General features: G+C 41.5%; 1 protein-coding gene across 1 annotated transcript; it reads left to right on the forward strand.

The window, feature by feature from the left end:
- The first annotated feature begins 13,496 nt into the window (after positions 1 to 13,496).
- Set (NAP domain-containing protein SET) lies at positions 13,497 to 32,553 on the forward strand. The gene is made up of 6 exons (XM_080273089.1): positions 13,497 to 13,836; positions 19,485 to 19,597; positions 21,680 to 21,756; positions 23,188 to 23,372; positions 24,952 to 25,162; positions 32,209 to 32,553. Exons 1-6 carry the CDS (start codon positions 13,576 to 13,578, stop codon positions 32,229 to 32,231), a joined length of 870 nt encoding a protein of 289 aa, XP_080129215.1. The 5' UTR covers positions 13,497 to 13,575; the 3' UTR covers positions 32,232 to 32,553.
- Positions 32,554 to 72,089: the final 39,536 nt, after the last annotated feature.

Consider the following 72,089-nt stretch of genomic DNA (forward strand, 5'->3'; position numbering starts at 1 on the left):
AGACATATTACCTAAGATAAAGTAAACCAACAAGATTATGGCTTTACTAGGTAAATCTACAAGGATATGGCTTAACTAAACCAACAAGAATATGGCTGCTCACTTTTACCCGACATCGCTTCTTGTGGGGGCAATGTTGCGTACTTGGGGTAATCCCCGGATTTGGGCCACTCTTCGCTGCCCGTCTCGCTTACAAGGGACTCAATTCACGTACTAATTTAAAAAAAAAAAAGGTCCGCGTACAAGGGGGATCACGTACTCGGAACTCGCGTACTGTGGGGATGTACTGTATATATATATATTGGGGGGGTTCAGTAAAAATATGTACAGAATATATAGCGAGGCTGTCTATCATCTTTTCTTCAGCAGTTTATTTTACAGAGAGGAGGTTGGTACTAGCTTCTATGTTGTTGTTGTTATTATTTATTTATTTTATTTTTTTTTTATACAGGGGTTTATTGAAAATACTGTATATATTTAGCAAGACTGTGTAGCACCTTTTCGGCAGTTTATTTTGCCGAGTGGAGGTTGGCCATGGCTTCCATGTTACATTTTCTTTTCTTTTTCTATTTACTTGGCTTCAGTAATAATGTTTGTATATATATATATATATATATGAATGGAAGAGGAGCTTGGTACTTGTGTGTGTGTATGTTTTTTTTTTTTTCTGATAACCCATTTTGTGTGGTCCTCACTCACATACACTCTCCTCATTAGTCTCACTCTCTGTCCTCTCTACTCCATCCCTCTATCTCCCCCTTCCACCTCACTCATGTACACTCTCCACGTTAGTCTCTCACTATTATCCATCACTCCTTATATAATAATGGTAGTTTGGTATTCGTAATGGGTCTTTAGGTGACGGTTGCAGTACAGAGTCAAAAGTTGTCCCTTTTCTGTTTACTATGGGGTGGCCTCGTCCCATCCCATCCCACACTGTATGGTCGTTCAGCGTGTAGTCGTAGGGTTGTCACGTGTGTGTTTACAAACATAGTTGGGTGTGGTGGATCTCCGGTAGTTTGTAAGGTCAAGGGGACACTTTTGTGAACATTACGGCAGCCCACACCAACCCAAAAGTCAGTCTGTAAATCCTGTATGTGTCTGTACAGCGGACATAATATTAGGAACGCGCACGTAAACATTAGGACACCCCAGATCATCCCCAAAGCCAGTCTGTAAATCATGTATTGTAAACATTAGGACAGCCCTCGCCACGCCAACTCAAAAGCCAGCCTGTAAATCCTGTAAATATCTGGACAGTGCACGTAAACAATATTATGACAGGGCACGTAAACTTTAGGACACACCAGATCACCCCCCAAAGCCAGCCTATAAATCCTGTATATATTAGGACTCTGGACATAAATTTAGGACACCCCACATACCCCCAAAGCCAGTCTGGTGGTTAACCCCCAAAGCCAGTCTGGTGGTTAACCCCCAAAGCCAGTCTGGTGGTTAATTTGTAAACATTAGGACAGCTGAGATCAACCGAAAACCATTCGCTCACTTTCCCCTCCCAATTTCTCCCCTCCTTTGGTTTTGCTCTTCTCGCCGAGGCTTTAAAATGGCTCAAGTAGAGGACAGACTCTCAAATCCAGGATGCCTGGGTCCAAAGGCTCTGTGGAAAGTTGGAATATTTTGAAAAGTAAGATAATAACGAAAGAAAATCATGTTTTACGAAATAGCCTACAGTGCCATGAACAGTAAATGCAGTGAGGTACCTTGTAGCAGTATCATCTGTTGTTGTACTTGTCCAGAAATAAACTCTTATCTGTCTATCTATCTATCTATCTATCTACAGCCAGATGCCATAATCCTGTAAGGAGTGGCTGTTTGAATTCGTTGTTTTACGGGGAGGGGCACTAACCCTCCACCAACCCACTTGACACATAGGGAACACATATGGGTTGATTATACGGTTACCACCCAGCGTTGTAAGTGGTTTCCTGGCTTACAGGAAACCATTAGACTTTTCACTCAGTGTAAAGCCACCTGAAAAGGAAAGAAGAGTAATAAAAAGTGACAGGAAAGATGAGAGAAACAGGATGAGAGGAGGGCAGACATGCAAAAAGAATGATAAAAGTGAAAGAAGTAGGCAGCACAACTTCAAGTGAAGTGGATGATGGTGAGAAATGGGAAGAGAGGAGGGCAGGTACAGGAAAAGAATAATAAGGATGAAGGAAGTAGGCAGCACTACGCCAAATGAGTGGATGGTGGTCACCACCCCGTACCAATTAAAAATAACCTCAAATATGTGTTGTGTAAGGCTGAGATATGAACACCCCTCTGAGCAAAGAAATATTTGGAAATCACATGTTTGGATTTGGGAGAGTGTAGTGTATGGTGTTTTACTGTGTTTTAAAAGAGAATGAGAGACTGACTAGAAGAGGAGAAGGGGAAGACCAAGGATGAGATGGAGGGATGGAGAGAGAGAGATGATAAGGGATGTGAGTTGGAGAATGGGCAGCCAAATAAGTACCGAGCAGTGTGGAGATTATTTGTTTGTGGCCACCCCTTATAGGATTCAAGCATCAGGCAATAGGTAGATAATGAGGAGTATGGTGGAGACTCCCCCCCACCCCTTTATTTTAATGGGGCTGTGGCTGTCTGGTGTTTTTCCAAAATTGTCCCCCCCCCCAAATAATAATAATAATGATAATAATAAATGAATAATAATAATAATAATTGTTCCCCTGAGAGTACAAATATGATGATGTTATTCCATCCGGGCCACTGGTTTGTTGACGAGGTTCGGATGTTGTGGTCCTTCATCGTGGATTAGATTAGGCTCGGCTTTTCATGACTGCGGTGTTTTTGTAATGATTATTGTGTACATAGGTAATACTTGAGGCTTTGTAGTATGTATATTTCTCTCTCTCTCTCTCAGGCTCGGCTTTTTCACGATTGCGGTATTTTTGTAATGATTGTTGTGTACATAGGTAATACTTGAGGCTTTGTTTCTCTCTCTCTCTCTCTCTCTCTCTCTCTCTCTCTTTTGCCAGACACTTTAATCCTGTAAGGGGTGGTCACAAACAGATCACCTCCACGTCACCCTGTCTTCTACCATTTGGCTGCCCTCCCTCCAGCACACACCCTCCTCTTTCATCTCTCCACTCCATCCTTCCATCTTATCCTTGGCCTCTCTCCTCTCCCCCTCCATCTCACCCACACACACTCTTCTAGTCAGTCTCTCATTCTCCATCCTCCCCACATAGCATTTTAAAATCAGAAAAACTCCCTTCAGTTTCTCAAAATTCTCGTTCGACATCCAGGATAAGTTGCCTACAAGAGGGCGTTAAGGTGCAGTGTTGAAAATAATTTAGGAAAGGGTGCTCCTGGCCTTTGGTTCCTTCTTTCTTTCATTAAAAAAATGGGGGGGGGCTTCAATTTTACATATGGTTCTCTTGATCTCACCTCATCCTTTTTTTTTTTTTATTATTATTATTATCTTTTATTTAGGTTGTGTAGGGTGTAGCTATGTGTAGGGTGCTAGTGTTTTTTTTTTTTTTCTTTTTTCAATAATAATAATTTGTATATATATTGACTATCAAAGTTCAAGAAAGATTGTATATATATTTAGCAAAATGTTATTCAGATGTTGTGCCGAGAATTACTTTGATTTCTTTGATGTGTTTTGTGGGATAGAGAGGGTTCCCGCACCTCCTCCTGGCCAGTTAGAAAGAGAGAGAGAGAGGGAGGGAGGGAGACAGACAGACAAATAAACAGACAGATTGATGGACAGAGAGAGAGAGAGAGAGAGAAAGAGAGTTGAAATTAGTCAGGAGTTATCAGAAAAAAAAAGAAAAGAAAAAGAAAACAAGGCTGAATACAAGGAAATATTTAGGTGTGATATCCAGAATAAATCAGTGAGGCAGAGATGCTAAGGAGAGCGAGAGGGAGAGAGAGAGTTGAAGAAATTAGGAGTTATCAGAAAAAAAAAAAAAAGAAAACAAGGCTGAATACAAGGAAATATAGAGGTGTGATATCCAGAATAAATCAGTGAGGCAGAGGTGCTAAGGTGAGAGAGAGAGATAGAGAGTTGAAGAAATTAGTCGAGTTATCAGAGAAAAAAAAAAAAAAAAGGCTGAATACAAGGAAATATTAAGGTGTGATATACAGAATAAATCAATGAGGCAGAGATGCTAAGGAGAGGGAGAGGGAGAGTTGAAGAAATTAGTCAGGAGTTATCAGAAAAAAAGAAAGAAAGAAAACTAGGCTGATTACAAGAATGGGTTAAGGTGTGATGTACAGAATAAATCAGTGAGGCAGGGGTGCTAGGGAACCCTCGTATCCCAAGAGACAGCGATCTGTTTTTCTTCGCAGTCTGTCGTTTCTCTTTCTCCGAGGGGCGGTTGTTGGTGGAATTATTGTTGCTTGTTAAGTACTGTGAAATTGGACCTGTGTTATGTGTTGTTAAATATTGTCCACTTATTTGGGTAGTTAGTTAGTAGTAGTAGTAATGGTAGGACTGTAGTAGTAATAGTAATAGTAGCAGTAGTAGTAGTAGTAGTAGTGGTGGTAGTAAATTTGGAGGATTCGTGTAGCGTAGAAGGGAAAATATATTCTGCTTTGGGTTCGTGAGGGCTTGGAGTGTGTGTACGTGGGCTGGAGTGTGCAGAACTAGGCAGGAATATGCATACATGGGCCAGAGTATGTGTGTGTGTGTGCTTATGTAGACCAGTGTGTGTATAAGTGGGGTGGCATGTGTGTAAGTGGACTGGAGTATGCATAAGTGGGCTGGAGTGTGCATAATTAGAGTGTAGTGTGCGTAAGTAGAGTGAAGTTTGGGAATATGGGCTGGATTATCTATGAAATGGGTAGAGTTGGTATAAAGGGCCCTGAGTGTGTATAAACTGAGTGGAGTTGGTATAAAGGGTCCTGAGTGTGTATAAACTGAGTGGAGTTGGTATAAAGGGGCCTGAGTGTATATGAACTGAATGGAGTTGGTATAAAGGGGCCTGAGTGTGTATAAACTGAGTAGTGTTGGTATAAAGGGTCTTGAGTGTGTATAAAATGAGTAGTGTTGGTATAAACGGTCCTGAGTGTCTATAAACTGAGTGGAGTTGGTACAAAGGGTCCTGAGTGTGTATAAACTGACGATGCTGTAGATATTTTAACCACTTCACGATTGGATGCAAGTGTACGGCTGTCTGCAAGTAGGGAAAGATGTACAGCAAACTCTCAATTATTCGTTGTGATTCAGCCACGCCCTACGCTGAATAATGTGAAATGTCGGATGTTGCATATCTGGTGCAACGTTTGGCTTTTGATATTGTGATTCTGTCCATCTCGACTCTCTATCCTAATTACTCTACCATGGGTAAAAAATGAAAACTAACCATATAAAAACAATACAGTAATGATGCAGTACAATAATACAGTAATGAACATAGTGCAAAGTAGGAGAAATAGCACTGAGTGTTAGCGCTCACACTCATAATACGGTACACAGAATAATTTTATAATAACAGTAGAGCACTAGGATATATCATTGACAGGCCATTAGCATTGCAATACAATACAGTACATTACATAGTAGCCACAGACTGCATGGTTGGAAGAGCAGAGCGCACAGGTACGTCTTCGCTGGACGACATCTATGGGTGAGAATGAGAGTGCAGAGGTATTTAGTGTGCTGAGTGAGGCCTGTGGTGGATTTTGGTTGGCTGGTGCGTTGCGGGTGTTTTCATTGGCTCCGGAGTTTCAGGATTTCCCCTGGCGCTGGTTGGCTGCTACTTACAAGCCAGTTGGGGTGCGTTAACACCAGATATTGCATTGGACCGCCAGTTATGTCCTGTTTCAGTGTTGGATGTTGCATAATTTAGCTGGATATTGATTTAATAGAGCCAAGACAGCTGCGCCGAATAATGGATTGAGCCGGATATTGTGACAACGAATAATTGAGAGTTTACTATAAAGAGACAAAACTGCTCTATGCCCTGACAAATTGGTTATTCAGATTTTGACATTATAGGTGTTGAGTTTATTTTTCTGACCACACCCAGTTTAATAGGGTCTGGAAGATTCAAGACTGTACCTGTATTTGTATGGTAGGCTCTTGTTGTCTTTCTTCAGCATTATTATTATTATTATTATTATTATTATTTGGTATTGCATTATTTAAAATCTTTATATATGTAGATCCTGACATTGCAGTGATAGAACACCATTATTTTGATTTCGTGTATGTATATAAAAGAAAGACATTCATAGTTGATATAATATGGCTTTGTGTGTGTGTAAGTCCTCAGTAAATTACACAAAAATTGCAACGTGTAAAACTAATATGCCAAAGTTCAGTGTATCAGTCCTGTGGGGAAGAATAATACTGCATTTTTAGGACACAGCCATGACTTACTAGGACTGCATGGTATTTTGATGTATTCTCAGATTATTGGACTCTCCTTACTGTATTTGTCAGAGTAATGATGATGTAGATGATTATAAGAATATGAGGGAGGGGGGAGTGAGTTGGGTGACAGAGCGACTTGGAGGCGTTTTGCGGCCACCCTTTGTGGGATTAGGGCGTCAGGCTATAGATAGATAGCTAGATGATTATGATTATTGGAATGTGCAGAAGTGAGGATCTGTCCCTTCTCCCTTTGGGGCTAAGATACGAATATATGTGTGTGTTTGGGTGAGTAAATTGGGAGTGTGTCGTCCTGTCTTGGCTGCCTCCTTTTCTCTGGGGGAGGCAGCCTGGGTATATACTGTAGTTAGCAAAAGTTCATTGATATTTGAGACTTGAATTCAGAATAGAAGGTTGATTAATATGTTGTGTTTCTTTCAGTTTTCAGAAGTTCATTGATATATTGGTATTTTCATTCTTGTTTTTGTTTTATATCAAGAAAATAGAAAGCCAATTTAAGCCATAGCATAAGTTAAACCAGCATTGTTATGAAGATTGGCCTGTATGTCATTATTATTTATTTATTTATTTATTTATTTTTTTAATATGTGTGAAATGACAGACTGTGAAACTTTACTGTGTGTGTGTGTTCAGATGCTGACGAGGAGCCTTCATGTGGTGGCACTGTCTGGGTGGAGTGAAGCATCTGCAGCATCCACCCAGGAGTCAAATTGCCACATATTTCCCTCTACCTAGCCATGGGGAAGGACCCAGGTTCAATCCTGATGAGGCACTGTCAACTACAACGGGGTGCCGAGGGTGCCAGATCCCTAAACAGTGTGTAGACTATACCATGCCTGTTAGATGGAGGCACCAGAGCAGTTTCTTGCCTGTGGTTGATGGGTCTTATCAGCCACACAGTCTAGGGCCAAGCAACAATAACAACAACCATGTGTGTTCTGAATTCAAAGCACAGATTAATGGTGTACCTGTATTTATGTTTGTATTTTGTTGATTATTTTGTATTCTGTAACTTTTCTTAGCTGTTGGGTTTGTCTCGGTCGAACAGAGTTGCCTGGTGTAGGTGTAGTGACGTATCAAGTGTATCACCATAGCTACAGGAGTGTGTGTTTGGAGAAGCAGGTTAGTGTTATTCAGAGTATGTTAGAGTTCATTTTTTTTAGTATTCAGATGTGTTATTATTAATATTATTATTATTATTATTATTATTATTGTCATTATTATTGTTATTATTGTCATTATTATTATTATTATTATTATTGTCATTATTATTGTTATTATTGTTATTATTGTCATTATTATTATTATTATTATTATTATTATTATTATTATGGCAGTAGTAGTAACCCAGACACAGCCAGTTTTATAATTTTTCATATTTATTTTTATCATTATCATTATTATTATTATTTCTATTATTATTATTCAATTTTATCATTATTCAGATGTATATGAGTATGACATGAGTATGAGAGTGTGTATTATAGTATGAGAGTGTGTATTTGAGTATGAGTGTGTGTATTGTAGTATGAGAGTGTGTATTTGAGTCCGATAGTGTGTATTTGAGTGTGAGAGAGTGTGTATTTGAGTACGAGAGTGTGTATTTGAGTATGAGAGTGTGTATTTGAGTGTGAGAGTGTATTTGAGTGCAAGAGTGTGTATTTGAGTATGAAAGTGGCCAGCTAATCTTCAATACAGTCTACAGGTCCTGAATGGGTGTTGGTGTATTGTGTATTCAAGTATGAGACACGTATGAGACTGGTCCGCTGCTCTGCATGGACCTTTAATGGACCTAGGTATTCAAACACTCTCCGTTAGACCACATTTACGTTTATTTTCTCTGCCCCACGCACTGATTTTTAGACGAACGTGTTGGTTGGTGTCGTGCATGGTTTAGACGATGAAAGAGTGAATTTATTTTGAAGGAGTGAAGCGTGGGTGAATTTTGGATGCATGGAAAGGAAAAAAAATACATGTTGGTAGTGTATGAGTCACACGAGAGAGTTAAAAGTTAATTTCTTATGAAGGAAGGAAGTGTAGGTGAATTTTGGATGCATGCAAGGGGAAAAAAATAATGTTTGTGGTATATGAGTCACACTAGAGAGTTAAAAGTGAATTTCTTGTGAAGGAAGGAAGCATAGTTGAATTTTGGATGCATGGAAAGGCAAAAAAAAATAAATGTGATATTTGATTCGCACCAGAGAGTTAAAAGTGAATTTCTTGTGAAGGAAGGAAGCGTAGGTGAATTTCGGATGCATGGAAAGGAAAAAAAAAAAAAAAAACGTGTTGGTGAAGGAAAGAAGCATAGGTGAATCTTGGACACTGCAAGGGAAAATAAATGTTAGTAGTACAGTATATGTGTCGCACTAGAGAGTTAAAAGTGAATTTATTGTGAAGGAAGGAAGTTTAGGTGAATTTTGGACCGATAGAAAGGAAATGATACATGTTAATAGCATATGGGTTGCACCAGACAACTAAAGAAGTGAATTACGTGTGAAGGAAGGAAGTGTAGGTGAATTTTGGATGCATGCAAGGGGGAAGAAAATACTGTACATGGTGGTAGTATATCATGTCAGGACCAACTTGCCTCGCCCCGGCCTCCTACGGTCCTCATGGGGCAACACAGGATTGGATGATGGATGGATGGTAGCACTGGGATGCCTGGATGGACGGATGGTTGTATATGAGTCGCACCAGACAGTCAAGATGGAGTTGCCGTCGTGTTGTTTATAATTAATGTGAGCGAAGGTGGAGATCTCGGAGGATATTTAGCCAGAAGCCACAACTGCTGTTCGGGTCGTTTTAAAGCGTTTTTCTGTTCGTTTCTCCTCCTAAAAACACCTTGATGATAATGGTGATGGAGAGAGAGACTTTTTGGATTATTTCTCTCTATTTTAATAACTTCTGTGACATGCTGTAGAGAGAGAGAGAGAACTTCAATAATCTTCTCACCATTTCATAACACTTTTTTAACTGATGCTGGAGAGAGAGAGAGACATTTTCTATTTCAATCTCACCACTTAATAACACTTTAATGATGGTGGTGATGGAGAGAGAGACGTTTTGATTTATTTCTCACCATTTTCATAACTTTCTGACCTGCTGGAGAGAGAGATTTTCTACTTCTCTCTCTCCACTTAATAACACTTCCTTGACACTGATGCTAGAGAGAGAGAGAGAGACTTTTCTGTTTACTTCTCCTTTCAATAACACTCTTTGATGCTAGAGAGAGAGACATTCTTCTGTTATTCCTCACCACTTCTTTGACACTGATGCTAGAGAGAGAGAGAGAGAGACTTTCTGTTCATCTTTCACTATTTAATAAAACTGACTGATGCTGGAGAGAGAGAGACAGTCAGACAGAAAGACAGACACACATTTTCTATTTCTCTCAGTACTTAACACTTTTCTTACACTGATAATGGAGAGAGAGACTTTATGTATTTCTCACTCCCTACAGCGTCTCAAGTCCCTGTTACAGATTTTAAATGAATGGCGGACACTTGTAATCTGCTGTATGGATTATTGTTATTATTATTATTTTTTATGTGCTGTAATTTGTGTTTTCATTCTCTGTTCATCAATATAAAAAAAAAATAATGACACTTCTTTGACACTGGCCCCAGAGAGAGAGATTTTTTCAGGTCATTTTGAAGTGTTTTCTGTTTCTAGAGTGTTGGTAAATTTTGAGATGTAGAGTCATATTGTAAGTGGCCTTCAGGATTTCCTAACACGGTCTTCCATAGTGATTTATTTTGCACTTTACGATTCTATGGCAACCGTGTCACTATCTGAATAAATAACAAACAGAAAAATGCTTAGGTGTCTGTCTGTGTATTGCCAGACACCTTAATCCTGTAAGGGGTGACCACAAACAAATAACCTCCATGTCACCCTGTCCCTCACCATTTCACTGCCCTCCCCCCAGCTCACACCTGCCACTTAGGTGTAATATGCAAAATAAATCACTGTGGAAGAAGTGCTTAGAAGCCTCCTGTTTTGCCTAGAATATGGCTCTTAACTCCATCAATTCAGCTACTGTATTTATTTTTTTCATTTTCATCATGCTGCCACATGTGGAATTTATTCAGTTTTGAAGGGGTTAATGGAGAGGTTAAATTGAGGTTGTATCAGACCCCTCCAATTCAAAATCCTCCTCCCATGCTGAGTAAAATTGCATGTTCAAAGCAAGCATAGAGTGGAAAAAGAAAAAGTTGGACTGAAGGGGTTAAATAGTACACACACACACTAAAGGAATTAAATAGAAAACACTTTTAAAAAAACACACTCAGACTGAAGAGATTAAACAGTAACGGCTTCAAAATAATCCAGTTGAACAGAGACACAAATATCTTTCCCAAGTTTGATGAATGAAGAGAAAAAGGAAGAAATTAAGCCATCTGAAACACGCAGTGGAAAAGATATGGGGTTTTTCACTGTATTTAGTCTGTTTTAAATTTCTTCAGCTGGAAATGGGAAGGTAGTTGTATGTCTGACTGTACTTGTGGCTTCTGCTAACTCCATTCCACCCGTTTGTCGCGTTTCTGTCCGCAAGAGCCCAACTTCGGTCTTTCTTTCCACTTTTACACATCTCGGCGCAGGTTTTGTGGCGGTTGTTAAGTTTTAAGATGTTTGAATTCTGTGTCAATCACCAAATGTACATACAAAAATAAAATATTAGTATGACTCAAATGATTTTTTGTACATGCAATATTAAGAGTTCTGGAGTTGCATGGGAGAATGGCTAGGATGAGGCCATAGTGTTACCTCAAGGATAAAGGACTGAATAGGGAAGCTGCTAGAGATTGAGCAGCTTGGAGACTAATATAAATTGTGGTGATGATGGAGAATGACTAGGATGAGGCCATAGATTGTAACCTCAGGGATAAAATACTGGACAGGGAAGCTGCTAGAGATTGAGCAGCTTGAAGACTAATATGAATTGTGGGGATGATGGATAATAAGAGAATGGCTAGTATGAGTCCGTAGAATGTTACCTCAAGGATAAAGGGCTGATTAGAGGCTGCTAGAGATTGAGCAGGTCAGAGAACCACCATTAGTTGACCAAGGCTGATGTATGCAAGTATGTTGGAGCATTTACAAAGCATAAATGAAGAATGATGAGAAAGAAAGGGAGTGTAGAGAATGAAATGCAAGAAAAAGTACAACAGAGAAGGAAAGTTACTGGCACTGTGAAGGCAATGATAAGAAATGGGGAAATGAGTATGGAAGGGGCATTATTTAACAGTACTTGTATTTTGATCCCATCTGTAATGTAATTGATGCTTGGATGCGCTGAAAGGACACAAGTCAGTAATGAAAGATGTGGAAGTGCATTACAATATTTGGGAGAAACATAGAGGATGGCAACTGGGTGTGGAGGGTGAGAGGTGTAAACGTTGACGGCAGAGTTGTGAGTGGCAGATTGAAAATTACCTTGGATGAGGTTATTGTGTGAGTTCGGGGATAAAAAGCTGAGCAAAGAGGCTGCCAGAAATTTAATATTGTGGGGTGCTGCCATTAGGTGACCAAGGCCATTGCATGAAAGCAAATTGGAGCCTTTATAAATTAACAAAGTATATGAAGGATAAAATAATAACTGCTAAGCTCATTTTGTCTCTCTTGAAGTATATGGACCTGAAACCAGAGCATTTATGGTAAGGGCAGGGGACCAATCTGTGCCCAAGCAGCTTTTAACATGTAAGTAAATCAGTCAACTCCAGGACTCTCAACCAAACACCACAGCCTTGTCCAGCCTGAGAACTTTACTAAACCACCAGGCATGGAGAGACAAGCAGCTAAATGAGGAAGTAAAGGAGTGTAATGGTGCCAGTTGGATGTCCTGCAAAGTGTTTGGAGTACCCTGAAATGGCTTGCCCATGTGGAGAGAATGAAGATTGAGAGAGAGACTAGGACAGCGTGAATGATGAGGGATGGATTGAAGATGTATATGAATGAGCGATGTGAGTTGGAGAAAAGGCAGCCTGATTGCAGAGGACAAGGTGGCATGAAGGAAATTTATGGCCACCCTTTCTAGGATTGAGGCTATAGACATATATAACTGTTTCATTTATATGAGTTCCCACCCTGGAAAAGTAATGACTTGGTTCTGATTGCCTGACTGGCTTTATTTCGTCAGCTGAGTTATATGAGCAAGGACTGCCGTTATATAAGCTATGACTTAACAGCAATCTTCCCGCCCGCAAAAGTAACAGTTTGAATGATGCGATTAGTTGAAGGAAACTCCGTTATGACTGGCTGACTGTCTTAAACTAAATACGTGAGTAAAGAATTGGCATTGTACTGTATTTTAAGAATTTCAAACTGCTTCATAGGTCAGCATTTATTCAAGTAATACTTTTCCCGCCCTGGAAAAGTAGAATGAAGCGCTTAGTCGAGAAAACCTGGATTCAGATCGTCTGTTAGTACGAATGTCTCGATTGGTCTTTGTCCCCACTGATTTTTTTTTTTTTTTCCCGAAATTTGGATACAATTGTTCCATTTAAATATGCTCTTCTCACCGTGGAAATGATGAAAGGACTAGTCCGGAAGAAACTGATTGTGATTGGTTGTTTTGCGGGTAGGAATATATCAACGGTTTTATCCTCAATCACTTTTTCCAATATGTTGAGTGCTTTTCGAAGTGTGGGTTTAATTCTGCCAATTAGACAATACCTCCCACCCTGGAAAAGTATAATGAAGCGGTTAGTAGAAAGCTAACTTGGTTCAGACTGGATGACTGTCATTGTGCAGTTACATAATACGTGAGTAGAGAATTGGCAGTGTAATAAGCTTTTTATTTTTTGTTAATAATTGCTCCATTTAAATGCTCTTCCCGCTCTGGAAAAGTAGAATGAAACGATCAGTAGAAGGTAAGCTTGATTCAGATTGGATAACTGGCTTTGTTCAATTAGATAATATATGAGTTGAGAATTGGCAGAGTGTAATGAGAATGGATTTTAAATAATTGCTGCATTTAAATAATACTCTTCCCGCCCTGGAAAAGTAGAATGAAACGGTTAGTAGAGGACAAGCGTGGTTCTGATTGGCCCAAATGCTTGTCCAGGTACGTGATTGGCTTGGGAGTGAACCAATCCGAGTGCAGGCGTCCATTTTGGCCCGGTGTTGTGTTTACATTGGGTCCTCCTCGTGTTCTCGTGCTCCCATCCTATTACTCAAGCCTATCTGGTGATAATTAGGCTAAAATGTCAGAAACTGGGGCCTCGCCGGCTAAGATAAAGAAGCTGGAGCCGTCTGAGGGGGTGCACGAAGCCAGAGAGTATGACCCCGAGACCCAGAAGGCACTGGAAGAGATAGACTCCTGCCAGAACGAAATAGACCAGCTCAACGAAAAGGCCAGCGAGGAGATTCTCAAGGTGGAACAAAAGTACAACAAGCTCAGGAAACCCAACTTCGAGAACCGCAGCAAAATTATACAGAGGATTCCAAACTTCTGGGTCACGGCCGTATCCTTTTACAATGCAAGAGTTCATGGGATTTGTTGATTTCGTTGGTATTGGTTTGTTAGTGTGGCTAATTCTACAAAAATGTGGGTAAATTAAGTGAAAGATAATCCGTCAGTAAAGAATTGACACTGTTTATTATTTTGAACACAATGAATTAGTGAAAAAGTACCCTAGTGATTGACATAGTTGTTCGGATTAAACTGGGGTAGATTGTAAGAGGGTGGTTATTTCACTGAAAGTCTAGGTAAATTAATGGATAAATAAAATGTCAGCGAAGAATTAACATCACATATAACTTTGAACGTAATGAATTAATGAAAAAGTAGTGATTTATGTAGTTGTTTGGATTAATTTGGGTTAGGTTGTTGTAGTCAATTTCTTTTCCACTGATGGAGATCCATAGCTTCTTTTTTAGCTCAATTAATGGCCAGATTTAGTCAGACTGGAGGGTGAATTTGGCTAGTAACCAAGGAGATGCCTGCCTCAACAGACTCGTTAAATTTCAACCACCAGCCACAGTACGGTTGTTATGCAGTTTTATTCATGTTTGCATATTAGTTTTGGAATGAAGTGGGCAGGTTGGATAGAATAGAGATTAAATTGAGTAAAATGTAAACTGTTGGTGAAAAAACTGGTAGTTGGGGGTAGAAAAAGTAAGGAGGGAAGAAAGTCAAATGGAGTTGCCTGTTGGTGGGTGCGACGAAATACCAAATCAGTGTTCATTTACCAAATCGTCATTTTTAACTGGGAAATATCATTTATATCATCGTTTAGGTTCATATGCACCTGATTATCTGAAATTCGGTGAAAAATTTGTGTTTAATTTAACAATTAATTTTAAAAATCAGGATATAGAGCAAAAAGTTGTTAAGTTGGCGAAAGTGTTTCGCCTGTAGCTCGACAACTCACCTTGACTGACTTTTATTTTCAATAAATATTGATTTACTCTTGAGGTACATTTTTATTTATTTTTTGATAACAACAGGAAGGAAAAAAAAAAAATAATAATTTGTGCTGTATATTAATATTTATGCAAAACAAAAGTCTGTCAAAAGTGTGTTGACAAGCTGAAGGGAAAATCCCAGCTAACTTTAACACATTTTAACTCTGAAACCTGATTTTTTTGTTAATAATTATTATAAACACAGTTTTTTGGCCGGATTTCAAATAATTAGGTGTGTATGAACCTGTATGGTGATAAGGTTTATAATATTTTCAAATTAAAAGTGCGAATTCAGTAAATGGCCACCGATTCAGTAATTCGTTGCTCTGCTCATTATGTTGGCATCGTATTAAGGTAAGGTACTGTAATAAAGTAAATAATTGCAATAGCTGGATGAATAATAATGTAAATTGTGGAAAAGTAAACTATTTATCTGTCTCTAGCCAGGAGGCGATGGCTCAATCGTTAGAGAGGTGGTGTGCGGTCCTAACGGACCCAGGTTCAAATCCCAGCTGGGACAGGGAACAGTTTAAGGATTTGAATTTCATTAAATCAGGCTTTACTGATCTACCGGAAGACCCGCCGACATGTCGTAAAAATACCCCCGCTAATACCAATACACCAGTCCTGTATGAGACAGCCCTAGCATGTATTCAATATGGACGGTGGGTGTTAGCGCCGAAGTGGTGACATGTAGAGGTGTATGGTATGTAGGAGGACTGCTGGGCCTTGATAGCAGGCTGTGAAGCCTATGCCCAGAGTCGGACACACACACACACACACACACACACACACACACACAAAGATGCCAATATCCAGCAAGGAGTGGGGGTTTGTCTGTGAGTTATATACTGTAGTTGTTTTATGGGGAGGGGCACTAACCATCCACCAACCCACTTGTTGACACGTAGGGAACACGTATGGGTTGGTTATATGGTTACCACCCAGCGTTGTAAATGGTTTTCTGGCTTACAGGAAACCATTAGGCTTGTCACTCAATGTAAAACCACCTGAAAAGGAAAGAAAAGAATTAAAAAGTGACAGGAAAGATGGGAGAAATAGGAAGAGAGGAGGACAGACACAGAAAAAGAATGGTACAGGTGAAGGAAGAAGTAGGCAGCACTACATCAAGTGAATGGATGATGGTAACCATCACCTACCCACCAAATTATATCTGATTTTTTAGTTGTCCCAGAATGTTAGGATGTTTCTTGAAGGACTTGACAATTTTAGTATTAGTATTAGATGGAGGGATGGAGTGGAGAGGTATAAGAGAAAGGGTGTGTGTGAGCTGGGAGCAGGGCAGTGAAGTGGCGGGGGACTGTGCAACATGGAGGCGATTTGTTTGTGGCCACCCCTTACAGGATTGAGGCATCTGGCTGTAGAGAGAGTATTTACCACCCTGTCTGGTAAACAAATTCTGACATTGATTGATCTTGAATTGAATTTGCCGCAGCTTGGTTATATACGGTATCTTAAACAACTTCTTACCATTACCTCGAGTTGGTCCTTCTCTTGCTGTCAGGTCCATGTTGATGTCTGGTTGTAGTATCCAGTCATGGGATGGTATTGATGTGTGGGCAGGAAGCTTACTAACACTTCTTCATCATCGGTGTATTTCTGATTCAGCTCTGCTACTGTTCTGTGTTCTTGTTCATGCAGTCTGTGTCAACATTACAAAGCAGTCAGAAGCAAAATAAAGGTGTCAATAGATAGTTTGGAAAATAAATCTGTAAGGAAGAGGTGTTAGGGAACCTCCTTACGTGACATGAGTACGGGCCATGATCTGAAATACTGTACAGTACAGTACTTTGATCATGTCTCTTCTCACTTTTCTGTACCCCCAGGGGAAGGGGAGACAGAATACCAGTACTTCCCCAGTGTCCCTGCTTGTCGTAAGGGCCGACTGAAAGAGGCCTTTTTGTCTGCCATCTTTCTATCCATACTTCCCTCTTGTGTGCATCTGCCCTACCTCTCTTCTTGATATTTCTGTGTTTCTTCCAGTCTTTATTTTCCCTCTGGTCTTTCTCACTGTTCTATATGCCATGGTTGAGAGGTGTTGGTGATGCTTGGAGGTATTTTGCACAAAGTTTAGGGGACATTATTTTACAGAAGGTGAAATGTATTGATGGGAAGTTGTTTTGTCATAGTACATTGTATTGTTGAGATTTTAAGTCTGTATATGTCAGGCTACAGAACGTGGTGAAAGTTTTGTTGCCTATCTGATGGAGCCAGGATTCTGTGGGCACTTCTGACTCCCCTCCTGAACCCTACTCATGCATTTAACTGATGGCAGTCTTGGTTAACCCCTTTAGTGTCTTGGCGTATGTTACGGTACTGTTTTATTTTTCTGTCTGTCTCTGTGTAGCCAGATCCCATAATCTGATAAGGGGTGGCTGTTTGTCTTTGAGTTAGTTATTTTACAGGGAGGGGCACTAACCTTCTGCCAACCTACATGTTAACACATAGGGAACACATATGGGTTGGTGATATGGTTACAACCCAGCATATAAATGGTTTCCTGGCATGTTGCTGCTGTCAGATTATTTTACTGAGCTATGGAGACACTTTTCAGACTGAGGGAATTGGATATACCGTAGTTTTCATTAACCCTCTCATTTCTCAGGGCCTATCCCAACCTGAATAAAATGTGGTTAGATAAATATACCATTGGTACGGTACCTTCGTTAGGTGGTAGGTGGTGGTGACCATCATCCACTCACAAGATGTAGTACTGCCTACTTCTTCCTTCACCTTTATTATTCTTTTTCTGTGTCTCTCCTCCTCTCTTCCTATTTCTCACCATCATCCACTCACTTGATGTAGTGCTGCCTACTTCTTCCTTCACCTGTACCATTCTTTTTCTGTGTGTCCTCCTCTCTTCCTATTTCTCCCATCTTTTCTGTCACTTTTTATTACTCTTCTTTCCTTTTCAGGTGGCTTTACATTGAGTGACAAGCCTAATGGTTTCCTGTAAGCCAGGAAACCATTTACAGTGCTGGATGGTAACCATATAACCAACCCATACGTGTTCCTTACATGTCAACAAGTGGGTTGGCAGAGGGTTAGTGCCCCTCCCCGTAAAAGAGCTAACTCAAAGACAAACCCCCACCCCTTACTGGATTATGGCATCTGGCTAGAGATAGGTAGATAGATAAATAGAAATTCGTTTACGGTAAATTCTTAGTTATCTGTCGTCACATTATCCGATGCTGCTGGCTCGGCTCTATTTAAGCAATATCCAGCACTGAAACGGGATGTAACCAGTGGCTGTATGCAATAGCTGGTGTTGAGGTGTATCATCCGGCTCATAAATGGTAGCCAACTGGTGCTGTATTGTATCATCAGTGTACTTTATTGTATTTTATGCCTAATTTTCACCTTTAACTCATGGGAAAGTTTTCAGGATGGAGGGTCAAGCAGCCAGTACCACAATTTTCGGCTCGACACCAAATATTAAGTTCATGGGGGGTACTATGCAGTGTCTGGCATTTCACGTTATTCGGCATAGGGCTTGGCAGAATTATGTCGGATGTTTGAGAGTTTACTGTATGTCCATGTCCATTTTTCCTGTTCATTCTTGCTGTGTCCAATTTTAAGATTTGGAAGGACTTGGGGGTTAGTGATAGCATTGTTTTGTGGTTATTGTTATTGCTGTTGTTTTTGGTGTTATTCTCTTGCTATTGTTGATGTTGTTGTTCTTGCTATTGTTGATGTTGTTGTTCTTGCTGTTGTTGATGTTGTCGTTCTTGCTATTGTTGATGTTATTGTTCTTGCTGTTGTTGTTGTTACACCAGGCTCATCTATATATAAACTCTGTGGACCTTGATCTGAAGTTGCTTATCTTTTGCAGTCCATCCTCTTCCTTTTGGGGGATAGGGAGGGAGTTGGGGGATGTTTATATGGTGATGGGGCAAATAACTGGGTAGATAGTGCCATATATAAAAAATTTCTCCCATATATATACTTACAATCAGATACCTTAATTCTGGCAGGAGGAGCCACACACAAATTGCCTCCATGTCACCCTGTCCTCTCCCTCCATCTCATCCTTGGTCACCCTCTCCACCTTACATACTCTCTTCTAGTCAGTCTCTCATTCTCCATCCAACTGATATACCTCTCATTCCATCCCTCACTCTATCCATCCCCCTCAGTCACATACACTCTTCTAGTCAGTCTCTCATTCCTTATCCTCTCCACATGGCCAAACCAGCTCAGGGTATTTCTCGGTGCTTTCAGTCACATCCACATCAGCACCACAGCACTCCTCCTCTTCCTCATTTGTCTGTCTGTCTCTGTTCTCCATACAGCTTTACCTAGCACCACCACAATGCACCTTCATGTCCTTGTTTGTGTGTCTGTCTGTCTTTCACTCCCTCATTTGTCTGTCTGGGTCTCCATACAACTCCACACAGCACCACAACACTCTTTCACTTCCTCATTTGTCTGTCTGTCTCTCCATACAACTCTACTTCAACACCACAACACTCCATCACATCTTCATTTATCTGTCTGTCTCCATACAATTACACAACACTCCATCTCTTCCTCATTTGTCTCTGTCTCTCCATACAACTCCACATCAACTCCACAACACTCCATCACTTCCTCATTAGTCTGTCAGTCTCTCCATGGAACTCCACCCACCAGCCCAAACACACAAATTTTTCCTGTTGATTCGTCCTTAACTTTATCGCATCAGTTTGTCAACCACCCTCAGATCTCCGCCATTTTGGAGGAGGAGGAGGAGGAATGTCTACACTACCTTACCAAACTGGACGTGGAGGAGTTCGATGATATCAAGTCTGGCTACAGGTGCGTTTTGTCAGTTTGAATTACCCTACCGTATCTATCCATCTATCTATCTATCTGTTTGTATCTATTTGTCTATCTACACTACCTTACCAAACTGGACGTGGAGGAGTTGGACGATATCAAGTCTGGCTACAGGTGTGTTGTGTGTCTTTCTTGTTCCGTACCCTACCTAACATTGCTGTACTTATACCTTTCCTGTCCTTTCCTATCCTGCCCTGTCCTGTCCTATCCTATCCTTCCTTTCCTTTCCTTTCCTTTCCTTCCTTCCTTCCTTCCTTCTTTCCTTTCCTTTCCTTTCCTTTCCTATCCTGTCCTGTCCAATCCTATCCTATCTTATCCTATCCTGTTCTGTGCTGTCCTATCCTATCTTATCCTATCCTTCCTTCCTTTCTTCTTTCTGTCCTTTCTTCCTTTCCTTTCCTTTCTTTCCTATCCTTCCTACCTTCCTTTCTTCATTCTTTCCTTTCTTCCCTCCCCTCCCCTCCCCTCCCCTTCCCTTCCCTTCCCTTCCCTTCCCTTCCCTTCCCTTCCCTTCCCTTCCCTTCCCTTCCCTTCCCTTCCCTTCCCTTCCCTTCCGTAACTGGATGTGGAGGATGATGGTAATATCAAGTTAACCAACAGGTTCTTTGATGTCACCTAAGATTATTTTCCTGTACCCCACTTTATTTATGTATTTATTATTATTATTATTATTGTTATTTTTTTATTAGTTATTATTATTATTGTTATTTTTTTTTTAATTATTACTGTTATTATTATTATTGTTATTGTTGTTGTTGTTGTATTTTTCTGTGTATGTTGTATTAATGTTCCCTGATTCACCATTTTTGCAGTGTCCCTCAAGTACCCCACACTGTTTATGTATTTATTATTATTATTGTTATTATTATTGCAGTATTGTTGTTGTTGTATTTTTCTCTGTATGTTGTATTGGTGTTCCCTGATTCAGCTTTTGCAGGGTTCCCCAAATACCCCACTTTATTTATGTGGGGTGGAGGGGGAAGAGGGAGGGGGAGGCCGAGGATTAGATGGAGGGATGGGGTGGAGAGGTATATGAGAGAGGGGGATGTGAGTTGGGAGCAGGTTAGTGAAATGGTGGGAGACAGGGCGACATGGAGGCATTTTGTTTGTGGCCACCCCGAAAGGGATTGAGGCTTCTGGCAATAGATAGATAGATGTTTTTTTATTAAGAACTCATCATTCTGTGGAGTTCTTATTGATATTGTGGATATTATTTCTTCCTTTTGGGGGGTGGGGGGCAGAAAGATCTAGAAGCCTAGCATTCCAAGGCTGTTCGAGATAGAGACTTATCTTGGTTGCCGGCTTATTTTGACACATAATTTTTGTCGTAGCACTAGCGCCACATTAGCGTCCTCTGTTATTTTTTTTAAATATTTACTCTCCTGCACAGCCAAAACTGCTGAATGGATTGCTTTGCCAGTGTTGCAGTGTAGTGGTCAACATATACTTGTGCACCTGGGTGTTGATATTAAGATCAAACAAATGCCTTTTGAGATATTGAGGAAAATCAGAATGGCCATGTCATGCCTGAAACTACTAAATTGGAAATTATTTGACTGATTTTGACCAAACCCAGTGGAAATATAGTGAGTCATGAATGAACGTGATCTGCATAGTATGAATGACCTTGACCTTTATCTCAAGGTCACAGGTCAAAATCCTTAAAAAATTTTAAGTCATACCAAAGGTCCATTAATACAGTATTAGGTCTACAGTGATAACAAAAAAAGGTTTTCATTTGCAATGTGGCTTCAGAAATGTCAGAATTCTGGTTGTCATTACTATTATTATTATTATTTTTTATTATTATTATTTTTATTATTTATTATTATTATTATTATTACTGTGTTATTATTATTACCATCATCATCATAAATGTCAAGACCAGCTTGCCTAGCCCTGGACTCATACGCCACTCAAGGAGCAACATAGGATGGATGATGGATGGATGTGGTAATTATTATTATTATTATTATTATTTTATTATTATTATTAACATTATTATCATCATCATAATTCTAGTTATTTCACTAATTTTTCTCTTTTTTTTTTCCTTTTCAGAATCAAATTCTTTTTTGATGAAAATCCATACTTCGAAAATGACGTCCTCACAAAAGAGTTTCACCTGGGATCCACGGGTGAGTGGCGGGGGGGGGAGAGAGGGAGGGAGGGAGGGGGAGAGAGAGAGAGGGGGAGACTGGGTATGGGTGTGGGTGAGAGATGGGGGGAGGACTGTGTGTGTGTGTGTGTGTGTGTGTGTGTGTGTGTGAGAGAGAGAGAGAGAGAGAGAGAGGGAGACTGTGTGTGTGTGTGTGGGTGGGTGGGTTGGTGGGTAGGTGGGTGATTGGGTGAGAGGGATGAGAAAGAGAAGGGGGGAGGGGGACTGTGTGTGTGTGTGTGTGTGTGTGGGTGGGTGTGAGAGAGAGAGAGAGAAGGAGGGGAGACCGTCTGTGTACAGTAAGTGGTATGGGGGATGTTGAGATTGTAGTTTTGGGAGGGGACATAAATGGTCATGTAGGTGAAGCAGCTCAGGGATGTGAAGGAGTACATGGCGGATGTGCGTATGGTTTAAGAAATGAGGAAGGGGAAAGGATACTCGAGTCTGGGGAGGCAATGAACATAAGAGAGAGGTTGATAATGTATGTGTCAGGGGGAGTTAGCAGCCAGATAGACTATTTCCTGGTCAAGAGGGCTGATTGGAGGTTAGTGAGGGATGTTAAAGTTATAGGAAGTGAGGAGTGTGTGCAGCAACACAGGTTATTGATATGTGACTTGGTACTTAAGGAGCAGGTGATGAAAAAGTGGACCTGTGCACCTGGGAGGAAAATGTGGAAGTTGAAAAACCAAAGAGTAAGGGATGCCTTCTATAGCGAGATGAAGAGAGTGGTGGCGGAACTGGGAGACATGTTGTGTGCTGGAGGTGGGGCTGGAGCAGCTCTGTGGCTAGAGTGAGGAGTGGTTGGAAGAAGTTCAGGGAGCTCTTGCCTCTCCTGACATTGAGAGGGCTCTCCCTATGTGCTAAGCAATCTTTGCATGCAGGATGTGTCAGGAGTGTAATGCTGTATGGTAGTGAGACCTGGGCAGTAAAGGAGGAGGATATTCACAGGCTCAAACATACAGAAATGAAATGATTAGGTGAATGTGCTGTGCGTCCCTGAGTGCAAATTGTGGGGATTAGGTTAACGATGGAAGAGTTGAGAGGAAGGATGGGACTGGAGTGTATTGGTGTTGTGATGAGGAGAGGTAGATTGAGATGGTTTGGGCATGTAGGGAGGATGGGGGAGTATAATTGGGTGCAGAAAGTTAGAAGTGTTAACATTAGGAGTAGGGTTGCAAGAGATAGACTGCAAAAGATCTGGGATGAGGTCATTGAATGTGACCTCAGGGATAAGGGACTGAATAGGGAGGCTGCTAGAAATCGAGCAGCTTGGAGAGCCACCATTAGGTAACCAAGGCTGACACATGCAAGGATGTTGGAGCCTTTAAAATGAAAACGAAATCATCTTATCAGAATCTTTTACTATTTCCCAGGTACATTGGTTTCTTTACTGATAATTTAGTGCCCTCAGGTGACCCAGCCTCGCACTCGACGGAAATCAAGTGGAAGAGCGGACACAACCTGCTGGAGAGGTTCCGTCAGCGCACCCAGCAGGGGGAGAAGAGCGGCACCGGGCGGAAGAGGCCCCTCGACCTGCGTTCATTTTTCTCATGGTTCTGTGACCACGGCGACCCTTCAGCGGATGAGATAGCTGAGGTGAGAGACGGAGAGAGAGAGGGAGGGAGAGAGACAGACAGAGAGAATGTAGGAGGGGAGTATAGAGGGCTGTGCTGTGTTATATATCTAGACACTTAATGGGGTGTGGAAGTTACAGTTTTATAGAATTCAGCGTTACAAAAACTCCTATCAGTGTCCTCAATACACTGTCTGTCATTGTTGTTATTACTGTTTGTATTGTTTATCAAGGCTCAGTACTGCTTGATCTCTGGCAGCCTTCCTGTTCAGTCCTTTATCACTGTGGTCACGCACTATGACCTCGTCCCAGATTTTTTTTTTTTTTTTTTTTTTACTACTGGCATTGACACTTCTCACTTTCCACACCCAATTGTCATCCTTCATCCTCTCCACATGCCCAAATCATCTCAGTCTACCCCTCCATATCATATCACCAATACATTCCAGTCCCATCCTTCCTCTCTGCTCTTCTATCTCAATGATATTCCCCTCATCACCTTATTGTTGGTATCATCATCATCATCCGGACCTCCTTTCCCACCCTAGGGCAGGGTGAGGAGAAGCAATATCCAGACAGTCCAAATTTGTCTAATCCAATGGGCCACGCATCCATTCACTCATCATTGAAGCCCCTGGAATCCTGGCTCTGTCGGATATGCCAAAAACATTCACCGCGTTCTGTAGCTTCAGATAAACGTATCCAGTTGAGTCAATCCGGATGCCGCCACATTAAAAAGGGATGCCAAATCCCTGATCATGCACATCTCCTCACAACATTCATCTAGCCAGCTTGATCTCTTGTCAGTTCCCAAGCCTCAGCAACTTCCAAACCTCTTTTCTTCACACACTCATCCACCATATCTCCACCTTCTCCTTGGCCTACCTCGCCTTCTCCCTTCTTCAAATTTGCTCGGATATACCTTTTTCACCACTCTGTTGTCATCCATTCTCTCCACATGACCATACCACCTCAGTACACTCTCTTCAGTTCTGGTGTCCACCAACTTCCTCACTCCACACCTTTCACAAGCCACATTATTTCATATCCTGTCCACTCTCTGTACTCCACATACATTCCTCAGCAGTCCCATCTCCACTGCTCTTACTCTTGCCTTTCATTTTCGTGCCACACCATAGTCTCACATCCATATGTTAAAGTTGACACTGACACTCCTTCATGTAAGCCTTGTGCAGCTACAACACTGAAGCCTCTGTTTCTTATCAAGGCCTTCATCGTACCGGCTACTTTTCTTCCTTGTGTCACTCTACTTTCAATTTCTATTGCACATTTTCCTCTCTTTTCTGTCACTGTACCCAGGTATTTGAACTCTCACTAATTCCAGTCTCTCTCCATTCACTGTAACATTGTCACCTTCTCTCTCAGTAACCGTCACTTTACTCTTTTCTACATTTACCCTCAAGGCATGACGCTTACAGACATCAGCAAAACTCTGCACTAGCCTACCAAGTTCTTGTCCGGTACTTTCAGGCAGCACTGCATCATCAGCATACAACAAATTTGAGATATTCCATCCATCACCATTCATAACCAACACCACTGTTATTATTATTATTATTATTATTATTATTCCCTTTGCAGGTGATAAAGGACGACATGTGGCCAAACCCCCTTCAGTATTTCTTGGTTCCGGACATCGAGGTGGAGAATGGGGAGGGTGAGGAGGAGGAGGAGGAGGACCTGGAGGACGAGGAGGTGGACGACAATGTGGTGGTGGTGGAGGAGGAGATAGAGGAGGTGGATGAGGAAGAGGAGGAGGAGGAGGAGGAAGAGGCATATGCACATCCAAAAGGTAAGTGAAACAGAGAGGGGGGGGGGAATGTGAAGGTGGATGACAATGTGGTGGTGGTGGAGGAGGAGATAGAGGGGATGGATGAGGAGGAAGAGGCATATGCGCATCCAAAAGGTAAATGAGAGAGAGAGTGAGAGTACAATCCCAGTTGACCAGTAGGCTTCAAGAATTAACCCTCTCAGTTACCAATTTTTCCCAGACATCTGAAATATAATATACTCATATACGTGGGCAGCATCATTGTGGTATATACAGCACCACTCGTTTATACAGTACCACTCATATTCACAGTACCACTCATATACAGCACCACTCGTTTATACAGTACCACTCGTTTATACAGTACCACTCATATTTACAGTACCACTCATATATACAGTACCACTCATATATACATCATTGCATTATATACATCAATGCTATATATACAGCACCACTCGTATATACAGTACCACTCGTATACATAGTACCACTCGTATATACAGCACCACTCGTTTATACAGCACCACTCGTTTATACAGTACCACTCATTCATACAGTACCACTCATTTATACAGTACCACTCGTTTATACAGTACCACTCGTATACACAGTACCACTCGTATATACAGTACCACTTGTATATACAGCACCACTCATTTATACAGTACCACTCGTATATACAGTACCACTCGTATATACAGTACCACTTGTATATACAGCACCACTCATTTATACAGTACCACTCGTATATACAGTACCACTCGTATATACAGTACCACTCGTTTATACAGTACCACTCGTATATACAGTACCACTCATTTATACAGTACCACTCGTATATACAGTACCACTCGTTTATACAGTACCACTCGTATATACAGTACCACTCGTTTATACAGCACCACTCGTATATACAGTACCACTCATTTATTCAGTACCACTCGTATCCTGGGCCACACTAACAGAGTCCTCTTGAATCTTAAACCCTAAAGACTGCAGTTCTCCCACCCTGACCATCTCCCCAGCCACATTTCAGGTCCGATTTTTCAGTTTTCACCAAGGTAAATATTGGTTTTACAGTTTTCAAGAGCAAGAATGTTTTTGATGTATCCAATAGAGCCAGGATTCCGGGGGCTTGAATGATGAGTGAATGGAAGCGTGGCCGTTTGGACTGGGCAAATTTGGGCTGTCTGGACATTGCTACTCCTCACCCTGCTCTAGGATGGGAAAGGAGGTCCGGATGATGGTGATGATGATGAATTTACTATCTATTCTATCTATCTATAGCCCGACGCCCTAATCCCGCAAAGGGTGGCCGCGGACAAAACGCCTCCAAGTTGCTCTGTCACCCACCATTTGACTACCCTTCCCCCAACTCACCCCTCCCCCTCCCTCATATACCTCTCAACTCCATCCCTCCACCTCATCCTCGGTCTACCTCTCCCTCTCCCTCCCTCCACCTCACCTACATACACCCTCTTAGTCAATCTTTCATTCTCCATTCTCTTCACATGTCCAAACCACCTCAGTGTATTTCTCCTAATCTTCTCAACCACATCCACATCCACCCCACAGCATTCCTTCACTTCTTCATTCGTCAACCTGTCCCTCCACGTCACTCCACATGCTCCTCTCAAGTAACTCATTTCCACTGCTCTCACTCTTGACTTGTTCCCCTCTTGCAAGGTTCATGCCTCGCTTCCATATGTCATGGTAGGGATCACAATACTATCATGCAGTGACTTCTTAACTTCCATACTCACCTCCCTATTTCTCATCACTGCTTTCAGTGTACCAACAACCTTCCTTCCCTGCTGTACCCTTTCACGCACTTCATCCCCCAAAGTTCCATCCTTACTCATCACACTACCCAAGTACTTGAATGCACTCACATTCTCCATATCCTCACCATCCAACCTCACTGCACACTCTGTGACTTCATTCCTCTCAAACACCATAACTTTACTTTTGTTTACATTAACTTTCAGATTCCTCCTCCTACACACTGTCCCAAATTCATTCACCAAACCTTGCAACTCCCATTCATCTTCACTCAACAATACTGTATCATCAGGAAACAGCAACACCGGAAGCTTCCAAATCTCACCCTCATTCATTAGAGCCACCCCCACATCCACTGCCCTACCCTGCACCTCCTTTACAACCCCATCCATGTATATATTAAACAGCCATGGAGACATCACACAACCCTGTTTCAGTCCCACATTGAGATCAAAGAACTCACTCAGCTCACCATCCACTCGCACCGTAACCCTAGCTCCCTCATACATACTCTTCACAGCACGCAACAATTTTCCCTTCACTCCATATATTCTTAATACCTTCCACATACCTTGCCTATCTATTCTGTCATAAGCTTTCTCCAAGTCCATGAAGGCAGCATACACTTTCCTTCCCTTCTCTAGATACTTCTCCACTAAACATCTTAGAACAAATATCTGATCTACACACCCTTTTCCCTTCCTAAATCCCCCTTGTTCTTCTCCAACTAGCTCCTCTGTCATATGCCTAACCTGCAATAGGCAGGATGAGGGTGGGGAAGGCAGCAGGTGTGTCTGGGTTGACTGCCGAAATGTTGAAGGCCTCAGGCGATATAGGGGTGAGTTTAGTCACTGACCTGATAAATAAGATTATTTATGAGTGTGTTGTCCCAGATGATTGGCTGAAGAGTGTAATTGTAAATGTGTATAAAGGGAAGGGTGATGCCCTGGAAAGAGGAAATTATAGGGGTATAAAGCTTTTAGATCAGATAATGAAGGTAATGGAGAGAGTTTTAGAAGGTATGATTAGAGAAAGGGTGAATATTGATGAGATGCAGTTTGGGTTCATGCCAGGTAGGGGGACCACTGATGCCATATTCATTGTTCGACAGCTTCAGGAAAAATATATTGGTAGAAGAAGGGATCTTTATTTTGTTTTTGTTGATTTGGAAAAGGCCTTTAACAGAGTCCCTAGAGAGGTGGTGAAGTGGGCAATGAGAAAGCTTGGCTTGGAGGAGTGGCTGGTTAGGGTGGTTATGGCCATGTATGTGGGTGCTCACACCCAGGTGAGAGTGAATGGAGATTTGAGTAATGAGTTTTCCGTGAATGTTGGTGTGCATCAGGGGTCAGTCTTGAGTCCCATGTTGTTTATCATGGTACTTGAAGCCCTTTCACGTGACTTTAGAAACGGACTTCCGTGGGAGTTGTTGTATGCTGATGATTTGGTGTTGATTGCAGAGAATGAAAGGGAGGCAGAGGAAAGGTTTAGGAAGTGGAGAGATGGTATGGGGCAAAAGGGTTTAAGGGTAAATGCAGAAAAAACAAAAGTGATGATATCTAGGGTTGGTGGCGGTACTGTCAAAGACGAGGGAGAGTGGCCATGTGCAGTTTGCCACAAGGGCGTGGGAAGTAATTCCATCTTGTGCGGTGTGTGTGATAAATGGGTGCATAAGAGATGTAGTGGTATCAGAGGTAGACTGCGAGATAATGCTGATTTTATGTGTACGGCGTGCCGGGGTGAGCAGGTGGAGATTGTCAGGTGTGAAAGGATTGAACTTGCTGGTGAATCTCTTGAGTGTGTGAAAGAGTTTTGTTATTTGGGAGACATGTTGTGTGCTGGAGGTGGGGCTGGAGCTAGCTCTGTGGCTAGGGTGAGAAGTGGTTGGAAGAAGTTCAGGGAGCTCTTTCCTCTCCTGACATTGAGAGGGCTCTCCCTACATGCTAAGGGGTCTTTGTATGCAGCATGTGTTAGGAGTGTAATGCTGTATGGCAGTGAGACCTGGGCAGTGAAGGAGGAAGATATTCGCCAGCTCAGACGTACAGAAATGACAATGATTAGGTGGATGTGCAGTGCGTCCCTGCGTCCAAGGCCTGGAGGGGCTGGGTTTACAATGGAAGAGTTGAGAGGTAGGATGGGACTGGAGTGTATTGGTGTTTTGATGAGGAGAGGTAGATTGAGGTGGTTTGGACATGTGGAGAGGATGGGGGATGATAATTGGGTGAGGAAGGTGAGAAGTGTTAATATTGGGGGTGGGGTTATGAGGGGTAGACCGAGAAAGACATGGGACGAGGTCATTAAGTGTGACCTTAGGGTTAAGGGACTGAACAGGGAGGCTGCAATGGATCGTGCAGTGTGGAGAGCCGCCATTAGGTGACCAAGGCCGACGCATGCAAGCATGTTGGAGCCTTTAAAAATGAAAACGAAGTCACACTAAGTAGGTAGATACCCTCATGGTTACCACATACTTCTCTCTCCCCTTTTCCTTTGTATAAAGGAACAATTATACCTGACTTCCAGTCCTCTGGAACCCTTCCCTCTTCCCAAGCCAATCTACACAACTTCCATATCCACTCCACAACAATCTCACCCCCATACCTAAGCATTTCACCACACACTCCATCAATTCCTGGGGCCTTTCCCAACTTAATCTTCTTCATCGCATCCACTACTTCCACCCTACTGATCTCTTCCTCCCTCCTCTCATCTCTTCTTCTCCCAGCCATTCCCCAACCACTTATACTCGCACTGCTCTCACTCTCTACGTTCAACAAATCCTCAAAGTGCTCCTTCCATCTCCTCAGTTTCTCTCTCTTCTCCACCAACAATCTATTATTCCTATCTTTCACTCCCCTACTATTTCCCCTTTCACACTGCCTTACTTTCTTTACCTCCTTCCAAAACAATTTCTTACTCTCCCTCCATTTCACACACAGATTCCTCCCAAACTCCTCATCCACTTTCTTTTTACTCTCCATCACCAGTCTCTTAACCTCCCTTCTCCTGCTCACATATACCTCTCTCTTCTCTCTATCATCTTCTCCCCTACCTCTACTCGCCAACCATTCACTATATGCCTTCTTCTTTTGTTCCACAGCTCGTTTCACCTCATCATTCCACCATGCTGTCCCTTGCACACCCTTGCATCTCCTGATAATGTATATTTCACTCTCACATGTCTAATGGTTCCTGCGCTATCGACCGTCAAAGATAAAAAGTCACCCCTCTTAGTAAGAACAAAAATACAGTAGGGCACCAGGTTTCATGCACGATAGGGACCATGAAAAGTGCTGCCAGAGTTAATTTCACCAGAGTTGGAAAATATGCTAATAGGGACTGGGCCTGTTGGGAAACTCACCCCCTAGTGTATTTCCTACTTTAAATATATCCTACAGTTACCTGAAATGTTGCTATTAACACATTAAATCATAAAGTAACTAACAGTAAAACATAAAAACATCATAAAATGCTACAGTAATCTTAAATACAGTATGTGTTGGCATTATTACTTAAACATGTAGCACACACACTCCTTGCGTTCAAAAGTAACATTCACTAGAAAGACCAGGGTAAAGGGCTTAATGGACTCAATGCTAGGAGGGTATCCAAGGCTTTGGGTTGGGATAGTGGGCCCCACCACTGCCTCCAACACCATCTCCATCACCACCACACCTTGCTTGTTGCGCCCTTTGATGCAGCACATTTACTCAGTTATGCCTCTTCCTTGAAGCTTGCCTCTCCCACTCCTCCACAAAGTCCAACAATTCCTCTATTTCCGACACAGTTTTTTTAACCTGTCATCATAATTGCATTTTTTCACCCCTTTGCAGTAGTCACTCTTGACCTTTCCATTACCGCCTGCAGGTCCAGGTTCATGCCTTCTTACATCATTGCCACAATCACCCAATCCACCTGCATCTCCACTTGAAGCACAGCATGACATATTTCCATCAATTACAGTACAGTACTTATCAAGCACATGAGAATGTAACACAAAACTTGTGGACACACACACTGAACACGTGTGGGAAGTAGGCCTAAACTGAGTGTTGATGCTGGCGTTGCTGTGGCAATAATCCAAAACTTTTGGTGCCAAAGGGTGCGAAAGTGCATTTTTTTTGTTGCAAATATTCAGTCACAGAAACTTTTTAGTGCTGTTAAAATGCGTTTCACCAATCTGGATGTTGAAAACCTGGTGCCCTACTGTTGGAAAGTTTTGGAAAACACATTATTTTCGCCTAATAACCTTACAGAAATCACTAAAATCAATATGAAATATGCCTAGGCATAAAACAGGTTGAAGGAATGAGCATAAAAAAAAAATCCATGGAAGATAATATATATATATATATACAGTATATTCAGCCTGTCAACAATCGTCAGTATTAGAACTTTACACAGCAGGATCCGAAACTGACGAGGGGGGTCTAAGCTGGGAGCAGGGCAGTGAAATGGTGGGGGACATGACGACATGGAGGCGATTTGTTTGTGGCCACCCCATATGGGATTTAGGTGTCTGCCAATAGATAGATAAATAGATACTATTGTTATTATTATTATTGTGGTAGGTGGGGGAGCTCACCATCCACTCACTCAATGTAGTGCTGCTTTCGGGTGTCTGCCCTTTTCTCTCCATCCTTCTTTCCTTCCATTCTCCTCTGTCTTTCTTTCCTTCATTCTTTCCTTGTCCTTCTGCCTGTGGGTGACTTTACACTCCCTCTTCTGTCTATCTTTCCTTCATTCTTTCCTCTTCCTTCTGCCTGTGGGTGACTTTACACTGAGTGACAAGCCAAATGGTTTCCTGTACACCAGGAAACCATTTACTATGCTGGGTGGTAACCATGTAACCAAATTTTGGCGCCTGGTGGTTTAGTGGGTAATTATTGCACTCCACTCGGATTGAGCCGGTGAAGGTTTATATCCAAGGGATGGTTGAGGTTTATTGCTCATGTAATGCCACTCAGGGATGAGTGAGGCTGGTCACTCTGATCTTAAATGTCGGGACCAACTGCCTAGCCCCGGGCTCTTACGCTCCTTATGGGGCAATGTAGGATTGGATGATGATAATTATTATTATTGTTATTATCATCATTGATGTAGGATTATTTTTATTATTGTCATCATCATCGATTTAGGATTATTATTATTATTGTTATTATCATCATCATTGATTTAGGATTATTATTATTATTAGTAGTAGTAGTAGGAGTAGTAATTTTTTTAGTAGCTATTATTATTATTACACCACACAGGTCACAGGATTAATCAGTGCCTTCCCTTTGCAGAGGATGGTGAGGCTGATGAATAAGGGCGAGTGTGAGTGAGTGAGAGAGCGGTGCAGCGTTTCCATGCGTTCTTCATTGCCAGGAGCATCAATTTGGACGAGTTAGGAATGGTCCCTCTACCCCTACCACACCACCACAACTACCACCACAACCTCCCCCTCACACCCCCTCACATCACCACACCACACCTTCCCTCCTGTGGTTTTTACATACGGTTAGCCTGCATCCCATCCTACACAGTGCCGTCAGCAGCCACATAGGAAGCCCAAGGACGTTCCATCATCATCGTAAACTTTGAAAAATCGTAAAAAATTTGGGGTCCTACTTTCCGATTGTAGATGTAAACACACACACACACACACACACACACACACAACCATTCACCCATCCCACTCAACATCCCTCCACCCCCCAACACACACACACACACACCACTGAACATCCCCCCACCCCCCCAACACACACACACACACACACACACACACACACACACACACACACACCTCCCTCCCTCCCTCCCCTTATAATATGTAACTGTATATTGAAAAGTTTGGATAATTTTGACACGTTGCTCTAATATATAAGTTATGTAGGTATATTCTTCCTATCAGCCATCACCACCATCACACTCTGGCCGGCATCCTCCCCTAACACCTCTTCCTTAGTGATTTATTTTGGCACGTGGCTGGGTAATGTCCTTTTGTACATTGTCTGTGCAGAGTGTGGTGATGTTGGAAGGATTTGTGTAAGCTGTAAGTAAAATAAATAGCTTAGGGAAATGTATTAAGGTGTGATAAGCAAAATAAGTGGCCAAGGGAAAGGTATTAAGGTGTAATAAGCAAAATAAGTGGCCAAGGGAAAGGTACTAAGGTGTAATAAGCAAAATAAGTGGGCTAGGGAAAGGTACTAAGGTGTAATAAGCAAAATAAGTGGGCTAGGGAAAGGTACTAAGGTGTAATAAGCAAAATAAGTAGCTGAGGGAAAGGTACTAAGGTGTAATAAGCAAAATAAGTAGCTAAAGGAAGGGTAGTAAGGAATAATAAGCAAAATAAGTGGCTGAAGAAGGGTAGTAAGGAATAATAAGCAAAATAAGTGGCTGAAGGAAAGGTAGTAAGGTGTAATAAGCAAAATAAGTGGCCGATGGTAAGGTACTAAGGTGTAATAAGCAAAATAAATAGCCTAGGGAAATGTGTTAGGGAGAGATGAAGATGCCAGCCCAGCACACTGCACTGGGGAGGTTTCGATGTGATTGGGCGTGTATCGCGTCTATCCGTTTGTCACAGTAGATGCCCAGCAGATGTTTCTCTCTCTCTCTCTTTCTCTCTCTCAGTACTTCTGCATTCAGTGACGAATGTTTATGATGGAAAAAGAGAGGCTTCAGTTCAGTTTATTATTATTATTATTATTATTATCATTATTACTATCATTATTATTATTATTATTATTATTATTATCATCAGTGGGAAATATGAATGTTGTTACCCTAATTTCTATATATATTTTTCTCCAATTTAAATATATATATATAATTAATGGTAGATATTAATGATGCTGAATTATTTAAAAATTTAACTGTCATTCCAAACTTTTGAATTTTTGAACCGGCTAATTGCATCTGTTGGGTATTGCTTCTCGTTAACTGTTCTCATTTGATTTAGTGTCTGAGCCTGCTTGTGTGTGTGTGTTTGTGTGTGTGTGTGTGTCATGAGTCTGACTTGTAGCTTGTGTATGTGTCTGTGCAGTTGTGAGTTCAGTGTGTGTGTGTGTGTGTGTGTGTGCATGTGTGTGTATTGAAATCAAGTCGGGAATAGGCATAAAAAAAAAACGATGAGATCAGTTCGCAAGCGGTTATTATTTGTAAACACAGATCACACAGTCTATGGGATTTACACACCATGTTTGGAGTCGCGTGTGAAGCCAGTTAGGATTTTTATTGTAATGCTAGACTGCGGCTTTGACACGTGCGCTGAGTGGCCTGGGGGACTTCCTAGCACCTTTTCCTAAGTGATTTATTCTGCACATGACACCTAAGTAGCCTGTTGTGTGTTCTTGAGGCAGAGTGTTGGTATTAGGATATGTTGGAAGCTGTCAAGATGCAAGAGAATGCCAACAGACTTCACCTGACAGATCGCCAGTTGCCATAGTTATCGTAGTTGTCATATTTGGTGGTGAGTGCTTTGGGTGGGGTTGGTAAAAGCGGGGTTGGCACGGTATTACACACACTTAACGACTTTAGTTAGGTGGATGGATCTTGAATTAAGCTCTCGTTTCTCGTTTCTTCTTGGCCTTTGTTTCCTTCTTTCATTCGTTCGTTTCTGAAGGCTCCAACCTGCTTGCATCCTTTGGCCTTGGTCACCTAATGGCGGCTTTCCATGCTGCTCGATCTCTGGCAGCTTCCCTGTTTAGCCCCTTATCCCTGAGGTCACACTCAATGACCTCATCCCAGGTTTTTCTCTGCTTGCATGCATTGACCTTGGTTACCTAATGGCGGCTTTCCATGCTGCTCGATCTCTGGCAGCTTCCCTGTTTAGTCCCTTATCCCTGAGGTCACAGTAACTTCATCCCAGGTCTTTCTCGGTCTGCGTCTAGCAACCCTACCTCTAATGTTAACACCTTTCACTTTCTGCACCCAGTTATCATCCCCCATCCTCTCCACATGCCCATACCACCTCAGTCTACCTTCTGTCTATCTATCTATTGCCAGACGCCTTAATCCCATACGGGGTGGCCACAGACAAATTGCCTCCATGTCACCCTGTCCCCCTTCTCTCTTGCATGAACATAATAATAATAATAATAATAATAAAATGGATCCAGCAGTGTAAAAATTCAGACAGCCTTTGTTTACATGAACATCGAGATTTCTCTACTTTTCACAAACGTACATGTGCATTTTTGTCTCCCAAAGTGTTAGCGTGTAGTATACTAGATAAATTGCTAAGGAAGCGGTGTTAAGGTGTAATATACTGAATGAATTGCTAAGGAAGAGGCGTTAAGGTGTAGTTTACAGAGTGAATTGCTAAGGAAGAGGTGTTAAGGTGTAATATACTGAGTGAATTGCTAAGGAAGAGGCATTAAGGTGTAGTATACTGAGAGAATTGCTAAGGAAAAGGTGTTGAGTTGTAGTATACTGAATGAATTACAAAGGAAGAGGTGTTAAGGTGAAGTATGCTGAATAAATTGCTAAGGAAGAGGTGTTAAGGTGTAGCATACTGAATGAATTGCTAAGGAAGAGAGGCAAAGGTGTAGTATGCTAAAAAAAAAATCACTAAGGAAGTGATGTTAAGGTGTAATAAGGTGTAGTAAACAAAATAAGTTGCAAAGGAAGAGGTGTTGAGGTGTAATAAGGTGTAGTAAACAAGATAAGTTGCTAAGGAAGAGTTGTAAGGTGTAATATACTGAATGAATTGCCAAGAAAGAGGTGTTAAGGTGTAGTAAACAAAATAAGTTGCAAAGGAAGAGGTGTTGAGGTGTAATAAGATGTAGTAAACAAAATAAGTTGCTAAGGAAGAGGTGGTAAGGTGTAATAAGGTGTAGTAAACAAAATGAATTGCCACGGAAGAGGTGTAGAGCGTAATATACTGAATGAATTGCCAAGAAAGAGGTGTTAAGGTGTAGTAAACAAAATAAGTTGCTGAGGAAGAGGTGTTGAGGTGTAATAAGGTGTAGTAAACAATATAAGTTGCTAAGGAAGAGTTATAAGGTGTAACATACTGAATGAATTGCCAAGAAAGAGGTGTTAAGGTGTAGTAAACAAAATAAGTTGCTAAGGAAGAGGTGTTGAGGTGTAATAAGGTGTAGTAAACAATATAAGTTGCTAAGGAAGAGTTATAAGGTGTAATATACTGAATGAATTGCCAAGAAAGAGGTGTTAAGGTGTAGTAAACAAAATAAGTCGCTAAGGAAGAGGTGTAAGGTGTAATAAACTAAATGAATTGCCAAGAAAGAGGTGTTAAGGTGTAGTAAACAAAATAAGTTGCTAAGGAAGAGGTGTTGAGATGCTTCCCATGCCAGGCAGACTGCGGCTCTCAGTTGGCCCTCCATCCCAACCACTGCGCAGCGTCCGTTTGTTTGTGGTAGTCAGTGCTGCTTCTCAATGCCGGGGACCGCGTTTGTTTTGTTTGTGCCACCTCAAGGGAATTTGGTTCAGCTGCGGAAAGTGTGGAATGAAGAGGAGAGTATGGAATGAAGAGGAGAGTGGGTATGGAATGAAGAGGAGAGTGGGTATGGAAGGAGAGTAGGTGTGGAATGAAGAGGAGAGTGGGTATGGAAGGAGAGTAGGTGTGGAATGAAGAGGAGAGTGGGTATGGAAGGAGAGTAGGTGTGGAATGAAGAGGAGAGTGGGTATGGAAGGAGAGTAGGTGTGGAATGAAGAGGAGAGTGGATATGGAAGGAGAGTAGGTGTGGAATGAAGAGGAGAGTGGGTATGGAAGGAGAGTAGGTGTGGAATGAAGAGGAGAGTGGGTATGGAAGGAGAGTAGGTGTGGAATGAAGAGGAGAGTGGGTATGGAAGGAGAGTAGGTGTGGAATGAAGAGGAGAGTGGGTATGGAAGGAGAGTGGATGTGGAATGAAGAGGAGAGTAGGTGTGGAATGAAGAGGAGAGTAGGTGTGGAATGAACAGGAGGGTAGGTGTGGAATGAACAGGAGAGTAGGTGTGGAATGAACAGGAGGGTAGGTGTGGAATGAACAGGAGAATGGATGTGGAATGAAGAGGAGAGTAGGTGTGGAATGAACAGGAGAGTAGGTGTAGAATGAAAAGGAGAATAGGCATGGAATGAAAAGGAAAGTAGGCATGGCATGAAAAGGTTTGATTATATGTATGTATTTAAGTCTACACTGCAGGAGGCCTATTGAAATTTGAAGATGATTTTGGAAACTGTATTTGCTATTGAAAACTGTTTGTAATTCCTTATATGTGAAGGAGAGAGGGATGCCTTCATGTGGTGGCACTGATATAGCTGGGTGACTGCCAGGTTGTACAAATGTCCCTCAACTCCTTCCCTATCCCCTAAAAGGACAGGGGAGGATTGAGCCAGTCTGCAGTCCACTGGGTTCCCGTTCAGATGAGGCTGTCCGGAGCTGAATGAAGTAGTGTATAGTGGTTGCAGGAGTGAATTAATGATGGTGTTTTGGTACTGAGGGAGGTCAGAGTGAAGAAGCAGTGTTTTTCTACAGCCAGGCCGAGTTATCCTGTCACCATGTACGATCATTCCGAGCATTAAAGTGGAAAAGTCAGGTTTTGTACACGTTTGGTTTTATTGAATCCAAAATAATCATAGCTCCCTTTGCCTTCCAGAAAATTTTTTTATTGCAACATAATTATGTGTACAGATTATTATTATTATTATTACTACTATTATTATTATTACTCCTCATTACTCCTATGCTCCTCATGGGGCAACACAGGATTAGATGATGTATGTATTATTATTATTATTATTATTATTATTATTATTATTTTATTATTATTTGGTGGTAGGTGGTGGCGACCATCATCCACTCACTTGATGTAGTGCTGCGTACTTCTTCCTTCACTTTTTTCATCTTTTTTTGTGTCTGTCCTCCTCTCATCCTATTTCTTACCATCATCCACTCACTTGATGTTGTACTGCTTACGTCTTCCTTCACCTTTATCATTCTTTTTCTGTGTCTGTCCTCCTCTCTTCCTGTTTCTCACCATCATCCTCTCACTTGATGTGGTGCTGCCTACTTCTTCCTTCACCTTTATCATTCTTTTTCTGTGTCTGCCCTCCTCTCTTCCTGTTTCTCACCATCATCCTCTCACATGATGTGGTGCTGCCTACTTCTTCCTTCACCTTTATCATTCTTTTTCTGTGTCTGTCCTCCTCTCTTCCTATTTCTCACCATCATCCACTCACTTGATGTAGTGCTGCCTACTTCTTCCTTCACCTTTATCATTCTTTTTCTGTGTCTGTCCTCCTCTCTTCCTATTTCTCCCATCTTTCCTGTCACTTTTTATTACTCTTCTTTCCTTTTCAGGTGGCTTTACATTGAGTGACAAGCCTAATGGTTTCCTGTAAGCCAGGAAACCATTTACAATGCTGGGTGGTAACCATATAATGAACCCATTCGTGTGCCTTACGTGTCAACAAGTGGGTTGGTGGAGGGTTAGTGCCCCTCCCTGTAAAACAACTAACTCAAAGACGAACAGCCACCACTTACTGGAATGTGGCATCTGGCTGTAGATAGATTGATAGATAGTACTGTACCATGTGTTACTGTGGTAATCTGTCATAGAAAAAAACATTGTCAGATATGTATTGATTGTGTAAGGACAGATGATAGCAACACCCCCACCAGCATTTAAAAAAAAAAAAAAAAAAAAAAAAAAAAAGGAAAGTGGAAGTTTTTGGAAATATGATCTTTAAATTTTGATAGTGCTGTACTGTGAAGCCATCCCAGGTAATATTATAAGGTCTGACTGACTTTCTGCAATCTTTAAATGGTTTCGTTTACCTGTATGGGAAGATTTTTTTTTTCTCCATTTCTATTATTTTTACTTCTCTTTATACTATTAAGATTTTTTTTTTTTAAGTAACTGTTTTCTCCTTTATTTATATTCTTAGGAATTCCATTTTTGTGACAATCCATTATTTTCATCTTTATTTCTCTGCTTATATTATTACAGTTGAGTGATGCAACATTGCAGTAAAGCATGATTGTGTTGAACTGAAATACATTTAATTCTGCTTTAAAAGAGGAACTGGTCAGTAGTTTGGCCATGTGAAGAAAGGTGGAGAATTAGAGACTGACAAGGAAAGTGAGAGTTAGGTGGAGGGGGAGATTGAGGATGAAATGGAGGGCTGGTGTGGAGAGGTACATGTAAGAAGGGAGGTGTCAGTTGAGAGAGGGCAACCAGATGGCAGGGAACAGGGTGACAAGGAGTGCAATTTAGAGTATTGAAGCACTGGCAGTAGATAGATAGGTAGATATATTGTACAGGGTTAATGAAAGCATAGTTTGACAGCACATCTGGCCCCATCAAAGTTCCAGTATAAAGAAAAATGATAATACTGTCTTAATCTATTTCCTACTGCTTAAGACCTCTAGTCTTTGAAAACGCAGTGTGTCCAGGCATCTCGAAATGGATGGATCGAATTTGGCTCCCTATTATCTTGTTTTTATTTTTTCTTGGAACAATTTGTGTGCCTCTAGCCTTTTGTTCCTCATTTGCATTAAACAATTTGTACTGTACATATGGTCCAGTGGGGAGAGGGGGGCGAAAAATTAATCATAAGTTCTTTGAGATTAGGGTGGATAAGCAAAGATCAAACATAATTGGTCTGTGAATGGCTAGACTGGGACACAGCTAAGGTTAGGGATAGGAAACTGGGAGAGAGAGGTCTGAATACCACTGGATGGCTTAGTAGTTCAGTGGCCATCTACAGCAACCATATATTAACCTGAAGGAAAATATGAGATGGAGACAACAAGACAAACACTTGATGGCGTATTTTTTTCCAGGTGAAGAGACGACATGTAGCCTACTATACAGTTTGTACTTTAACTTGGCCTGAAATTGCCATCTCTCCATCATCATAATCCTCCATGGTGAAGTATGTGCAATGATTTAATCGTTAATAGGTGGTCTGCTTTCATCTGACGGAACAGGGCCACTCCTATACGACTCAGATACTGTCACGGTTGCATGTAACTTAATGGGTGTCATAGTTATGAGGTACGAATGAGTCTCCTTCGTTATTAGTCAGATTAACTTTCCAGTCTGCCTACACAGCCATTAACTGAGGTGAAAGAGCTTACATGATGATATCTCCCTGGGGAGGGGGGATAGAATACTTCCCTAGTATTCCTGCTTATAAGAGGCGACTAGAAGGGGCCTAAAATCTCTCATTTCATTGTTTACTGTACTCATCTGCTTATTTGTCCTACCTCGATATTTCCATGTTTATTCCTGTCTTTATTTTCCCTCTACCCCTATAGTGCCACATAACCATATACTGGTTTGGTGTCAATTCATCATAATTAGCTTACGTGCAATGACGATTGTGTTCAATCTTCATTTTAGGCTTCATTGTGTTCTATAAAAAATGCTCGTTTTTTGAAAAAAAAAATTATGAATTTTCGTAAAGCTTAATTTTTTTGTTAGTTTTTTAATATCGAATTTCCGTATTTAATGTGGAATAAGCGTTTTTAATATCCTAAAATCAAGATTTTAGCCTCGACGGTGTGTAGGCCCCGTAGATGTTGAGGATGGAAGCCATCTTGGAAAAAGGAAGAGGTGAGTCATCGTATTATTTTGCCTTTTTAACACTACCTCTTGCTGTTAAATCCTTAGTAAGTTATTGAACAATTGCCTTGTAATGTTCTGTTACAGCCTGTGAAGCCGAAATGCCATTTTTCCCCAGAAGCCACAGTGCTGAAGGGATGTAGTAAGTTGTGTTATTTTGGAAATGTGTCCATGTTTAGACGCGACTCAATTTTTGGCAGTAATATAGAAACTGATGCCTTCAGACCCAACCCGGAGATGACAAAGATACCGGGGAGTATTAGAGATATAGCAGGGGAGGTGAAGGGTGCGGAAATAATATTATATGGTGTAATAAATGTACGCCAGCTATATGGGTAGATTGTTTATGCTCCAAGGCAAGGCACCCCATTCCTTTCGCCAGAGATCCCGTGGCTGCGTGATGCCTTTTTATATATTTATTTTTTAGCGGTCTCCAGGCGATTTTATTCAGCTTAGGAGATTGCTGTAGTAGGGAAGGGGTTATTGAATGCTGTTAATTGAATTAGGAGATTGCCATTTTTTTTTTTTTTTTTTTTTTTTTTTTTTAAGGAAGCAGGAACTTACCTAGAGATATGGTAAAAGCCTACAAGATTGCCTCCTCCAGCAAAAAATAAGGAAATGTCAAATTCAAAATCCGTTCCTTTTGATATACGTCAACACCGTGCATTTTGAAGGCAGTCTCTGTAAAGAGCCAATATTATTTACTGTTGTCTTATTTGTGAATGGGTTAATGAAAATATGTTGCCATTTTAGGTAAGTTTCCCTGGCTGACTACTATACTGCGGGCAAAGTATGTTTTAGGTTTATTATTTTTATTATTACTTCCAGATTAATTCCCTAACTGCAGATGAAGTACTTTTTAGGGAAATTATTATTACAATAATCCCTCGATTATCTGGATGTCCATTATCCGAACAATCCATTATCCAGACAGTGATCTGGCTGTTCAAAACAATTGTTCATACACCTTTCCATTTTATTCAGACAAAATGATTGCATTCAGGTGGAAATTGTGACTGAGTGAACATTTTTGCCTGGCAAGGCCTTTTTTTTTTTTTTTTTTTTTTTTTTTTTTTTTTTCCACTGCAGGGTATAGCCCTGCAGTGGTGACTGCTTGTCTATGGTTGATGCATCTGCTTGACCATGGTATTGCTTGGCTGTGGTTTATAGGTCTGCTAGACCAGATAGAGCAGTGTTAAACAACAGGAACAAGTGTTGTACAAAGCACAGTAGTGGTCTTTTACACTGGTTTTCAAAGTTAGGGTATGTACAAAGAGGGGCCGGGGGAGGAGTCCATTATCCAGACGGGTTCACTATCCAGACACTCCTTTGGCACTGTTACATCGGATAATCGAGGGATTGCTGTATTATTACTTTATTATCTTACTTCCAGAAAATGTTCTGGAAAGGTAAAGAGAATTAGACAGGGTGTCAGAGAAGTGAGTGTGGAAGATAAAAATGTTAGATTATCAGTGAAGGGAGAAAAAGTGAGCAGATGGAGAGAACACTTAAGGAATTGTTGAACGTAGAGGACGGAAGTAATGCGAGTATAAGTGGCTGGGGAATGGCTGGGAGAAGGAGGGAGGTGAGAAGACAGGAAGAAATCAGTAGGATGGAAGTTGTAGAAGCAATGAAGAAAGTTAAATCGGGGAAAGCCCCAGGAATTGATGGAGTGTGTGGTGAAATGCTGAAGTATGGGGGAGAGATAGTAGTAGAATGGATGTGGAAGATGTGCAGATTGGCCTGGGAGGAAGGTAAAGTCCGGATAATTGGAATTCAGGTATATAGTACAGGCAAATTAGACGAAAAAAGGCCGAATAGGGGCAATTTTGTTTGACGCAGCTTGCGTCATCCAGTAACGAGTGGGTGAGATTAGATTTGACGCAACCATCATCATCCAGTAACGAGCAGGTGACTTTTACACCGCTACCCTAAGTATCGAAAGGGTTAAGGCGCTCCAATCGGATTGAGCCGGTCCAGATTTATATCCAAGGGGTGGTTGGGGTTTATTGCTCGTGTAATGCCACTCAGGGATGAGTGAGGCTGGTCACTCTCATCTTGAATGTCAGGACGAACTTGGTGAGCCCCAGGCAGCTACGCTCATGGGGCAATATAAGATTGGATGATGGATGGATGGGTTATGTAGTAGATGACTATTATTAATCATTATCAGTTATTATTATTATTATTTTTATTGCAGAGAGGAGTGTGAGGTAGAGCGAGGCCACCTGGTCAGCAGTGGACAAGATGTTTGAAGCTCATCTGGGTGTGGGGGTTGGAGGGAGGACAGCCTGTTGGAATGGGACAAGGTGACTGACATGACCACCTCTTCAAGAACTAATGCGTCTACTTATAGCCATATAGAGTGCCAGGTAGATATTTTTATTATTACAGTATTATTATTGTTCATTCATTCATTCATTGTCTAATCCTGTGTTGCCCCATGAGGAGTGTAGGAGCCCGGGGCTAGGCAAGTTGGTCCTGACATTTAAGATGAGAGTGACCAGCCTCACTCATCCCTGAGTGGCATTATGTGAGCAATAAACCCCAACCACCCCTTGGATATAAACCTTCACCGGCTCAATCCGATTGGAGCGCCTTAATTACCCACTAAACCACCATGTGATTGCTTGTTTGAATTCATAGTTTGCATTATGCTTTATTAATTAATCAACTATCCCTCTTTCATTTGCTTCCAGTAATAGCATAAAGTTCACACATTTTAAGTAAGTAGAGATTTTTGTCCTTGTCTTTTTATCTGTCTATCTATCTATCTATTGCCAGACACCTCAGTCCCATAAGGAAAAGCATAGGCACAAACAGATTAACTCCACGTCATTCTGTCTTCTGCCATTTGACTGCCCTTCTCTCCAACTCACACCCCCCTCCCTCATATATCTCCCCACTCCATTCTTCCATCTCAGCCTTAGTCTCTCCCGCCTCTCCCTTGCCACTTCACTCACATACACTCTTCTAGTCAGTCTCTCATTCTGCATTCTTTCTACATGGCCAAACCATCTCAAAGTATTTCTTCTAACAGTGCCACAATGCTTCCTTACTTCTTCATTTGTCTTTCTGTCTGTTCATATAATTCAGCACACTCCTCACTTCATTTCTACTGCTCTCACTCTTGACTTGTATCCTTCCAACAGAATCCAAACTTCACTTCCAAGCTCACTTCCCTATTCCTTATCACAGCTTTCAATGATCCAGCAACCTTTCTACCTTGCTGTACTCTTTCAAGCACTTTCATCCATCCATACTCATCACACAAATACTTGGATACACTCTCAATCTCTGGCTTCACTTCCATGCTCACTTCCCTATTCCTTATCACAGCGTTCAAAGATCCAGCAACCTTTCTACCTTGCTGTACCCTTTCAGTCACTTCCTCCCATCCTTACTCATTACACAAATATTTGGATACACTCTCAATCTCTGGCTTCACTTCCATGCCCACTTCTCTGTTCCTTATCACAGCTTTCAAAGATCCAGCAAGCTTTCTACCTTTCTGCACTCTTTCAAGCATTGCCTTCCATCCTTACACATCACACAAGTACTTGGATACACTCTCATTCACTGTCTTCACTTCCATGCTCACTTCCCTATTCCTTATCACAGCTTTCAATGATCCAGCAGCCTTTCTACCTTGCTGTACACTTTCAAGCACTTCCATCCTAACTCATCACTTTACTTAAGCACTTGGATGCACTTTCATTCTCCATTTCCTCACCATCCAATCTCACTGTGTATATTGTGATTTCATTTCCCTCAAAGACCGTAACTTTACTCCTGTCTACACACACTTTTATATTGCCTTTCCTACACACACACACACACCCAAACTCCATCAAGCCTTGCAGTTCACATTCATCCTCACTCAGCACCATAGCTATACACTTCTCTCCACACACACTAATAGATTCCCTTTCCTACACACACCACCACTCTTTCATCAGGGCATACCATAGTTTTCTCTACACACACTTTCAAATTCCCTTTCCTACACAACACACCCCCCCAAACTCCTTCACCAAGCCTTGCAGTTCACATTCATCCTCACTTAACAGTACAGTATCATCAGCAAGGAACAGTTCAGGGGGTTTCCACACCTTACCCTCTCTCATTAGACACTCCAATATATTCACCTCCCTGCCCATTCTCTCCCTTATAGCCCCATCTATATACAAGTTGAACAGCCACAGAGAAATGACACAAGGAGACATGACACACACACACACACACACGCACGACACACACATACATGACACACACACACACAGACTTAATATTTCTGTCCTTATGCAGGTTCATTTCCCATATCTCACTGACAGAATAGATAGCACTGTGGCCAAACATCCTTTCCGTAGCACTTCTTCATGACTAGCACCATGTTAGTCTTGTTTCAACTAGCATTTACAAAGGAGAGAGAGTAATTTGAGGCCCTTACCTTAACTGGAGCCTAGTTGAATACCCGGTAGCCATTTCTGAAAGCTGTGAATATACCTGCAGCACCCATACCAGCAGACTGAGCCGACAACACACTAGATATATATGGGCAGCCCTGTATTATGGTTCAGTAAATTGTGGCCTGCTGTTGCTGTGGTCCTGAATTCCTGGCTAAGTAGGACAGTGGCAGGTGTTTAGGTATTCCTCTGTAGTAGTGCTGTAACCAAACCACTTCATTGAACCAATGTAGCATCAATTCCAGCATTTTTGCCAATATTTGTCCCGTGACTAAATGAAACAGTGGCAGGTGTTTGGGTACTCCTCTGTAGTAGTGCTGTAACCAAACCACTTCAGTGAACCAACATAGCATCAATTCCAGCATTTTTGCCAATATTTGCCCCCTGACTAAATGAAACAGTGGCAGGTGTTTGGGTAGCTTATCTGTGTGTGCTGATCATCTAGGTCCTTGACTGAGATGGGGATAAATGAGCTGTGAAATTTTGCTAAGGATATATGCATGTCGTTTTCCAAAATAGACTCCTGATAGATGCACACAGACGTCTGGAAAAGATTACTAGAGGATAATAACACCTGTAATAACTCCCATCCTAAAGCTCATATTGGCTCTTTTCTTTGAGTAAATTCAAGTACTTAGTTTCCCTAACATTGACTTTGATTCTTAGGAGTAGATAAAGTAATAGATAGATAGATAAAATGAACCTAAAATGAGCATAATGTTTGAGCTGAACTCATCCAAAAGCTCATATTGCCTCTTTTCTTTGAGTAAATTCCAGTATTTAGTCTCTCCAGCATTTACTCTGATTCTTGAGAGTAGTTAAAATAATAGATACAGTAGATAGATAGATACATATAGAGGTAGATACATAAATAGATAGATAAAATGAGCCTGGGACCACCACAACAGCAGGTACTATTAGCCCAACAGATCATAAATAAATGTGGCATATAAAAGGACTTCGAAAAAACCATAGTGTCATTTTACCCAACAATATCAATACGTGTTTTGCATTTATTATCCTTCCTGACGTATTGATGTTGGTTGTTAGATTTGTATGTCTATTCTAGGAGCTGCCTAGCATGGGCCAACCGGCCTACTGCAGTTATCCTCTCTTCTTATGTTTTTATGCCCATTTTCGTGTTATTTTCGCATTATTATTATTATTATTATTATTATTTTTGCATTATTGTTTTATTTGCATTATTATTTTTGCATTATTTTATCTGCATTATTATTTTTGCATTATTGTTTTATTTGCATTATTATTATTTTTGCATTATTGTTTTATTATTATTGCATTATTATTTTTGCATTATTGTTTTATTTGCATTATTATTATTTTTGCATTATTGTTTTATTTGTATTATTATTGGTGTAGTGCACAGTCTGCCACAGGAAAAAATATACTGAAAAGAATATGTACTGGCAACAGGTCAACTTTGAAACTGTTATCCTCAGTCTTCCCTCTGCCTGTGACCTCCAGTCTTTTTAAACGCAATATTCGCAGGAATCTCAAAATTAACAGATCTTTAATTAGTCTCTCATTTGTTAATTATTTCTTTAAGCCTTTGTTTGTTCTCTGCCCTAAAAAAACAAAAAAAAACTGAATACCTTTGAGAAATGAAGAACTAACGAGCATCCTTAGTTAACTAATATTGGGCATCTTGAAATGGCGGGGGACAGGGCGACATGGAGGCGATTTGTTTGTGGCCACCCCTTACAGGATTAAGGCGTCTGACAATAGATAGTTAGTTAGATTGTTTCCCCTCATTTATATCCAAGAATAACAACCATTCTGAGTTTATTCACTACACATCCCCATTTGATTCCCTTCATCGGTCACAGATTAATGAGTTGATTTTCCCTTTACGATCTTTTGTCGTTAATACGGTTTACGTTTTTAATATATATTTTTTTCCTGTGGCTGACTGTATGTTTATATATTGATGTGGGTGTGTTTTTTTGGTGCCTGTTTATTTCTTGGTTGAGATTTTCCGCTGCATTTATACGAACATTTGTCGTTAATACGGTCTATGTTTTTTATTTATTTTTTTTTTTCCTGTGGCTGACTGTACGTTTATATATTGATGTGGGTGTGTTTTTTTGTGCCTGTGTATTTCCGTTGGTTGATATTTTCTGCTGCATTTATACGAACATTTGTCATTTAATACTTTTTTTTTTTTTTTTTTTTTGGTGCCGGTTTTTTTTCTGTTGATTTATTCTATAGTCAGTTTGCTTTCGTGTGATAGAGATTCATAGCCTCTAGCTTGGATTATGGCCAAGTGTAGTCAGACTGGAGAGTTAATTTGAATAGTAACTGTTATGCTGAGTGTTTTTAGGTCGACTCCTCGTCCTAAAAACACTAGCGACTGAGCGGGGTCCTCTTTCCGGACCGGAAGTAAAGCACCCACAAAGGAACAGGACATAAAAACCAGGCAGTATACCTTAACACATCTATTATCTTAATTCTAAAACCGTTACAATATGATACAGAGTGATATTTAGGATACAGGATACAGGGACACAGAGTTAGGCTTTGATAGCACAAAATACAATTGTACTTAACACATGATATGATGCATGTATACCAATGTCTTTAGTTATATATGTGTAGATACCCGTCTTTCATTCAAACCCAAAATATATATAAACACGATAACAAGGGGAATACACAGGGTTAAGAGTCTGGGGGAGGAATATCACTATAATGAAGTCAGGGTGCGGATCACGACACTCGACACAGTTACCTAGTCGCGGCGACACTTTACACAGGCTTTTGATTCTCCCGCGCACCCTGATCGTCATTCACAATTACGGGAAGTTCCTTTATTCTGGGCAGGTGATATTACTTTACTTATTAAGATTGAATATTTTCTACTCTATTGGGTGTGTAATTCTGTTGGGTTAATACCAATAGCCACAGGTTTTATATGGATCACACTCTGTCACTGTTCACTGTTCCTCTTCCTCGGGTTTATTTTCGGTCTAAGGGGCGTCACTAATTTGCCCGTGTTTCCTGGGTTGATTCACTCTGTCACTGTTCGAGGGGGAGTACCTCAGGGGGACTCTGCCTGTAATGGGCAACACACTACCCGCAGGGGAGTCACTGCCCGGGTCCGGGCCGTTGGTGAGTCGCAGGGAGGCCCTCCTGTCTGGGGGCCTCGACCTGAAGGGAGACCCTTACCTCGGGGTCTCGTTGGTGGGGTGCAGGGAGGCCCTCCTGTCTGGGGGCCTCGACATGAGAGGTGGCCCTCGGGGCTAGGGCCAAACTGTTGGAGGAGGCGGGTCTGGCGTCAGTGGCTCCACGGGGTGAGGGAGTCAGGGTTCCCCTCACCTGTAGTCTGCTGGGCTCGCCTGGGGGTCCTGGGGCTGTGGTCGTCTGCCAGGGGACGCGCCGTCAGGGTTGGGCTGCGGCCTCGTCTCTTGCTGGTGCCTGTGAAAGACAGAGATTTCCCAGGAGTGGGAGGCAGGTCCGGTCTCGGACTTTGCCTCCACTCTGGTGACACCTTCGGGGCAACTCTCCCGGGTGGTGTCGAGCAGTTCCCGCAGGGGAACACGGTAGGTGGAGTGTACACGGAGACCGTGTCCTCTCCTACATACAGGGAGGGAAGCACGGAGGCAACTCTCTCTCTCCTGGGTCTGTCACAGCCGTGGCTCCAGGTCTTTTTACCCTGGGACCCACTTTTAGCTGTCTACTAGGGCCTCCTGCCCTTGGAGTGGCGGAGGGTACTGGAACCTTGTGGCGCACTAAAGGGCCTCCTGCCCTGGACGTGGCGGAGGGTACTAACACCTCGTGGCGCACTAAAGGGCCTCTTGCCCTGGACGTGGCGGAGGGTACTAACACCTCGTGGCACACTAAAGGGCCTCCTGCCGTAGACTTGGCGGAGGGTACTAACACCTCGTGACACACTAAAGGGCCTCTTGCCCTGGACGTGGTGGAGGGTACTAACACCTCGTGGCACACTAAAGGGCCTCCTGCTGTAGACTTGGCTGAGGGTACTAACACCTCGTGGCACACTGAAGGGCCTCTTGCCCTGGACGTGGCGGAGGGTATTGACACCTCGTGGCACACTGAAGGGCCTCTTGCCCTGGACGTGGCAGAGGGTATTGACACCTCGTGGCACACTAAAGGGCCTCCTGCCCTTGAGGGGGTAACTATGGCCGTCGCCAAAACGTTACTTGGGACTGAATCTTGTTCAGTCCCACCCCACTGCTGGCGATGGTTGTCCCGCCTGCAAGTTCGTTGCCGATCCTTGTTCACCTGGTGTCGGGGCAGTTGCGGGGAAAAGGGGCGCAGGTCAGTAATGGGCGGGTGACCCTTTTGCCCTGGGTCATTAGCCCCCCCCTCCATTGTGTCTTCTTGGGGTGGTGGCGGCCCGGTGGTGGGGTGGGGGGTCCGGCGGCGGGCATTTTAGTAACCAAAGAGACTCATCACTACTACATCACTAAGGCTTATCAGATTTTATGTAGCCAGAGATTCATAACAGTTTGTATTATGGTCGTGTAGTCAGATTGGAGAGTTAATTTGACTAGTAACCAAGGAGACTCATCACTGCTTCATCACTAAGGCCTATTGAATTTGATACATCCACAACTTACTATTCAAGTTATGAGAGTTAATTTGACTAGTAACCAAGGAGACTGATCACCAAGGCTTGTCAGTTTTTATACAGCCAACTTAGTATTCAAGTTATGATAGAAGTTATGGGAGTAAATTAATTTGACTAGTAACCATGGAGACTCATCACTAAGGCCTAGTGAATTATTATACACCAATGATTTAGTACTGAAGTTATAAAAGTAGCCTTGTTTCGTCAGATGAAAACAGAATGACTATAGTTATGCATGTGTTTAATTGTAATACATTATCTTTATATCACCATTGTTTTTTGTAACAGTAGGGGAATATGTGCCATTGTATTGTCATCTTTCGGTGTTTGTAATTTTGTAACTATATGGTAAGATGCTAAGGTACCCCAGTGGAGAGAGGAAGAAGAGGGAAATGTAGGGTAGAGGAGGAAGAGGGAAGTGTAGTGCTGGGTGTAGGTAGAAGAGGGAAGTGTGGTACTGGGTAGAGGAGGAAGAGGGAAGTGTAGTGTTGGGTAGAGGAGGAAGAGGGAAGTGTAGTGTTGGGTAGAGGAGGAAGAAGGAAGTGTGGTGTTGGGTAGAGGAGGAAGAGGGAAGTGTAGTGGTGGGTACAGGAGGAAGAGGGAAGTGTAGTGTTGGTTACAGGAGGAAGAGGGAAGTGTAGTGTTGGGTAGAGGAAGAAGAGGGAGGTGTAGTGTTGGGTAGAGGAGGAAAAGGAAGGTGGTGTGTTGGGTAGAGGAAGAGAAGGAAGAGGGATGTTGTTGAGGCAGTGCGTGTAGTGTTATAGGCTTTGAATGGCTGTAGTGGGTACGTAGTGAGAGTTTGCAGGATAAATTAACAGAAAAAAAGGAAATAAAAAATAATGGAGGAAAAATAAAACAAGAATAGTTGCACATTTTATTTTGATGGAGGTCATTTTTTTAATTTGGGTCAGAGGTCAAGTGATAGGTCTAGTACAATTTCCATGGTGGTTTGTATGGGCATAATGCTTTTATTTCCCTCTGACAGTGTGGGGCCAGACTGGAGGGTCAGTTTAACTAGTAATCAGGGAGACTCATTCCTGTCTCATTACTAAATTTCACTGTGTTTCATGGGATTGGTCCAGTTCTCTCAGATAAAAATAATCTAACTTATTATGAGGAGGTACACAGTGAGGCTAGGGGGAGGAAGCAGCCTTATAAGTCTGTGTGGAGGTCTTGTTGAGGTGTGGTGGTGTTTACGATGTTTATGTGTTCTTGTTTTTCTGGATTGAGAGTCCCTTGTTGTCCAGTGTGTATGTTTAGCCCCCAGGGATTTTTGGCTTTGAGAACACCAGCTGGTATTGTATTGGTGTTGGTCTGGAATAGGAAAGTCATGGAGTTGATAATTTTGAAGCACTTATGTAGAGAAAAAATATAAGGTCAGGATTCCAGGGACTTTAATGGTCAGTGAGTGAGCATCTGTCCCGTTTTACTGGGCATAGGCTGGTTACATCAATGCCACCACATGAAGGTGTCTGCCTAACACCACATTTTTATAACAATTGGATGTTGAAGCCGAGAAGTGTGAATTTCGGGGGTAGGGTTGCGAGAGGCAGACTGCAAAAACACAGAATGAGGTCATAGGGTGGCAGCCAGAGATTGAGCAGCATAGGTAGCCACCCTTAGGTGACCAAGGCTGATGAATGCATGTTGGAGCCTTATAAACGATACGATACGAATGATGTAAAAATACTGGACAGTTTCTACTGGCCCATCATGTACACCAGTATATGCTTAGGATTGAAATATCTTTGAACACATACATCTGAGATATAATGGCACATTTTCCACTGTTACAAACTGAATATGTGTAAATTGTGAGTTTTGTTTGTGTATAATGCCAGCAAAAGGTAAATTATCATTTAATAATTGATATATATTCCCATGAATTACTGATAGGTGAGCATTGCGTGAAATTCGGGTTAGGTCCCAGCAAGAGGGACTTTGTCTCAAGGATCATATGCAAGACAGCCTGTACCAAGATACGTATTTGTGTTAAATTTAAATTATTAATATTTTTAGATGATTCAACCGTGATCTTTCACAGTACACTTTTAAGATTAATTAAGAAGCATATTATGTGAAAAGTGTTTGTATTTTGACTGAAATTAATGGAGAAACTGTGCTTAGTGAAAGTATCTTAAATGGGGAATTAGTGATAGGGGTTTGCCAGTAAGTTATTATTGTTTTTATGTGCTAACAAGCAATTTCTGAAGCTTAAACTAATGATACCACTTGTTGGCATTATATTACAAATGAAAACATTTGAGTGTATATTCTCTGTGTGTTTTAGCAGTTCATATAGTTAAGTATTGTATTAGGGTTCCTTCTTCCATCTGCGTCTACTTCTCCTTCTGTTCCTCATTCTTCTGTTTCTTCCTCTTCCCCTTCTCTTTCTTCTTCCTCCTCCTCTTCCTCACCTTACCACCCATCCAACCTCTCAGTCACCACCACCACCCTGCAACCCATCCTTGCTGTGCCCTGCAGTTCCTGCTAGTGCTGTCCTGTCCTGTCACTCCTCTCCTGCCATCACTTACCTGCACCGTCCTCCCCTCCCTTGCAATACACAGCCATGTCCAGCCATCTCTTACCTGTCCTCCCTTCCCCTGCACCCTTGCAGTGCACAGCCATGTCTCCTCTGCCCACTCCTGCCCTGTCTTCTGTTCCTATCCTTCCTACTATGTCCTGTCATCTCTTACCTCTCCTGCCTCTGACCTGCCCTCCACCCATGCCCTGTCCTCCCCTGCTGTCCTACTGTTCTTGGCCTGCCGTTTGCTTGCCACACTGCTGTGCTCTTCCATCTGTGCTATGTCGTGCTGTTCTTGCTCTGCCCTTCGTATGCCACACTCACCTTACTCTGTTGTGCTTTCCTTCTTCTGCCTCTGCTTTTGTCTGTTGCTTTCTTTTTCCATCCTTTGCCTTGCCCCTTATGTAATTTGTTTAGTCTTTTTATACTTTATTTATTGTATTTGTTTCTTTGCTTTTACTTAGTTCTTGCTTGTTCATAAGACTTATTTTGTGAAGCCGATATTTTACTAATGTGATGGTTTCTCAAGTTTTTCTCAAGTTGATAAAATATTTTTCCAAGTCAAAAAAAATTTCAATGCAAATTCTTTTTATCAATCGGCTTCTCTATATAAGTGATGTCTCCTTCATACTGTGTGTACAAAATGTTGACTTTGAAAAAATATCAAAGTGAATAATACCAAGACATATGAATAGTATGAAGTGATGTCTCCTTCATACTGTTCACATATGTCTTGGTATTATTCTCTGAAATTTTTTCGAAGTCGACATTTTTATATACATATAAAATTATGTATATAAAGAAAAGGTGTAAAGACATTGTAGTAATACATTGGTTTTATTTCCAGTAGGTATACACAAGAGTGGAGGAGGTCAAAAACCAGTAGGTATACACAAGAGTGGAGGAGGTCAAAAACCAGTAGGTATACACAAGAGTGGAGGAGGTCAAAAAATAAACTATCTCAATAAATGGGCCAGAGAAATACGAACTGGTAACCCAAGGTGCGAGGGTTGCCAGTCCATATTTTCATGGCCCATTTATCAAGATTAGGTTCGCCGCCCCTCCCGAAGATGCTTCCAAGAGCGTGCCCTGCTCATCGTTTTGTATATGCCATGTCTTCTATCGCTCTACCCAGCTATAAGCTGGGCAGAGCTATACACAGAGACATGGCAATCAACAAAGAATGAGAAGGACTTAGTTAACATGCATTGAGTGCTAAACACTGTGCACTATGTGTTTGCATTAATGCATGTTAAAGATCAACACACAATGGCATATCAAAGGACTGACAAGGGACATTTAACCTTTTCAGTACAAGATTTTAAGCCTGCTGACACCACACAATTTTACTCAGCTTAAGGTGATGTACTGAAGGGGTAAGGCAGGACGTGGAAGGGCATGGCTGGGTACAGCAAGGATGCAGTGTAGGCCAGAGCCAGGAAAGAAGGGCAGGGATGGTGCAAGAATTCCTTCCTAAGCTGAATAAAATAGTGTGACAGCAGCAAGAATAAATCTTAACTAAATCATGTGGGATGTAGCAACAACAAACTAAGAAAAGCCATCAGAGTACTGAAGGGGTTCAAAGATGCTAGCATGAACTGGCTGTGATGCATGTTAAATGTCCAACAAAACCACACTGCACTGAACATAATTTTATACTCTTCACTGTAACTTGGCCCAATTGTTCATTCTTTTCCAGCTGCCACATAACTTGAGGCAAAGAAAGACAATGCTACGGCTCAAAATCCTTTTCACAGTTTGTGGCTACCATTACAATTTGTAATTCAGGCTGGAAAGCTTCAAATTTTAGGCCAAGTAAAAAGTTCAGAGTATTATCTCAGCAAACAAATAAATCTTTAAAAATAGATAACTCGTGCCAACATTACTGTAACAGAATGTGAAGGTGTGGACCAGCTATCTACCTCTACTTGCAAGGGTGCAAATTGCCTCCCTGTCCCCTGCCATATCTCTGCCCTCCCCCCTAGCCTACACACCCCTCTCTCATGTACCTCTCCACCCCATCCCTCTAGCTCATCCTCAGGCCCCATCCTCTACCTCACATACTCCCCTAGTTAGTCTCACTATTCCCCCCCCCCCCCATTTCCACAATCCTCTCTAGTATACCTCTCTGTTTCATCCTTCCACCTCACACTTTCTACACCCTCCTATATAGTTAATTCTCTCTCTCCATCCTCTCTATTACATCCCTCTATTACATCCTTTGTCTCCCAATTATAATTTTTGGAGCAAAAGGCAACAGAATGAACTATCACTTCTGACCAGACTCATGTGGACTGCTGGCTTTATATACCTAACATTAATGGAATATCCTTTAAAAAAGCAACACACAAACACACCTTCACTCCCGTGATAATAAGGCCACAAGTTATACAGTGTATTCAACAAGAAGTAACATTTCTCGCCTTTAAGACTTTCTTCCTTTATAAAAGCTTGGGGGAGGGGGGAGGCAGCTTATGAGCAGCCTCCTACAGTTTACTTATTAATTTCTTGAACATATAATAAAGTGACACGCATCTTAACCGAGACAGGCTGAAGTTTAAATTTATCGCTCATGGTCTGGTGCAAGTAGGCAACTAATAAAGTATCTGTAAAATCAGTACGCTGGTTCCTGGCCTACCCCGCCATTTCAAACCCATCCAAATGGTCTTTGATTCAGTCTAACATGATAGATGAACACTATAGCTGCTAATTTTTGTGCAATGCTGTTCCCAGAACATTTTAAACAAAATATATATTTTTTTAAGCAAGGAAGAAGCAAACAAATGAAAAAGCCTGAAAGATTTTTCCCTCCAACCACAAATAAAAAGCTAAATTCAAGATACGTTAATTATGAGATGCCTGGACACAAACATTTTAAAGGCTGGAGGGTCATGGCAGTAGGAAATGAAGAGCATGACAGTTCCACAGTTATGTTGCATATATGAAGGAATGGGAGTAATTGTCAACTCTTTCATTAGAGTGTCAGGAAAGGTAAGGGTTTCCTGCTAGACGGGTGCTTTGTACCCACAGTAAAGCAGACAGTTCAGAGGAGCAGTGACCATTGACATAGGAATAGAAATAAGATAAAGATGCAACAGTTGCAGGCAGAGGGAATAAAATGACACGTTGCATCACTGTGCCACTAAGTAAAATGTGAAGTTTCAAATAATTTTTTTTTCTGCACTGGAAGCATGGATTTTTTTATTTCTTTACCTGCAGTTCTTCGGTTATGCATTTTGTATTTTGATTACAAAGTTACAGAAATACTTCACTCATTGGCAAAACAACCGACATAAGATTTTAAAAAGCACAATTAATTTTAAAACCAAAATATCAGAAATTCTACAACTGTCTTGTCAAAATCAATTCGTTTTTCATATTGACAGAGTCTTAAAGGCGACAAAGTATACTCCAATACACAGAATATTAAAACATTTATATTAAAGAATAATTTATTGGAATAAAGAAAATATTTTATGGTCAGCATTATATATATATATATATATATATATTTATGGTCAGCATTATATATATATATATATATATATATATATATATATATATATATATATATATATATATATATATAATGCTGACCATAAAATATTTTCTTCCAATAAATTATTCTTTAATATAAATGCTTTAATATTATATATATATATATATATATATATATATATATATATATATATATATATATATATATATAATACTGTATATATAAAGTAATGGATGTGGGATCATGAGGGCTGCAATATAATAAGATCTACATAAGTGAAGAACTGCTGAAAAATCAAAGGGGCTGACTGACTGACTGGCCAAGAGATGCTCCCACATCCACAAATACAGACATTGCACATACAGATGTCCTCGTTTAGTGACGGGTATTGCCTACACTAACGGGATTCCCTCCATACAATTAGTAATGAAAATTTTGTACCCTGATCAAGCTTTATATAAACTCTTTTCAAATGACAGAACAATACAATAAGTAATGAAAATTTTGTACCCTGATCAAGCTTTATATAAACTCTTTTCAAATGACAGAACAGGAAAAAAAAAAAGATAAGTAAATATGAGGATGGGGGAGAGGGGGTGTTTATGATCCTTGAGGTATGACAGTCCTTGGTTACTTCATTTACTTTCTTATCGCTTACAAAGGCTTCAACATGCTTGCATGAGTCGGCCTTGGTCACCTATTGGCAACTCTCCATGCTACTTGATCTTGGCAGTCTCCCTGTCCAGTCCCTTATCCCTAAGGCCTCACTCTTGAGTTCATCCCAAGTCTTTTTTTAGACTGTCTCACAACTCTACCCTAAACAATCACAGCTCTCACCCTCCATCCTCTCCACATGTCCAAACCATCTTAATCTACCCCTCCTCATCACTACACCAATACATTCAAGTCCCATCGTTCTTCTCAACTCTTCAATTGCAGTTAACACCCCTCCCAAGGCCTGTCATTCAAGGAAGCATTACAAACAAATCTAATCAGTGTAATTTCTGTATGTTTGAGCGAAACGAACATCCTCGTCCTTCACTACCCAGGTCTCACTACCATACAGCATTACATTCTTCACATGCCACATAAAAGATCCCTTAGCACAGAGGGAGAGCCCTCTCAATGTCAGGAGGCAAGAGCTCTCTCAACTTCCTCCAACCACTCATTAGCCTAGCCACAGAGTTAACACCAGCCCCACCTCCGGCACATAGCCCCCCCCCCCCCCCAAAAAAAAAAAAAAAAAAAAAAAAAAAAAAAAAACTCTACACACTCAATTCTCCAAGGAAGATCAGTCCTTTCATGCCTGATTCTCCTTATGTTCTCCCTTACACACTGCACACCTAATCACCATTTTTCAGTCTACCTCTAATGCCACTACATCTCTTAAGCATTCTCTTACCAAACACTTATCAAGATGCAGTTACTTCCCACCCCTGTGGGTAAACCACACATGACCACACACACTCTGCTCTGACAGTACTGCCACCAGCCCTAATCTACCATCACCCTTGGTTACTAGTCATATCAACCCTCCAATCTGACTATAAACTGCCATCAACTGACACAAAAGGGAATAGGGCTCTGTCAGGTTTGAAAACATGCTATAATAATTAAATTTAAGATAATGGAAAAGGCTGCCTTAATGAGGTGGCACAGTCCTTGATTAGGGTTACTAGTCATATCAATGTTGTATTGCAATAGACCACAGGTACAGGAGACTTGCTTTCATGAGTCTCCTTGGTTACTAGTCCCTCAGGTGGTAGGTGATTGTGATTATCATCTCTTCATATGATATACAGTGCAACCTCTAAAATTCAAAGTGCTTGTATCCAAACTATCTGAACTTTTGAAAAATTTGAACTACATATAAAGCATTTCTCTGGCTATCCTTGTCTTAATTCTCATAGTATAGACATGCTTTGACACAGGCACTGTAGTATGGGCTAACTAGCTGGCTTCAGGCATCCAATTTTCCCGTGTTTTTGTAACACTACCATTTCCTCATCTGTTAACTCAAGGCAATAATTATCAGTACAATACTTGCCACAAACCACTACCCTAAGCATTTTTCTTATACATTTCTCCTTCCTCATTCTGTGTTTGTTCCCTTGTTCTAAAACAACTGTATTCATATTTAACATCAATAAGTTGTAAGAGACAGTAATTATGCATTCACTTATGTACATAAAAAGTACAGTGCTGTACATAAATATTTACATCTTTCAGTAACCATCATCCACTCACTTCCTGTAGGACTGCTTAATTCTTCCTTCATCTTTCTCATTCTTTGTCTGTCCTCCTCTCTAACTATTTCTTCCATCTTTCCTGTCACTTTTTATAACTCTCATTTCAGGTGGCTTTACATTGAGTGACAAGCCTAATGGTTTCCTGTAAGCCAGGAAACCATTTACAACGCTGGGTAGTAACCATATAACTAACCCATGTGTGTTTCCTACATATCACTATGTGGGTTAGCAGAGGGTTAGTGCCCCTTCCCTTAAAACAACTGAAAGTCAAACAGCCACCCCTTATGGGACAATGATGCCTGGCTATAGACACATATGGCTCACCGCCTTGTGTTGCATAATTCACATCTGACAAGTGGTGTTCCATGGCGTTGTGTGGTTAAGGGACATTTCCCATAATTTCACTGGACAAAGAACTATCACACTGTTTTGTCACGGCATATACTGTCACGTTTAACACCACCAGTATCTCTGAAAATACATAGTTATTTACTGTAGTTTCGGTAAGTACAGAACGGACTATCTTCAGTTTTTTTGTCATACATTGCTGTCTTTATCACCACACACACACACACACACACACACACACACACACACACACACACACACACACACACACACACACACACACACACACACACACGCACACACACACACGCACACACACACACACACACACACACACAGCATATGGTACTTGTGGCTGCACTGTTATGCTGCTTACTTTCTTTTCTTTCACAGCACTGCATTAATCGGTACAGCCAGGACACCTCTCTGAAGCCACAATTATGGTGAAATTTGAATACGATAAAACCAAATCAAACAATACAGAGCTTCTTAACCACAAGGAGGATGCAGAATTATTATTTTGGGTGACCAGATGCTTTACAGTGGGGTCATTAGTACCAGATAAATGTAGTTGTCAATTTCAGATGCTGGAGTCTCCTATTTGTAAACTAATTTTGGGAAATAAAAACTTATGACAGTATTTGAACTTGTGAGGTTGCACTGTAGTAATGCCTACTACTTCCTTCAACTCTTATCATTGTTTGTACTGTGTCCCATCTCCCTTTCCTTCCTGTCACTTTTTATTCCCTTCTTTCCACTTCAGGTGGTTCAACACCAGGTGAGAAGCCTAATGTTTTCCTGCAACCCAGGAAACCATTTACAATGCTGGGAGGTAACCATATCACCAGATAAGGGGGGTGTTGTGGACCTTGCTATTAGTGCCCCTGTTAACTGGGTGGAGATGCCAATGCAGCATCCATCCAGGAACCAAACCTCCACACTATGCCCCACACCTCATTGTTGCAGGGCACTGTTAACCACAAAGGAACACTGGTTCACTGCGTGGGGTGGCCTGCAAGGGGCTGTTGCTTGCCCGTGGTTGATGGGTCTGCTTGGCCACACAGACTGGGGTTGATCAAGTACTCCCTCATTCCACAATCCCATTACACAAACCATCCCTTAATTCCCTTCTAATCCTTCCTTAAGACTACAGGAGTCTCCCTGGTTACTCATCATATTACCTTACCCCACTACAGGCACTGCAGAGGGTTGCCTTCATAAGTCTCTGGGTTACTAATCCTATACTATCCTATCCTCCATAAGGATAATGGTGGACTACACAGGCAGAATGTCAGTCTGCGCACCACCATATTCAAATGAGCCTGGGGATAAAATATCTATCTATCTATCTACCTATTCACTCCCAGACACCTTAATCCCACAAGGGGTGGTCACAAACAAGTTGCCTCCATGTCACCCTGTCCCCTGCCATTTCACTGCCCTCCCCCCACTCCCTATGAGTAAACTAATTGGATTTAATCTAAAAAATAAATAAATAAATAAACAAGGACCTGTGTATTTGTCAGTTTTTTACCCTAACTTTCCACAGCACTTCTTTGTGACTAGCACATAAATGAGGACTTTCTGTATACACACAACTACAGTTCTTTCACTTTAACTTGGCCAAGGTTTGATCTTTAGCAGCTTAGTCCAATGGAAAAAAACAAATCTATATCCTTTCCACAGCACTTCTTCATGACTAGCATCACTAATTTTCATCTACCATAATAACTAGACACTCAAGATTCAAAGACGGTAGTTTTAGGCCAAAGTTAAACCCTTCCCAAAGCACTTCTTCGTGACTAGCATGGTAATTCTGGGCCAAGATAATGCAAAAAGAGAGAGGCAGTTTTCACACATTACCAACCATCTGGGAACATTTTACTTGACAGCTGGCTTGATCTTGCTGTCTTCATACCATCTTGGACCATCTTTTTAGAAGTTAACTTACCTCCTCCAAATATAGAAAGACATTAGCTGGTTTGTATTTAACTGATGGAACTGACCCACTCCCACACCTGACCCACTCCTGTAACTGGCCCACTCCCGTAACTGGCCCACTCCCGCAACTGACCCATTCCCGCAACTGACCCACTCCCGCAACTGACCCACTCCCAAAACTGAAATACTCCCATACCTGAACCACTCCCAAAACTGAACTCTAAGCTGTGGTTACTGAGGCACTAGGCACCTAAACCCACTGGACCACTGGCAGGCACCCAAAAGCACTAAATAACAAAGCACCTTAACTTCCTAGACCATCAGGCACCTTAACTTCCTAGACATCAGGCACTTTAACTTCCTTGACTATCAGGCACCTTAACTTCCTAGACCATCAGGCACCTTAACTTCCTAGACATCAGGCACCTTAACTTCCTAGACCATCAGGCACCTTAACCAACTAGACCACCAGGCACCTTAACCAAACAGACCACCAGGCACCTTTGCTTCCTAGACCATCAAGCACCTTTGCTTTGTAGGCCATCAGGCACCTTAACCAACTAGACCACCAGGCACCTAAATGATAGAATGGAGCTGAAACAGACCTAACACTCCACTTAAGGATTGGGTGAGGGAGGGTCCACACAACAAGGAAAGAAAATATAGGAAGAGGGAGGTCTGGTCAACAGCCTGCCTAGTGAAATGATCCACACATACACAGGCCTATAACCTTCCTATTACTGTAACCAAATTATCAAGAAAAAAAAAAAATGATGTAAATAACTTAAAAAAATGATGTACCTACATCACCACCATCATTATACCAACACACAGTAACATCAATCATCATCATCATCATCACCACCAACACCACCACCACCACCACACCAACGTAAACTATCATCACCACACCTTACTCTCTCCCATACTTTAACCCCACTTGCCAAGAATTTGCTAGGCACACACACACCACAATCACCTTCAAGCAGGATTTTCTAACATTCCATCAGATTCTAACACTCCTTTAATATTCTAACATTGCTTTAATATTCTGACATTGATTTAAGATTCAAACATTGCTTTAAGATTCTAACATTGCTTTAAGATTCTAATATTGCTTTAAGATTCTAACATTGCTTTAAGATTCTAACATTACTTTAAGATTCTAACATTACTTTAAGATTCTAACATTACTTTAAGATTCTAACATTACATTACTTTAAGATTCTAACATTACTTTAAGATTCTAACATTACATTACTTTAAGATTCTAACATTACTTTAAGATTCTAATATTCCTTTAATATTCCAAAGTTCCTTTAATATTCTAACGTTCTGACATTCCCTTAAGATTCTAACATTCCTTTAATATTCCAAGGTTCCTTTAATATTCTAACATTTCCTTAAGATCCTAACATTGCTGTACGTAGTTGTGCTGTACTGTCTTCACTAACTGGGCCTAATATCCAACTATCTTGAATATCTAGTTGTTGTAATATTAACACTGGATTTCAATGTTAATTTAAGAGTACTACTACTACAACAACTATTATCATTATTATTATGAAGTGGAGAGGTATATGAGAAAGTGGGGTGTGAGTTGGGGGAAGGGCAGCGTAATGGCAAGGGACAGGGTGATGTGGAGATTTGTTTGTGGCCACCCCTTTGGGAATTAAGGAGTAAGGCGCCAGACAGATTATTACTATTATCTTTATTATTATTATTATTATTACTATTAACTATCATTATTACAACAAAGATACAGAGAAACAGTACGGTAGTCATTTTCAAAAATTCCCTTGTCACCAGAAAATCTTTCAAAAAAATTACTTTGAAAAATCCCCTTATCACTAAAAAATGCAAACTTTTTTACTTTGAACTTTTTCTCTTTACACTATTAAAAAAAAAAAAAAAAAAAAAAAAAAAAAATTCTCATTACTTTGAAAAATTCCCATGTCTCCTTGGTTATTAGTCAGATTTCACTTAAACATGTTCACATTTTTGTCATGACTACAAGAAAACTGATTAATTTTAGTAATGGGGCAGGAATGAAGTCTAATTGGTTAATGGTTTGATATCACCTAATTTTAGCAAGCCCACATATTCAGTACTAAATTGTGGTTGCAGGGAATTAGATAAGTTATATGTAGGTCTAAGTCTCCTTGGTTACTAGTCAAATCAATCCTTGTCTGACATTTGTCCATTAAACTGCGCAGAATGTGTAGGGATTAGGGAAGAGAAAGGGCTTGGGGATTAGGATGGGGTCAGGGATTAGGGGACTGGGGTCAGGGATTAGGAGAATTGGTTTAGGGATTAGGGAGAATGGAGTTAGGGGTAAAGGGGTTAGGGATTAGGTAGCAGAGAGATGTTTGGGATTAGGGATTTGTCAGGTTAGAACAAATGCACGACAGTACATACATGAACAGACCCGCAGTTCACTCCTCTCGAAGCAACAAACATCTCTCCGCCCCTCCACCTCTCCGTGCAGTCTTCCTCCACCCCTCATGACGCCTCTCCATCCCTCCAATTCTCCATGCAGTCTTCCTCCACCCCTCCACACAGTCTTCCTCCACCACCCACTAGACCCTCCCGCCCATCACTCGAGCCAATCTGTCTTGATAATTCATTTGCATCACACAAAACCAGGTCCACTGTACGAACACCACTGCACTGCCTGGAAAAATAGAAAAAATATATTAATAGCAGAAAATTACCATATACCGGTATAATATAAACATGCAATAGATAAAGAAGTATATGGTAAAAATATTAAGTGGGTAAGAAATATACAGAAAATACAAAATACAGTAGACAAAAGTAAGTATTGTAGATAAACAGGAATATACAGATCAGTAGAAACATAAGGCAGATAAAAATAAAGTATAAAGCAGATGAGTAGAAAAATACAGTAGTTAACCAGTACCAAACTCAATTCCTAATCTTTATCAAACTCGAAATCCATCGCCAAATTCCAACTCAAAATCCATAACCAAATTCATATTCAAAATCCATCAACAAATTCAAAATCCATAGGGCCTACCCAAATTCAAACTCAAAATCCATCATCAAATTTAGACAAAATCCATACCCAAATTCAGACTCAAAAATCCATACCCTACTTCAGACTCAAAAATCCATACCCATATTCAGATTTAAAAATCCATACCCAAATTCAAACTCAAAATCCATACCCAAATTCAAACTCAAAATCCATACCCAAATTCAAACTCAAAATTCATACCCAAATTCAGACTGAAAATCCATAACCAAATTCTAAATCAAAATTAAAATGCCCGCCGCCGGACCATCCACCCCGCCACCCCCCACCCCACCACCAGGCCACCACCACCCCACCACCCTAGGAAGGGACAACGGGGGGGGGGGCTAATGACCCAGGGCAAGAGGGTCATCCAACCACCACTGACCTGTGCCCCTTCTCCCCGCAACTGCCCCAACGCCAGGTGAGCCTAGATCCGCAACAACTTCAACGGCGGGCTGACCATCGACAGCAGTGGGGTGGGACTGATATAAATTCAGTCCCTAGTAGCATTGTGGTGACGACCATAGTTACACCCCTTAAGGGCAGGAGGTCCCTTGGTGAGCCACGAGGTGTTCGCACCTCTGCCACAGTGAGCCACGAGGGAACACCACCCTCTGCCACAACTCTGGTGAGCCACGAGGGGCTAGTACCCTCTGCCACAGTGAGCCACGAGGGAGAAATACCCTCTGCCACAAACAGGACAGGAGGTCCTTTAGTGAACTATGAGGGAGATATACCCTCTGTCACAAACAGGGCAGGAGGCCCAATAGTGAGTTATAAGGGGCCAGTACCCCTTGCCACCCCAAGGGTAAGAGCCTCTTGTATAAAGCCAAAAGTGGGTCCCCGGGTAAAACAACCTGGCGCCACGGCTGTATCGGAGACAAGAGAGAGAGTCGCCTCTGTGCTACCCTCCCTGTGTAAGAAAGAGAACACGGCCTCCGTGTGTCTTCTATCTTCAGCCAACTCCTGCAGGAGTAGCTGGACACCACTCGGGAGAGTTGCCCCGAAGGTGTCCCCCGAGCAAAACCCTAGTCCCAGGCGGGACCTACCTCCCACTCCCGGGAAATTCTTGTCTTCCCCAGGCACCAGCAGGAGACGAGGCCGCAGTCCACACCTGATGGCGCGTCCCCTGACAGACCTCCACAGTCCCTGGACCCCCAGGCGAGCCCAGCAGCCTACCAACGCTGTCCTCCTCCCACTCCAGAGCCTCCGACGCCAGACACGACTTCTCCGCCTGTTTGGCTCCAGTCCCGAGGGCCACCACATCAGGTCGAGGCCCCACATAGGCGGGCCTCCCTGCACCACGATGACGAGACCCCGAGAGGAGGGTCTACATCAGGTCGAGGCCCCACATAGACAGGCCTCCCTGCACCACCACGACGAGACCCGAGAGGAGGGTCTACATCAGGTCGAGACTCCAGGCAAGAGGGTCTCCCTGCAACGCATCAGCGGATCGGACCCGGGTAGAGTCTCCCCCCAGCGGGTACAGTGATTCCCGCCATGGGTAGAACCCCCGGAGGTACCCCCCTATAAAGTGACAGTGATATCGCCCCAGAAAAACGGGTAAGATCAGTGACACCCCTTCCTATACCCGAGAAAGTGGAACCAGAACAGTGACAGAGTGACAGTGTGATCTAGAGGAATTCAACCTATAAGTGCCTGTGATTCCCACAAACTCACCTGCCCCCTTATTAAAGACTGTAATTCCGAAACAGTGAGTTTAGTGTTGTTCCCTCAGCCCAGAATAGAGGAGTTCCCCCTTGTCAGTGTACGCGTGGGTGAGTGTCACCGCGCCTAGCCCAACAAGTCAATTGTTGTGATCTGTCCCCCTGTCTTTTTATGGTAATATTCCTCCCCTAGACCATTAAACCTGTATATTCCTCTTGTGACTGTGAACTGAGACCTTTTGGGCTTTGATGAAAGACAATCACCTCCACTTATAGAACCCCAACCCATTGTGAAGTGTAATTACAGTGTATGTTGAATATCCCGTGTTATCTTAACGTAACTTTGTATATCTGTATCCCCTGTCCAGAATATCATTCTATGTAATATTGTAACGGTGTTAGAATTAAGGAAATAGATGTGTTAAGGTGGACAAGTTTATATGTCCTGTTCCTTTGTTGGTACTTTACTTCCGGTCCGGAAAGAGGACCCCGCTCAGTAGCTAGTGTTTTTAGGACGAGGAGTCGACCTAAAAACACTCAGCATAATAAAAATCCATACCCAAATTCAAACTCAAAATGCAAAACCAAATTCAAACTCAAAATCCATAATCTAATTCAAACTCAAAATTCATCACCAAATGCAAACAAAACCCATTAAAAAAAAAAAAAAAAAAAAAATTCCATGGTCTCATTTCAGCCCTTATATACCGGTACTGGATTTGGTTATTTTATGGGTGTATATGAGGGAGGGGGGGTGAGTTGGGGGGAGGGTAGTCAAATGGTGGGTGACAGAGCGACTTGGGGGCGTTTTGTCTGTGGCCACCCTTTGTGGGATTAGGGCATCGGGCTATAGATAGATAGATAGAATATACTGTCCAGCCTCTATACATGTAAGTCCAGCAGGTAATAAACTCATGGGACAACGAATAAAAAGTTAAATCCAGCTTCATGATGACGACAGCAAAATCCCCTTACATGATAAATGCGATGTTGGAGCCTTTAACCCTTACACCGCGGGCATGTTTCCCAATGTTTTGCGTCTCCAGCGGGGTTATTCGGGCTCCGACAGACTCTCAAAAAATATTTGCCAAAAATCAGTTATTAGGCCTAGAATATTAAAATTACATATGCATATGGCACATACCTTCAGCTTTCTCCTGGGATGTTTGTTGAGCCTTCGTCGATTACCGTAGGACTTGTGGAGACCTCTGAAGTTGGGTAATGAAGTCTCCACTTTACACTTCCCGACAACCCGTAATATGATTACCACAGCCAGATATTAACACTATAAACACTACTCTATGATTATCAAGTAGTTTGGGATCCATACTCCAAATAAAAACCACTGTGAAAGCAATGAAAATTACAAGCACGTATGACCTTCCCACTTGCGCTAGTTCGCTGTTGGTATTCTGTCATTTATTATTCATAAAACCCCTCACACTTTATATTTCTATTATTACATAACACTTATATATATCTACAGTCTTTATCCATAAGTTTCCTTCAGTAGTATTAGTTTATTGTCACTGTAGGGATTCAATTTCAGTAAAATACGTAGCATTCACTTTCTCGTCCTGTATACTAGCATTGAGAGTGAATGTCACTTTCACCGTCACTCTCATAACTCATTGTATTCAGACATGCTAGAGTGAAACTTTCACTTTCATTACTCCTAGGGTATATACTCGTATTCTTATACTACTACTCATTTACATTTCTATTTACGTTCTCTATTTTATTTACGTTATTTACATTTCTATTTTATTTACACTGTTATGCACTGTCACTTGAAGTAACTTATAAAACTATTTTCCACTGTTCACGCATATTTACATTCATTACTTTCACTTGCTGTTTACACATTATTTACATTTCCACTGTTTTAATAGAAAGATCGTAGTCACTCTTTTATCAATTGTCAGCCCTTTACCTCTTTCCACATGAGGTTTAGTAGGGGGTAAAGGTCACAGGGCCCTTTGCATGGGGGTGAAAAGTGGCTGAAGTCAGCAGGAGCAAACAGACGTACCTTTACATTGGAAGATGAGAGTGAACTGATAAGGGTGGGCCGGGGTGGTGGCCTACCTAGGGAAATGCATTACTGTCAACATTAGCCTCTTGACAGCAGCTAATATACAGCAGTGAAATGATTGGCAGGAAATCTAGACAATCCGTTATAAAATAGGTAGTTCCAGGTGAACGTAAATATCACTTAGGCTTCTCCCTTCCCTCCTTATATGTATATTTATTACGAAAATTGATTATACGGCATATTTCAAGGGGAAATAAACAGCGAAAATTAGCGAACGAGTGCACGTGAGGTGTTGTCAGGTGATAATTAGCCAATTCCAGGTGTATGGCACTCTCACTTACCTTATTCTTTCTGGTATATATTATTTGGTATAAGAATAGGGCTTAGGGCTTATTTCAATGGATGAAATCAGTGAAAAATTCCAGGGAAGATTTACTTAGCGTAGCACGGCCGGGCAGGCGAGAGGATAGGGTAATGGAGGGGGGGTAGGGAGGGGAGTCAAGAACGGGGAGAAATGGGTAAATTGTCAACAATGGATGGGAGTACAGATGAGATTAGGAGTGCTGACTAGTGTTGGACATTGGCGGTACTGATAGATGATACAAGCCACCACTTGAAAGCCCGGGTGAATTCAAAATAACACAGAATCACAAAAGTGACGCCCTGTGGTATGATCCCTTGCTCCCAAGCGTCACGAAAGTGACGCCCCGCAGTTAAGGGGTTAAAAACGAGAATGAATGAAAATGACCATGAGAGGTGGAATACTGAGAAACGTCACCATATGGGAATGAAAATTAAGTCTTGTCCTCTGATGACTAGAGTAATTGCTGCCACATATGATTCCAACACACTATCTATCTATCTATTGCCAGACACCATAATCCCGTAAGGGGTGGCCATTTGACTGAGTTATTTGTTTTATGGGGAGGGGCAGTAACCCTCCACCAACCCACCTGTTGACACGTAGGGAGCATCTATGGTTTGGTTATGTGGTTACGATACAAGAAATAACTGCTCTTGAAGCCCCTCCCAATTCCTTCACAAGCAGGAGCCAGGGAATACAGCAGTTCAGCTATTGGAAAAGGCTCTCCCAGGTAAAACTATACTCTGGAGGAGGCAGGGAAGCTACACTGTAAGTACATAATGGAACTGCTGGAATTGTAGCACTGTAATTCACCACCTAAGAAAGAGGAAGCTGAAATATTTGAAGGATCGAGAGCAGCAAAGTTAAGAAGCTAATCCACAGTGCCCTAACTCACACTGGACTTCTGATTTTCAACGGTCTCCCCCAAGGACTCTGGGCCCATACTTATAAAAACTACATCATAGTTAGGTGAAAGTCATAAATGTGAGACTTAAGGAGTACCTCATCATAACTAAGTCGAGACTTTGTTAGGTCGAAGTCACAAGCTGCTGAGTTAGCGGTTGGCGCTGCCTAGCACTTGAGAGTTTCGAAAAATGAAGAAAAATCTAAGAAAACAACAGAGAAAAGATGCTACAAAAAATTAGAAATTACTACGATATTTTCTTAAATGTTTTCAGGGTAAAGTAAACAGATTAACGTCATTTTTGAGGAATTATTAATTTACCACTTTGTGTTGTGGACGAGGACATGTTGCCTCTCCACACCACTCTGTAAACAAACACCACCACCGCCATCCAAGCATGGAGAACTCCAACAGTGTAACAAGCAAACGTTCCTGAAAGCAAAATTGGACCCCGATGCCACATATAAGCTGGCACAGTTGTATCTTGAGAACATACACATGCTGAAGGGGGTTAAAGCCTTGTTTCTTGCCGTTGGTCTTGTTAGTATCTCCCGCACCAAATCGGTCACAAAAATTATGCCTGCACGGTCCAAACGATATCTCTTGACCAGTTCTGCATCACTTAGCTCGTTAAGCACATCTTTCCTTTCACGAAAACGTCTTGGTTGGCACTGGCGAATTTGTTGTTGTTGTGGTGCGGCGGCCATCTTTACTGTTATGATCGAGTCATAAGCTGCGTCCAAAGCGCTAAAACCACTCAGGAGGGGTCTTAAGCTATGACTCAGTTTAAGTCGAACATGAGGACTTTTGACTCGCTCCTATGAATTTAGGACAGACTTTCGCCTTATGACTCAGTCTTAGTGTTTTATAAGTATGGGCCCTGGACCATCGGCAAGACCAACCTGGAGACAAAGACCACGCTGCCTAGACCCTGTAAGACCAAGCTGGATAGACCCTGTACTGCTACCCATTACGTTGTCCCTGTCAGGAAGCCCATGCACCACCCTCCAAGTGTGCTTCTGAGGCAATTAGTGGAGGAGGAAGCCACCCACCCCCTCCAATTAGGTTTCAGCCCCTCCCATTAGGTTTCCACTGCTAGATATGTTTTGAATTGTGTACACGAGTTTGGTCCACTGTCGGGTCCAGTTGGTGGGATGGACAATACACGCAGTCATTGGCATTTGAGCAGATTTCTTTACCATCACAGAGTAGCTATATATTTTTTTTTCTTTTAAATTTTTTATCAAATGTTAATTACCTGTGATGTACCCTACCAGCAGCATTACCCTAAGAAAACTGCTTGAATCGCTGCATCACCATCATCATATCTTACCAATAATTCAACTTATTCTACACCAAGATACTTATATTGAAAATCATGAAAATACATACCGAGAGGTAGTAACAGTTGGTGTTCTGCAAGATATCAATAACTTTACCATTATACAATAATAAACTAACTTAAAAACGATTTTCAGTACTAAAATAATATCTGTAATAAAGAATATAGAGGTAAAAAGGACTTTGAAAACCTGGTGAATGGGTAATGAGTTGATTGATAACCACTGGGGAAACCAATCAGTATTACGTTGCCAATCAACCATTCATAAAGCCGGCTGCCATTTATCACAGTACTTAATATTATTTTACGACTCATCACCTCCCCTGCTGCACCTCTGATACTCCCTGATATCCTTGTCATCATCAGGTAGGGTCTGAAGGCATCCACTTCTACAATACAGCCAAATATAAAGTCACGGCTGGTCAGGGATGTTTTCCGAAATAACACATCGTACTACGTACAATGTGCCATAAATTGCGAGAAAAACTGCATATAGGCTTTATAAGTAGCAATAGAACGTTGCCAGTCAAGCCTCCTGCAACTTCTACTGGATTTAAAAGGAAAAACAGCGCCGCAATTACGAAAAATAACGGAGCCTTACCTTCTCCCTCCACCAAGATGTCTGCCATAGTGCCTAGCCCTAGTGGCCAAAGTCAAATCCCATTGTTGGAATCTTCTATTTCAGAGGTTCTTAGAAATAATTAATATAATCATATACAGGTGTTGGACTTAAAATAACCTATATTTAAGCCTTTTTTAAATTATATAATTTTTCTTGGAAATTAATGTTCCTATGACTGGACAGAGTGCGTGTGTGTTCTTCAAAAAAAAAAAAAAAAAAAAAAAAAAAAAAAAAAAACTATTTCCTTTTCCATTAATTTGGATATGATAAATACAAGATAAATAAATCCAATCTTTTCTTTTAACATTTCGATTCCAATTTTTTATTTTAATCGTTTCGTCTCGTTATCTTAGAGAGAGAGAGAGAGAGAGAGTGAGGAGGAAATGCATGGTCTTTTACCCAAACATTTTATATATACAAATTATATCACATAATTACTCTGATATTACGGGTTACAAGTGCGAAACATTGTTACAACCCTGCATTCAAGGTAGAGATGCTAATTTTTCTTGAAGTAAAATTTAGGGCGTATAGTGCTTGCTCTTTCCCATATCTGCCAATATTCCATAGTAATTTATTCCTCCTGCAACAGAGTAACATAAGGAAGAATGGTATTAGTGTGTCCACTCTGATCCAAGCAAGTTCCCTTATTCCATCCAGCTCAGTTGATGGCCAAAAATTATCAGGCTGATGAGTTGACTTAACTAGTAATAAAAGTATATCCGCCTCTTAGGGTTCACTGAATTTCATAGTCACGACAAAAGTTGTGGAAATGGTCAATGGACCATTCAATATAAAAACGACTATTTCTCTTTATATGTATTAATCCAGATGCCTAATCCCAGAGGAAGTGTCCACAAACATATCACCTCCACGTCACCCTGTCCTCTGCCATCAGGATGCCCTTCCTCCAAATCACACCACCTTTATAAACCTCTCCACCCCATTCTTCAGCATCATCCTTAATCTCCCTCTCGCCTCACTCACATATTTTCTCCTAGTCAATTTCCCATTCCCTGTCTTTTACACAGTCAGACCATCTCAGGCCACTTTTCCTAACACTGTCCATTAAGGTTCTATCCATCTTTATCTATAGCCACATACCTTAATCCAGTAAGGAGTGGCCACAAACCGCCTCCATGCTGCTCTATCCTCTGCCATTTGGATGCCCTCCCTCCAACTCAGACACCCCTCTCATCTCCCTCTCCATTCACCCTTATTCTCCCCATCCTCATCTCCCTCTCCATTCACCCTTATTCTCCCCATCCTCATCTCCCTCTCCATTTACCCCTATTCTCCCTGTTCTCCTCTCCCTCGCTACCACACTCACGTACACTCTTCAAGTCAGTTTCTCAAACCATTTCAAAAGATTTAACACTTTCAATCACATCTCCATCAACACCACAATGCTCCTTTACTTCCTCATTTGTCTGTCTCTTTCTCCATATAACTCTACATGCTCCTCTCAACTCATTAAGGTGAAAGGCTGTAAAAATCAAACAAATCTCCTCACCCTGGAGTCTTTATGTCAATATTATGTATACAAAACAATACATCACACATCCCTCGATACTTATACCAATAAATTACTACCTATTACTACATTACCATAAATAATAAAACAAAAAAATAATGAAGGTAATGCCATACACTTCCCATATTATTTACTTACGTCCATTCAAATCTACACAAGCGCCCACACACGTCAAACTGCCTCACTGGACTTAAATTATTGGCCCTCTCAGTCTCATAACTGTTTTTCTTGTCATATTCTTGTTACGTATAGAGTTTTCCGTTCTTCCTTTTTATTTTTTACATTATTAACCCTTTCAATCTCATAACTTTTCTTATAATCTTGTTACATACTGAGTTTTTTCACATCAGAACTGACCTCTCTAATCTATAATTTAACTTGGCCCAGATTTTCATCCTTTTGTAGCTTATTTCACAATTTAGCAGCAAAGACATTAGCACAGTTCTATATCCTTGACACAGCACTTC

This window comes from Coenobita brevimanus, chromosome 53 (assembly GCF_032717465.1).
Source record: "Coenobita brevimanus isolate Jiangsu-jjx chromosome 53, ASM3271746v2, whole genome shotgun sequence".
Taxonomy (NCBI): Eukaryota; Metazoa; Arthropoda; class Malacostraca; order Decapoda; family Coenobitidae; genus Coenobita; species Coenobita brevimanus.

Excerpts from the sequence above, each read along its gene's own strand:
- Set (XM_080273089.1), top strand. The coding sequence starts at position 13,576 with ATGTCAGAAACTGGGGCCTCGCCGGCTAAGATAAAGAAGCTGGAGCCG. Across the intron at positions 19,598-21,679 it reads GATATCAAGTCTGGCTACAG|AATCAAATTCTTTTTTGATG; the intron begins GTGCGTTTTGTC and ends TTTCCTTTTCAG. Across the intron at positions 25,163-32,208 it reads GGCATATGCACATCCAAAAG|AGGATGGTGAGGCTGATGAA; the intron begins GTAAGTGAAACA and ends TTCCCTTTGCAG.